Source organism: Dipodomys merriami, unplaced genomic scaffold (genome assembly GCF_024711535.1).
Source record: "Dipodomys merriami isolate MVZ:Mamm:240054 unplaced genomic scaffold, mDipMer1.0.p SCAF_15, whole genome shotgun sequence".
Classification (NCBI taxonomy): domain Eukaryota; kingdom Metazoa; phylum Chordata; class Mammalia; order Rodentia; family Heteromyidae; genus Dipodomys; species Dipodomys merriami.
Genome location: NW_027202826.1, coordinates 31,251,839 through 31,323,927, shown reverse-complemented (window position 1 = coordinate 31,323,927; position 72,089 = coordinate 31,251,839). Strand labels below are relative to the sequence as shown.

General features: G+C 40.0%; 1 protein-coding gene across 1 annotated transcript; it reads left to right on the top strand.

Moving 5' to 3' along the window:
* The first annotated feature begins 19,751 nt into the window (after nucleotides 1-19,751).
* On the top strand, nucleotides 19,752-25,800 carry LOC138826744 (rho GTPase-activating protein 20-like). The gene is made up of 5 exons (XM_070021986.1): nucleotides 19,752-19,838; nucleotides 20,765-20,931; nucleotides 21,610-21,759; nucleotides 24,918-24,996; nucleotides 25,678-25,800. The coding sequence occupies exons 1-5, from the start codon at nucleotides 19,752-19,754 to the stop codon at nucleotides 25,798-25,800; spliced, it is 606 nt and encodes a 201-aa protein (XP_069878087.1).
* The last annotated feature ends 46,289 nt before the right edge of the window (nucleotides 25,801-72,089 follow it).

Below are 72,089 nucleotides of genomic sequence, written 5' to 3'. Positions count from 1 at the left end.
CACAATGTACAATTCCCTAAGTCAAGCCCAACAGGTAAGTATTCCCTTCAGTGGGGGACTGGTACACCAGAAGCCTCATTCCCTGCTGCAGAATTGTAGTTCCAGGCACTGTGCATGTGAAGCTCTGAGTCTCCCTCCTTCATGCTCCCTTCCAGCTTTATTCTTCCAACTTGCAAATGTCTCCAGTCACATACATAGACATTCCTCAGACATTCCTCAGTCTAGTTATTTACATATATTAGACAAGATCATATTTTAATAGTTCCTAGCATCAGAAAAGCACACTGGTGGTTGTTGGTTTTCAGAGAGGAGGATGGACAGATAGTGTTTAAAAGATCTGTCCTTTCTATGGAGGAAAATGGAAAAGTTCTGAGGAAGCTGGTCACACAGTATTGTGTTTGTACTGAAGGCCAATGGACTGTGTGCTTTAAACTGGCTACAATGGTGACTCTTAGGTGATGTATGCAAAAAGGAAAAGAAAGATATTACTTTGCTTTCATTTGGTTGAAAAAGAAGCTTCAACCTCTAAGAGAAACCAACAAAATCTAAGTGACAAGGTAGAGTATCATTGAAAAACCATTGATATTGTTTTCACTGTTTCTTCCTGGTATATTAACCAGGCAACAATGGGTCACGCCTGTAATCCTAGCTCCACAGAAGTGTGAGATTGAGTGTGACATCTGAGATTTCTGCTCCATAGCTAGCCCAGACTGGAAGGTTCATGAGACTCTTGTTTTTAATGAAGCACTGAAAAACCAGAAGCAGAACTTCAGCTGAAGTTTTAGGCCAAAAGACCTGAGCATCAAAGTTTAGTGACAGCACTCAAGACATGACTTCAAAGCTTCAGGACATTCATACATGCACACCCAAAATCCTAATTTACTATAGTGTGTGTGTGAGGATTGGATGAATGGATGTCTATCATGTGTACAATCACTAACACATGATGGGAATTTTCCCTTGGATGCAACAGAGAATGCCCTGGTCTCACATTTTACCCAGAAATTTAAGGAGGCAGATAGGATCACCCTAGTTCTAATCTCACATTTAGAAAAATAATAGAAAATCCAAAAATGGACATACTGCTGTAGGAAGGATGTACATTATTATAATCACAGGTCATTGGGACACCAGAACCTGGAAGACTAAAATTTCAGGCCAGCACAGGAGGAAATGTCCACTGATTACTATTCCAAAATATCTAGCAAAAAGGAGGGATGGGAAGTGATGGGAAGGGGAAACAAAGGAGGAGGCTACAATACTTGACAAGAAATGTACTCATGACCTTGCCCATGTAATTGTAATCCCTGTGTACAGTATTTTCACACTAAAAAAATAAAATAAAATAAAGAAGTTTGGGTCAGAGGAAACAAAGGCAGCCTGACTAGTGGGCGTTGGAACTTAACAGGGGACATATGTGAACGTAAGAAGGAAGGAAGGAGGGAAGGAAGGAAAGGAGAAGAGGAAAGAAAAGATGGAGGGAAGGACCAAAAGAGTGAATAAAGGATTGAGGGAGGGAAAGGGCTTAGGACTTAAGAAGGGACTGTGTCCAAGGTCACACTACAAGTCCTCAACTCTGAAAACAGGGGACACCAAAATAGAACCAAAGAGAGCAAGGCCCCAGTGATGAATACAATCAGGGAAAACTTCCTAATGGACTAAGTATGAATGTGATGTGAAGAATCTAGCAACTACAGAATTTATAAATGGGAAATTAAAAGAGAAGAAATGCGCAGGAAGCTAGCATTCTTGGGAAGGTGTGAGGGGACAGGTGTGTTAGAAGGAGGCTGGGAGAGCCGAAGCTGGAAGCATTAAGTAGAAGTTTTAGCAGTCAGTTCATTACACAAACAAATCCATTCACTGTTCAATGTTTCTGAGTCTGACCCTAGAATAACAGAACAACAACAAAATATATTTCCAACAACGAAACATAATTATTAATGAGGTCACCTACCTTGAGCACTGGAGCCTTGCACACTTAGACATCTTACTTAGAGAAATGTGAGGTGGTGCTCTGTGCCGTTTGACATGGAGGACCCAGGCTTTCTTTCCTCTCCTCCACACAGGAGATGATTTCCTTCCTCAGTCAGGAGGGGCGGCTCACCGAGGGCATCTTCAGAAAGTCAGGCAGCGTCAAAGCCTTCAGAGCCCTCAAAGAAAGACTCATGTCTGGAGCCCGACTGGACCTGCACCAGGAATCCGTGTTTGTGGTCGCCTCAGTGTTAAAGGTAGGACACAGCCAGCATCACCCAGGGAGGCAGCTTCACTGTGAGCCCACAGCACTGCATCACCAGCACCACAATCACCCAAGAACCATGAGGGGCCTCACACATCAAGCATGTGGGAAATGAAAAGACACATGTCTGTGTGTTCTGTCTGTTTACTTTGTCTTCTCACCTCAGCTCCTCTCATCTTCCGACCTGAACACCCATGCCCAAAGTAACTAATGAGTGATCTGATTTACTGTATCACTGTAAATCGCCATGACAATACAACTATGAGCACCAACAAGTCCTGCTACATATTTGCCAAACAAGCACCCAGCACTGCCTTCTTTAAGGAAGGTTGCACAAAGGCACAAAATGATATAGAATTTGTAAACATTCATAACCAAAGGTGAAGGCCCGAATGAGTCCCATCATGATTTGCCAGGCCAGCAGAGCCAGCTCATGCCACCATTCCTGCCCATCTCCAATATCTTTACAGGAAAGTTGGTGTGGATATGCAGACGCTCCTCTTCTCTCAGTATCCTCCATCTGCACCTTTTCTTCTGTTTTTCTTTCTTCCCATACATCCCACTATTATACTTACCTAAAAAGTCATTTCTTACCACATTACCCATAAATTTGATCATTAACTTGAATTAAGCAGCCCAAACATCTGTGCTCTCTGAAAATTCACCTGAGTTTCACCATCAGTACGTAAAGTTTGAAATGATACAGGTAGATTACAAATATCTTTATGCTTGTAGAAGGAAGTATTCAATAGAGAACCAATATATCTATACATTTTGCTCTTTTTGAACAGCACTACAGAAAAATCATGGGAGAATGATTAAGAATGGCTTTATAAAAATAATTTTGTTCTCACTTGCTCTAGGCCTTTTTTATGTCCTTTCATTGTTGGTGTAGACATCAGCCATGCTAATAATTTTCAGCCAGGAAGATAGGCATGCATTACTGTTCATGAAATCACAATTTTGGTACTGCCCACTTGAAACTCACATCACTGCCTAGCCAGAGGTAGACTAGTGCATCTCAGCTTCTCTGGTCTTGCTCTTGGTGATAACATGACAGATGCATACAGAGTTCTACTAACCCAGCCTGGAGATGAATATAAGCTCAGAACCATGATGAATGTACCATGGAGCCATTTCGAGAATGTTCACACAACACCCAACACTGTGGGCATTTTTCCCGTTTGTGTCATGTTGTGTATATACATTTTAATAGGCCACGTTATGGGATCAACAATTAGTGATCAGTTGTTCAAAATGATCTTGTGGGAGAAGCTTACATGTGCAGGTCACTAACCTTGAGATTCAAAGGTCCAAAGTTGTCAACATCTAAATTCTTTTTTTTTTAATTTGGAAAGTACTGTACAGAGGAGTTATGGATATATTTCTTATCAAGCATTGTTGCCTCCTCCTTTGTTTCCCCTTCCCATCACTTCCCATCTCCCTCCCACCCCAATTCCAAACATACATACATACATACATGCACCCATACAGACACGCAAGCACACGCAACACACTCACTCACATCCATGTGTTCACACACACCTACACACACACACACACACACACACACACACACAAACACATCTTGCGCCACAGTTGTACAGTTCCTTTCAACATAATGTCTTATACATCTCTCTGTGGCAATGGGTCCACATGTATCCCTGTTTAAAGAATTTGTTTTTTTCCTTTGCCCTACACAAGGTATACCAACATCAAATACAGTGAAAACAGGGCTTGTTCCATTGGACAGGGACATACAGAGCAACAAAAACATATAACTATATTAGAAACAATTGCAAGAAAGAAAAAACATTTGAGTCCTTATCTTGGGGTTCATTTCGCCTAATTTCAACGTATCTGACCATTTCTGCTTGTCTCAGATATATGCTGGTTATTGCAAATAAGGGAAACCATGGGACCTATGTTTCTTTGGGCCTGGCTTACTTCACTTAATGTATTTTTTTCCAAGTCTTTCAATTTCCTAACTAATGGGGCAATATCATTCTTTCTGATGGAGGCATAGAATTCCATTGTGTATATATCAAACATTTCCTTGATCCTTTCATTTACTGAGGGGCATCTGGGTTGGTTCCATATCTTAGCTATGGTAAATAATGGTGCAATAAGCATAGTTGTGCTGATAGCTTTAATATGGTCTTATTTGTGATCATTTGGGTAAATGCCCAAAAGTAGGATTGTTGGGTCATTTTAAATTTTAGATATGAGACCCTTGTCCATTGTATGGATGGTGAAGATCTTCTCCCAATCTGTGGGCTTTCTATTAATCATGCTAACTATGTCCTTTGCCATGCAGAATTTCTGTAATTTAATGCAATCCCATTTGCATGAATTCCCAACCTCTCTTTGATTTGTTGGGTTTCTGTGTCTCTATTAAGAAAATTTCAGCCTATACCAAGGAGACCAAGGGTTTCTCTTATTCCATACTGTAATGTTTTCAGAGTACTCTGAGGTCTTTGATCCATTTGGAGTTGATTCTGGTGCAGTGTGATATATAAGGATCTAGCTTTAGTTTTCTACAAGTGATTAACCAATTTTCCCAGCACCATTTACTGGAGAGGCTGTCTTTCTTCCATTCTATTTTTTAACTCTCTTATCGAAGATGAAGTGGCTATAGGTCTGTGGGTTCATTTCTGGCTTTTCCATTCTATTCCATTAGTCCTGAAGTCTCTTCTTGTGCCAGTACCAAGCTGTTTGATTAGTATGGCTTTTTAGTAGAGTTCGAAATTTGATATTGATATTCCTCCAGCACTGGTCTTTCTGTTGAGGATTGTTTTGCTATTCTAGGTCTTTTATTGTTCCAAATGAATTTTTGGATTGCCTCTTCTATTTCCTCAAGAATGAGGTTGGAATATTGTTAGGTGTTGGATTGAATTTGTTGATAGCTTTGGGAAGAATAGCCATTTTCATGATGTTGATCTTTCCAATCCAGGAGCATGGGAGTTTTTGCCACTTTCTAAGTTCTGCTTTGTCTATAAGTCTCCATCATAGAGTTCCTTCACTTTTTTGGTTAAGTTAATTCCTAGGTATTGTATTGGGAGCCAGCTATTAGTAATGGAGTTGCTTTCCTGATTTCAGGTGTGCTTTTCTCATTGTTCCTATACAGAAAAGCCATTGATTTTTTTTTTATTTTTTATTGTGAAAATACTGTACAGAGGGGTTACAATTACATGGGCAGGATAATGCGTACATTTCTTATCAAGCATTGCAGCCCCCTACTTTGTTTACCCTTAACATCCCTTCCCAGCCTCCCTCCCCACCCCCCCCAGCCCCCCCCACCAACTTTGTAAAGCTCCCTTTTGACATGACTACTTGTAATTCTCATTGTTGCAACAGGTCCACCTGTATCCTTAAACGACTTGTTTTTCCCCATCTCCTTCACAAGTTATACTGACATCAAATATAGTGAAAGCAGGAGTTATACTGTGGGGGAGGGACATACAAAACAACAAAGAAATAATCTTATAAATGCATTAGAAACAATTGCATGAAAAAAACATTAAAATACATATCTAAGGGTTCATTTTCCTAACATCACATTATCTGACCTTTTCTGCTTGACTCATACATATCTAGATATTGCAAATAAGGAAATCCATGGGACCTATGTTTCTTTGGGCCTGGCTTACCTCACTTAATATAATTTTTTCCAAGTTTTTCCATTTCTTAACAAATGGAGCAATGTCATTCTTTCTGGTGGAGGCATAGAATTCCATTGTGTATATATACCACATTTTCTTGATCCATTCATCTACTGAGGGGCATCTGGGTTGGTTCCATATCTTAGCTATGGTAAATAAGGCTGCAATAAACATAGTTGTGCTGGTAGCGATGTTAATCTTTCCAATCCAGGAGCCTGGGAGGTTTTACCATTTTCTAAGTTCTGTTTGGATTTCCATTTTCAAGATTTTAAAGTTTTCATCATAGAGGTCCTTCACTTCTTTGATTAAGTTAATTCCTAGGTATTTTATTTTTTGTGGGGCTATTACAAATGGAGTTGCTTTCCTAATTTCAGCCACACTTTTCTCATTGTTGGCATACGGAAAAGCCATTGTTTTGGGGGGGTTAATTTAATACCCTGCTACTTTTCTGAAGTTTTGAATCAGCTTGAGTAATTTGGGAGTGGTGTCTATAGGATTCTTTAAATACAAGATCATGTCATCTGCAAAGAGGGAGAGTTTTATTTCTTCTTTCCCTATTTGGATCCCCTTTATGTCTGCATCTTGTCTTATTGCTGTAGCTAGGCATTCTAATACTAGATTGAAGAGAAGTGGAGAGAGTGGACATCCTTGTCTTGTTCCTGAGTTAAGAGGAAATGTCTTTAGTTTTTCAACATTAAGTATAATGCTGGCTGTAGGTTTATCATTTACAGCCTTTATTGTATTGAGGAATGTTCCCTGGATTCGTAATTTTCCCAAAACCTTCAGCATAAAGGGGGGTAACATCTAAATTCTTATTGATGCATGTTGATGAGGATGGACAAGTGCTTTTATCCAACAGGCTGAAAGGAACCTAATATAGGTACTGTTCGTGGATGTAAAAGGAAAGGTAACTAACTGGTACTCACAGGTGTAAGATGATGTATTTCATTCATTGCAGAGTGTTGGGGAATTTTAAGCCAAAATTCAGAACTAACATACTGTATACCTAATCCTTCCCATATGATATGTACAGAAGTATTTAATTCACAAAAAACACTACTTATTCAATTAAAACTGCAAAGAAACAGGTGAAATGTGTGGGCCTATTTCTGCTCAGCAATAGGATTTAGAACCACTGCATACCCAGCATTGTCCTTTAGAGTAGATTGTTCCAGTCAAGTAGCAGTTTTCAGAGAAAGGGGAGATGGGTCCTCACTCCCACAGTACCTAATGCAGGTGGGTGTTTGAGAATTTTCTTAAACTAGGCACTGTTCACTTAGTTCTTTTGATGTTCCTGGCTCTTGTTTTCCATTCTGGTTTGTGATGTGTGGGGGTACTTTTCAATTGAGAGGGCATTCCTGTCAGGAAGGGGTGTAGTCTGTTATGAAACAGAGTCTGTTCCTTGAGAAAAGAAGCGATCCTCTTCTTTCAGTTTGAAGCACATATAGCACATGCATGTTTCCAAATACCTGTTTCTAAGTTGTCTTCACCAGGTCCCTAATCCTTCCTGCCTCAGCAGCACTGCCATGCTCTGCTTTGTGCTTTCAGTTCAGGTGGGGAGGCTGCTGGCACCTGTGTATGTAGGAAGTGAAGAGAGGGCAGTGTAGGTCACAGATTCACTCATTGAGAAGGGATGGGGGTCAATCCATTTCTTCCACCTGCATGTTATAATTGTATGACATAGTTTGTTGCATCAGAATATCCTGCTTTTGTCTCTGGAAGGATTTTCTTCGCAATGTGCAAGGAGGTGTGTTTCACACTGGCATGTATGAGACATGGCTTAGTCTCATGGATGAAGACCTTGAAGAGGAGAAAATCATTCTGGCCCAGAGGTAGGATTCAGGAAATGAGTCTGCTCTGGGTAGGATTCAAAAATCCAACGTTTCCACTCTTAGGGAAACTAGCCTCATGGTGTAGAGAGTTTAAGGTGCTGAAATAATTGTGAGTCGGGTAAAATTTTCATTTGGTCTCATCCATGCAAGACTTCATAGAGACAGGCAATTATAATCTGTGTATGAATGAGTTTTTTTTCCTGTGGTATTGTTTGCATAGCTTCTTTCCCATGTATACATAAGGAAAGTCAACACTGATGGATAGCAGATTATACTGATGGACCCATGTAGGGAGGGCAAGATCTCAGCTTGGTCAAATACTAACATAAACATCAAAGTCTATATAGCTTCAATGAAATTTTTTATATTCATTTTTTCTTGGAATGAGTCTCTCATTATAGTATGTACTTTGGGATGTGATCACTAAACCTGACTTCATAATTGCCATTTCAGAGATAATTTAACTGTTTATTTTTCAGGAAGATTTTTGTTGAGTACAATGTGAACCAATACAATGTTTATTTTAAAAGACACTATCTTGCTATTGATCTAAATACATCTGTTCCAAGATAATGAGTAGTGTAGTCATCTCAAGGATAGATTTTATGCAGTAGGTTAAAGTATATCCTTCTCTCTTTATACTTTCAATTAGTTCAGTCCAACTGATAGAAAAGGCACTTTGTGTGTGTAGAATCTGCTACAAGTAATTGCTTACCTGAAAGTGTGTTTTTCTGAGTTCAGTCTTTTAGAAATGCTGCCCAGAGTCAACCAACTGCTGCTGAAACATCTGTTTGGAATGTTAAGCCAAATCCACCAGAATTGCTTCCTAAACCTGATGACCGCCTACAACCTAGCTGTGTGCACAGCCCCAAGCTTGATGTTCCCGCCCCCTGATGCCAGGGCAGGATTTGATATGCAACTCATGAGAAAGGTAATGGCCTCTCCTAGCTTCATCCTGACAAGCAGAGTGGCTGGTTGGATCTGGAAAGGCATGCCTGACAGTCCAGCATTTAAGGACACAATGGACTGCAGACCTCAGGAAAAGAGGTGTTCACCCTATCTGTGGTGAGGTTTACAAACATGTGCAGCAAGGAGAAAGCAGCAGTGTGGTCCTTTCTCTTTCCCTTCAGTATTGAGGAGTGGAGGCTGACCAAACCCTAGGGAAGAAAGGAGGATGACAATGGTGACAATGAGTCCAACCAACAACGTTCTGCTCTCTTCTTGCCATTGTGAATCTGTGATCTTGGGATGGTTTTCCAGTTAGTGTTTTCCTCTGCCCAGTGCTCTGTTCCTGTCCAGACACTTCCCCTTAAGAAAGGGATTAAACCATGAAGGCTAGGATCTCTGTCCTATGCATAGGCTCCCACTTTAAGTTGTTTTCAATTAGAGAAATATTGGTACCAGTTGATAAGTCATCAGATTCCTGTTAGTAAAGAGTATCATCTAATAACTTGCACTGATCTAGTCCATAGAGTGAGACAGAGAGATGAGAGGAACAGACTAGAATCCTTCAGTATTCTCTGAGCTCAGCTCCTTATGATTACCTCCCACTAATGAAAGGTCTGCAACTGTTCCTCCCAAATGCATCTACCTGAAGGGAAACATTCTTCAGGGTCTTTTGAGAGATGCCTAATATATAAACTATACATAGTATTCCTCATTCACTACACAAAATAGAAACTAGTGAACTATTCTAAAATGTCTCCACATAAACAGAGGGTATATGAGACCAGGGCAGTTGCCAGGCTCACCCTGCCATAGGGTTGAGGCCCAGCAGTGTGGAGCAGGGATTGCTGCTGCATGACACAGAGCTCCTCTGCAGGGGCTCTTCCTTCCCCACAGCTCCACACACAAGCTGGCCTGAGTTTAAGGCAGGGCACTTTGGAAGGGAATTTCAGGAGTTCATTCTATTCAATTATTTTCTTTTAAATATTACTATATACAACTGTAAGGAAAACAAACGATTTAGAGATATAACAATGATGCTATAAAGAAGATATAATTTTGGATATTACAAAGATGTTGGCAGTTAAGCAAAGTGACTCACTGTGCCTCTCGTCCATTCATTGTGTTTCAAGCTCTGGTCTATAAACACCATCCATAGTTTGTAAATTATGTCTCTGACAAAAGTGGCTTATACATCGCTTCTAATTTAAATTCTGAGTTTCTCCCCACATTCCTCAAGCCTCTGTGTGTTTGCTCCAAGAATCACAGATCAGAGGATTCATAACTGCCAGATGACAAGAGTAGTCTATGTGTCTCTTTTTTTGTTACAGGTTGCCCTGGTGCAGTTTTTGATTGAAAATACTCCCAGAATCTTTGCCAAAGACTTCACTCCCATTTCTTAGGAGAGTCCAGGTACTGTGGAAATGTGAGGTGGCCTCAGGAAGCAGGAACAATTTAAATGAACAGTTGAACTGCCCTTGGGGAGGACCAGCAGGGAGGCTGCCCAGGCTTGGGAGATGCTTTAGGCCATGGCTAATGCAGAAGATTCTGTCCTAAAGGGAATGGTGCAGGCCAGGTCACCACCTCTTTCTCTTCCCAAAGGTGATCACAGCTCATTACCCTGTCAGGAGACCAAAACCATGGCCGTGTCTGTTTTCAAAAGGCAATCAAATTGTGCAATCTCACAATTAGTTTCTTTCAGCTCTCAAATCAAGCAGGATCATGTCAGAATCTCAGGATTCCTGTCAGATAATTTGTGAAAAATTAATTTTACCAATTGAATAAATTTAATAGAGGTTTCTTAGAAAATCCAGGTCTGATTTGTTAATGGTAGCTAAGTATAGCTTCTTCCCCAGGATTCATCACAGAAATTGAGCTTAGTTTCAGAACCTCAGCATTTCTATCACATATTTCTATTTTGCCCTTTCATGTTTTTGTGGTGTTTATCTCATTGCTTTGAGAAAGTCTTTAGAGTAGTTGTATTTGTCAGGATTTGAGAGAAGAATTGGAGACCATTCATAGCAAGATTTCTTGTTTTCTTCTTGTTTCTTTTAGACTGACAATGAAGCTACGATTGTGTGAGCACCACTGAAGACAAGCTCACCTTCTTTTGCCTCCCACTTCCTCTTCCCATCTTTCCAAATGTAAAGACATACCTATCCCCATAGTACGCTAAGTTTTTCACTTATATTGTTTTCTCTTATGCTAATTGTTGATATAATAAAATGAAAACAGAATTCTGTGTGTTGGCCAGTCATGTTATTGGTTCATCCGCATATTGGGTTGAGGGTGTTGGCTCAGCTGGCAGTTGTTCTGGTTCAGCCAGTGACATGTGTGTTGCTATATCTGCTGCCCCTAGAACGGGGCTGACACAGGCCTTTATATTTTGTGCCAGCTCTGGCTGGATTCCACATGTTCTACAAGCAGCTGAGTCTTCCTAAGGAAGACATACACTTTCGTAGACTCAAAGTGGGCAAAGACTGTTCTGTTCTGTTCCTGTCACTATTACCACAGCCAAGTGTCCCACAGACAAGCCAGGAGTCAATGTAGGTAAAGACTGTGGAGGGGAATCCAAGACAAAATCTAAAGTAATAAGACAGGATGGTGTTGTTTATTATGCAGGCTTCTTCCTGTAGGTGAAAGTCCTGAAAATTCATATGCAAGCAGCATCACTAATACATATGCTATATTTTTTCCATCAGTCTTCAGTTATCCATTCTTCAGGCCAGTGTTCCCAAAGTTGTATTTCCTAGAAGGGCTGAATGAGATAATAGCAAAGTATAAGCTATCTGTGGAATAAAGGCAGAAATTTATCCCTAAAGGAATCCTTGTCCCCACCATCTTAGCCCTTGAAGAGGTGAGACAATGTCACCAAGAATAGATGCCTCAGCAGAAAAGGGTTGGAGAAAGCCCTTGTAGCTGTTTATTCTTTAAAATATTCATTTTCCTCTTCCCCTTCTCCTCCACAAATTACACCGACATCAAATATAGTGAAAGCAGGGGTTATAGTGTGGGGGAGGGACATACAAAGCAACAAAGAAATAATCTTATAAATGCCTTAGAAACAAATGCATTAAAGAAAGAAAACATTTAAATACATATCTAAGGGTTCATTTTCCTAACATCAATTTATCTGCCCTTTTCTTCTTGACTCATACATATACAAGTCGTTTAAGGATACAGGTGACCTGTTGCAACAATGAGAAGTACAAGATGTCATGTCAAAAATGAACTTTACAACTTTGGTGGCGGGGGGGGGGAGGATTGGGTAGGGGGGGAGGATTGGGTAGGGAGGGCGGGGGAAGGCTAGGAAGGGATGTGAAGGGAAAACAAAGGAGGAGGCTTCAATGCTTGATAAGAAATGTACTCATTATCTTGCCCATGTAATTGTAATCCCTCTGTACAGTATGCTCACAATAAAAAAAAAAAAACCTATTGGAGATTTAAATGGAAATAAATCTTTCACCAAATTTCAAAAAAAATATTTATTTTCCTGAGTAAATGGGATCCAATCACAACATGAAGAGTTAGGTTAAATATAAGTGGTAAAGACCGAAGAGAAGCCTGGCAATGGGATTTATGCCTTTAATCACAGTTAATGGAGAGGCTGAGATCTGAGGATTGGCCTTCCAAGCCAGTCCTAGGAGTTAAGTCCATGATACCTCCATTGCCTATTAAGGTCAGTCACCAGTGCTACACCATGAGCTGAAGCTAAATATGCATGCGTTCGCATACAAACATACACACACCCAGAATGACATAAAGCAATGAAACATCCTGTGCTTGTGTTGCATTCTTCTTGATCAATATAAAAAGGAAGTAAGAAGCCATCACAGACTTAAAAAACCCAAAAGTCTGAAACAAAGTTTACATCACAACAATGGTCAGAAAATTATCCCCATCCAAGGTGGTAATGCGAGTGACATATAACCTTGAAGAGCCTCACAACCAACTGTTTTGGATGAGACAGGAAACAGATCATCTCACACGGACACAAGTGTGCACAGACAAGGGCCAGAAGGTCATCTCTTCTCCCCCTGCTCCACATTCTCACCAGTGTCTGCGCTCAACACAGACATGCTCTCGTCAACAAGGAAAGTCTGACTTCCACTGGTTAAAAATACAGAATCAAATTAGAACTGTACTTTTGAAAATAAACAAGACAATATTCATTATCTCCTAGCATTCAGTTTTAGACTCCCATCATATAGTTAGTCTATTTTTTTGGTAGACTTATTTCACATGATTTGATGAAACATGATTGAAGAAGCAAAAGACATTTCAGAAACAAAAGTTTTAAATTTCCACACCTGTATCAGGCAGTTCATTTACTGCACAGCAGCTAAATCTTTATTTATACATCACAGTGTCGCCTGCTGTTTTCCTGGACTCAGTTTTGTGAAAACCACCCTCCATTAAAGCAAATATAAGGGAAATGTAAACATACTTTCCAACATTACAAAGCACATACTTTCGTTTATTGTATTCCATTCATGCATCAACTTGGATCTTGTTACAACTTTTATAATTCAAATAAGAAAATGCTTTCGGGTATTTTGGGGACATTCTAACAGGCATGAAAATGAAAAGTCATAGAGAAAATTTCAGGAAGAACTCCTCTGTGTTTTTAATTACAGGTCATTTTATTCCTTTTGGTAGAAGTTCAGTAATGATGCTGGACATATCACAACTATGCCTCTATTTTACCGATTTGCTCACATTTTGCAAATTTTCTTTGAATTCCCATATTTGTGTGTGTGTGTGTGTGTGTGTGTGTGTGTGTGTGTGCGTGTGTGTTGTTCTACAGGTTTTTTTTTTAACACTTTGCTTTTCCTTCAGAATTCTTCAGTAGATTTGTTCATTTTGTATGTTCATGTGTGTGTGTGTGTATCTGTGTATATGAGAGAGATAGACAGAGAGAGAGAGAGAGAGAGAGAGAGAGAGAGAGAGAGAGAGAGAGAGAGAGAGAGAGAGAGAGAGAGAGAGAGAGAGAGAGAGACTGAGTGTGCAAGTGGGTTCATGTCCTCGGCCTTGAACACAGGGACTATTGCTGTCTCTGAGCTTTATCACAAAGACAACAGTCTACCACAGGAATCTCAGCTCCACTTTCAGGTTTTTTGGTAGATAACTTAGATAAGAGTCTCCAAGTCTTCCACATCCAGGCTGGCTTCTTACCCTGATGCTCAGATGTCAACAAGCTGAGAAGCTAGAAATATTGGCTTAAACCTCCTTGGCTCAGTAGAGTTCTGCATTTTTTTATATCCGTATCAACAGCATCTACAGTGCAGCCTACAAGTGTATCTGACTTCTGTTCTTTCTTTGCTAATGGAGATATTTGATTTAGGTGAGACAGTTTACCACTCTCTGGAAAACATGTATTTTCCTGTGACCTCCAATGTTAACATTTTGTAGGTACTACTGGTGGAAAGGAAGTTAGATGCCCAAATGTTAGGTATTATTTGGTCAGGGCAGGTTGTCAGATTTATGGAAATATCCCCGTGAACTCCATTACTTTTTACAATAAACATGTTGTAATAACAATGTGGAAGTGGATAGAGACTGCAGGTGATATCCACATTCTCCCTCAAATTTAGTTTGGTTGTGGGAGGCTTTAAATGAAATCTGGAGGGGCTGATGAATTTGAATTTCTGTCTTCTACTTACCACTCTGGGATAGTTGCCCTTCTTATACCTTCTTTTAATATCTTCAATGAATAAGTATTTTCTTTGTTTGCTTTGAGGCATGGTGTCTGCATCCATGGCCTGGCTAGACAGGTGTTCTACACGATGCACGTGACAAGAAGCATATGCTTGCAAGGATTCTGAGAGGCTTCAAGGTGGGGAATGTGGATGAGAGGTTCCCATCCCTGTTGTGTGCAGATCCAAAGAGCAGTTCATTTGAAATAAAAAAAATGGAAGCAACAGAGAATCCTCCATGTGCACAAGGTCAAACAGCCTCTCCTGGGTCATTGAGGAAAATTATCTGAGAGGACGAAAATAGTGAAGGGAACTCGCTAAAAGTGTGGATGAAAAGGGTTCTGAATAGTAGAAGAATATAATTAAAAAGTGTGTATTATATGAATGTATAGAAAACCAAAATGAAACTATTGCCAATTAGTTTTAAGCTAATTGAAAAAAGAAATAAGTGGGTGTCAGTATCTCTCCTAGAATCCCCCCGCTACTCAGGAGGCTGAAGTCTAAGTGTGATGGTTTAAAGCAGAACTGGCCAAGGATTTCTGAGAGAGACTGTGATCTTCAAACAACAACAACAAAAACAATAACAACTAGAAAAAAATAGAAGTGGAGCTGTGGCTCAAGTGGTTAGAGTGCTAGCCTTAAGCAAATTTAGCTTACGGAAAGTGCCCTGGCACTGTGTTCAAGTCAAATGACTGGCAAAAGAACAAACAGAGAGAAAGAGAGCAAGAAAAATTGCACTATCAGATAATACCAAGTGATACAATCTGAGAACTTATACCTGAGGACTCCTTGTGGAAAACTTGGTTCAAGAAGGCAGTGTTTAGAGAGGTTGGGGTCTTAATTAAGAGGGACCCCTGCAAAAGATCATGAAGTAACTGGGGTGCTGCTCTCTGAAGGATTAGAGTACTACAGGTGTGGTTAGTTCTCCTGAGAGGTTTGTACTAATGACCACCCCTGATCTATGCAGTCTGTCAGCTTCTTAGCTCAGCCTAGGCTCTCTCAAGGGTGCTCTTGGTCCTAGAGCTATCGCCGAAGATAGGAAAGCCTGATTTGGGCATTCAGTCTTTATTACTACTAATTAAAATTCTCTATTAAAATCCCAGTCTTTGGCATTATTGTAGATTTGCAATTCCTACAAATACACTGGGTTATGAGGCAGTGTAGCACTCATTATGGCTGTATTAAAGAGCAATAGAAAAATGTATATAGTATAGGTATTATATTTTACAATAGCAAAATTATCTACAGTTATCTCAAAGGATTTTGAACAGATAGGAGCTAATCGGGAAGGAAGAGGATGTGTCGACCTGGCAGAGTCGAGGTCCAGAGGAGAGTCACCCCCTCCATACCCAAGTTTTCATCAGTGACTGCACTCAACACACTCACAGTCGTGGTCAACAGCGAAAGCCTCACCTCCACTGAATAACTGTACAGAATCAATTACAACTGAACTATTGACAAATACACAAGGGCATGGGACCTACTGACATTCGTTCATAGACTATATATTACTGTGATGCTGACCTTTTGGTGAATTTTTTCACACAGTTTGATGAAGCCTAGTTCTGAAATCCCAAGAGGTGTCAGAAACAAGAGTTTTCCCTTTCCACACCTGAGAAGGGCAGCTCCCTTAATGCACAGCAGCTCAAACCTTTCTGGTTCATCTTACTCTTATATTAGAGACCTGCTAACTATTTGCCTGGAGTTAAATCTATGAAATTCGGTGCCCCAAAGCTAGAGCGTCAGCAAACAAACAAGGGAAGTAACAAAGCAAACTTTTTACTTTAGTCAAATAAGTATATCCTTATTTTTAGATTTTGGGAGGCCTTATGGGAAAAAGAGAAAAAGATAACCTGCACAGAAAGGAACTCTGTGAATTCTGGGCATGTGTAGAGATGCCTTCAGGAAGGTATCTTTGAATCACACATCAAATGCGTACTCTATTAAAACAACAATCTAATATTTCATTCAAGCTATGTATCGTCTTCCTAGGAAGGAATCTATAGGCCAATTTGCTCATTGTTTCTAGATTGTGTGTGTATGGTTGGATGTCTTGTCTTCAACTCAGGGCCTGGCTCTGAGATTTATTGCTTGAAGCAAGTGCTTTACCCCTTGAGCCTCAGCTACACTTTGGGAGTTTTTTTTTATTTTATTTGTGAACATATTGTACAGAGGGGTTACAATTACATGGGCAGGATAATGCATACATTTCTTACCAAGCATTGCAGCCTCCTCCTTTGTTTACCCTTCATATCCCTTCCCAGCCTCCCCCCTCCCCTCCATTCTCCCTTCCCCCCCCACCCGCCCTGCACCAACATTGTAAAGCTTGTTTTCAACATGACAACTTGTACTTCTCATTGTTGCAACAGGTCCACTTGTATCCTTAAACGACTTGTTTTTCCCCATCTCCTCCACAAGTTATACTGACATCAAACATAGTGAAAGCAGGGGTTATACTTTGGGGGAGGGACATACAAAGCAACAAAGAAATAATCTTATAAATACTTTACAAACACATGCATGAAAGAAAAAACATTAAAATACATATCTAAGGGTTCATTTTCCTAACATCACATTATCTGGTCTTTTCCGCCTGACTCATACATATACTAGATATTGCAAATAAGGGAAACCATGGGACCTATGTTTCTTTGGGCCTGGCTTACTTCACTTAAACTTTGGGAGTTTTTTGTTGTGGTTTTCTTTTCTTTTTTTTCAGGAATAAGTCTAGAACTCAGAGGCTGGGAGATGTCCCTGGGATAATTTTGTTGAAGACTAGGACTTTACCAGTTGATTCACAGCACCATTTCCAGGTTTTGATGCCACTAATTGGAGGTAAGAGTCTCAAACACTTTCCTGCCAAGGCTGGCTTCAAATCTGGATCCTCAGATCTCAGCCCCTTGAGTAGCTAGGATTACAGGCATGAGCCACCACCGGTACCTGGCAACTGGCTTCCTTGGTTGTTAACCAGAGATAAAAGTCTCAAAGTCTTCCTCATCCAGGCTGGTTTCATGTCAAGATGCTCAGACCTCAGTGTGCTGAGTAGTTGAAATTAACATTATGGGCTTCAACTACTTGCGTTCAGCTGATTTGTGGATGTTTTCCTCCCTTTCAAGACCTTCTACATTGAAATCTAGGGTTGTTTGTGGCATGTTTCCTCTCTATCCCAATGTAGACAGGTGATTTAGTTAGGTGAGACTCATTCCACCCTCTTTGCTAAGACACATAATTTCTGTGATATTATACCCCAAATCAGCAGTTCTCTTTAGCACACTTTCAGTGAACCTCAGTCAATTGTCTGAACACATGAAAGGAGAATTCCAGAAACAAACAATGCATACTTTGTAAATTGCACAGAATTTGAGCAGTGTGCTGAACCTCACTGTGTTTTGGTATTCAAAGGCTTTAATGAAATCTTAAGAAACTAAGAGACTTGAATAAGTCTGGCTTCTCCTCACTTCTTCAGGAGTTTCACATCTCTTGTGCTTTCCTTTGAATCTCCATTCCAACCAAGTTGTTTTGTTTGCTTTTATGCTAGTCTTGAGACATGGTAACTGAATCCACGACTGCACAGGACAGAGCTTCTCCAGCATCTAAACCTGACAGGAAGCATACGTCCCAGGGATTGTGAGGGTCTATCCAGGCCTTGTGCGTGGGAACAAGGGCTTCACACCTGGCTGGATACAGATGGTTGGAGCAGCTGTTTTGCAGGAAGTCAAAGTGGAGGCAACACAAATTCCTACAATGGGCACAAGGTCAAAGCAACTGTTGTGTGTCCTTGAAGAAAATTATCCACATGATGAAGATAGGAAGAGGAAACCTACTCAAATGTGGAGAAGAGGCTTTAGAATAACAAAGCATGGGACCAAAGTGCATTCTATGAATGTACCAACACAAAAATGAGACCACTTTCAGTAATGAAATAGCTAATAGAATGGGGCAGTGTCTGTCTGATATATACGCTTAATTAGGATCAGATTTGAAGATGGCTGGGCAGGGAAATCCAAGAGACTCTGATTGCTAATAACTACCAAGAAAAAAGAGCAGGAAGTGGAGCTGTGGCTTACGTGATCAGAGTGATATCATGAAAATCCCCATGGCCATGAGTTCAAGTCAAAGGACTTGTGAAAAGGAAAGAGAGAAAGAAAGGCAGCAGGAAAGAAAGAAAGAGAAAGACACAGAAACAGAGAGAAGAGAGACAGGGAAAAAGTAAAACAAAATATAGAAAGAAAAAAGACACAGAGAACAGAAGAAAGCAAGAAAGAAGGACAGAAAGAAAGAAAGAAAGAAAGAAAGAAAGAAAGAAAGAAAGAAAGAAGGAAAGAAAGAAAGAAAGAAAGCAAGAAGGATAGAAAGAAAGGAAGGAAGGATGGAAGAAAGGAAGAAGAAAAATGTATTAAAGAACATTACTAAATTGCTTAAAAGAAATGAACTGATAAATATCTTCAATAATAAAGATGAATATGCACTTATGAAAATAAAAGAAAATGTTAAAATGAATTCTCTTGTATGATCCAGGTAATACAACATTTTTCCAAAGACAAAACTGTAGAGTATAGATCACATGAGCACTAGCTAGGGTTTGGATTAGTGGAATGTGTGGGAAGGTGGTGGGCGTGGCTGTGGAAGGGGAAATAAATAGTCTGTCTCCAGAGGAATCACCTGGGAATCTACTGTGACTACATGGAAGTTCTGCTGGACTGGATTTGGATTTGCACAAAGATTCCTGATAAAAAAAAAAAAAGCTTGGTCCCAGGGTCAGTGAGGAGAGATGTTGGGGTCTTTTTGAAGAGAGACCCATGTAAAGATCATCCAGTGACTAGGAAGCTGGCCTCCAAATGAGAAAATCTCTGGAGATCTGGTTAGTTCTCTGGAGAGGAGTGCACCTACAAGAGATCACCTGCTGTGTCCACTCTGCCCAGCATCCTGGCTCAGCACAAGCTCTCTCTACAGTGCTCCTGGTCACTGAGATGTGAGCCAGTCCAGGGCACTGACCACAGGCCAAGTTTCAGAATACCATGATTTGGATATTCATCCTTCATGATTGAACATCTTGTCTTTGTTAAATATCTAGGCCCATGCATATTTAGAGCACTGAAATGTCAATGAATAAACTGGGTTATGATGCATGGCTATATTAAATGGAAACAGAAAAATATATGTAGTATGTGTAGTAGTTTAACAATAGCAAACATATATATATATATATATATATATATATATGATTATATTAAGGCATTAAAAAGAGCTGAAAGAGGGCAGAGGGTATGTCAGCCTGGCAGTTATGGCATGAACCTTAGAACCGTGACATCACAGAATGAGGAACTACCAACACTCAGATTCCAGGCAGTTGACTGCGGTCGCTGTTGGAGCTGCAGTCATGTCTGCTGTCCAGAGCCACAAAATGGACAAAGACAAGTGTTCACTGCAATCTCCACACACACCATGCGTGGCTTCCCTGCACGAGGTAGTCTGTTAAATACTTGTTTGGAGATTTCTTCTAGAGGGGGCCCTGGAATGTGTTCTGTCTTCCTTCTCCTGACCTTTTGCACTGACTCTGACCTTCAACACTGTTCATAAAAAGTGACCCCTATTCACACTGTTCAGCTTGGGGTGAAAACAGGTGTGCGCATATTCTCAGAGGAGATGGGAGTGAGGCTAATGGGAGATGGTGTGGATGAAGCTCTTTCCACACCTGAGCCAGTGAGCAGAAGTTTCCACACTATAGATGTAGTGACCCTTACCTACAGAGCCACAGCTCTACTGACAAGAGACACAGTACCACCATCAAATCTAAGGACTTCCTCACATTTAGGAATTCTTCATGGTGTCACGTATTTCGTGATGCTCTTTCTCAACATTCTCTTGCTCCAATACTGAATAATGATATAAATAACGTGGCAATAATCTTCCAAGTAGGTACAGTTATGCCAATTTTCGTGGTGGAACAAAAGCAATTTGAAATTCTTTGTGGATAATCATATTATGCCATAAAAATGCTCTTCTCACCTTTAACTTGATGTTTGGTCAGTTTGCTGTGGTCATCTGCTTAGCCTTGCCCTAACATTTCTCCTGGCTCACTGCTCCTTTGCCAGATTCTTCTCCTTTCCTGGGACAGGTGCATTGGCTACCTGCCTTGTTCTTTTCCCCATCTCTTAGAGAAAAAAAAGTCCAGGTTTTTTTCCTTAGAATAATCTGTCCTCCTTATATCTTAAAAAGTGATTAAGATTTTCTCTTTGCTTTAAAATCTAAAGCACAAAGCCTCCTGGTATCAGTGACAAAGTCAGGTGAGGATTGAGAGGGCCACCTGTGGCACTGTGTGTTCCCATCCATTGGGCATAAAACTCTGGGACATATGTTTACACTGACTGTGTGTGGTGTTGGTGTGCACAGGAAAGCCATCTTTCTGAGGAGGATGCTCAGCAGGACACACCTGTGTCCCTGGAGGACAATGACAGAGCCCTGCTCATCCACAGCCCAGTGCAAATGAGAAGAGGCTGGAGGAGGAAGAAGCGGCACCTCTTCCTCTTCAGTAATGTGTTGCTGGTGTCTAACACCAAGTATGTATGAACTGCATGCTCTCCTGCAAAGCACGCAATGCTTTTCACTCAGCAATGACTTTATATAACCCTTACCTTAAGACAACTTAGAATTTTTATGCATTTCTTTTTATAGAAGTTTAGATTCCTTGCTGATTTCTCAAGACCATAGTGAGGACTGAAGAAAGCAACATGGCCTTGTGGTCCATCCCCCGTCTCTCCCAGCACAAAGGGTTTGAGGCAGGAGGATACAGAGTTAGAGCCTAGGCTAGACAACATACAAAGGCCCTATCTAAAACAAATAAAGCAAATAAAACCATAATGATGTGACAATCTTTATCCAATTTAAATATGACCAAACATAAGAAGATCTTGGGAGAGTAATGATTTCAGTTTAGCTGAGTGACACTTCCTAACATGTAAGAAAACACCTAAGCAGCCCAGGGTAGCATGCTCACAACTGTAATCCCAGCCACTCAGGAGGCTGAAACTTGAGGAATGTGAGTCAAATCCAGTCTGGCACGGATGTCCATACAATTACCCTCCCAAAAGCTAGAAGTAGGGATAAGACCCCAGTGATAGAGTGCTAGGCTTCATAAACAAAGTCAGAGTCCTTCACAAGGCCCTGAGTTCAAACCCATTGACTCCCTACAAAAGAAGAAATAAAATAAGAGTGATGGTGTGTAATTCTCTTTGCAGATATAAGAAATGCTTTAAGATAAAAGATGCAATTCCACTGCATAACCTGTCTATGGCAGAATGTGGGGACAACGTAGCAAACGATGATGGGAGTTCCACAAAGTCCTTTGTCTTGAGTTGGCCCAAGGAGCAATACAAGGTCACTTTCCGGTAAGACTGACAGCTATGCCATGTGCATACTTTGAGTTCTGCTATCAGAAAGCCACATACATATTTTCCAGCAACAATGGAAGATATAACTTATTTGCATCTAAAATTTACTAGAAGGAAAAAGTTTGTAATTTGATTGTTTTCTAGGCTGATCTTTCACCTTGGAATTTCATAATAACCTTTAATAGAAACACTTCCAGACAATTTTAGATTCTAATATATTCGAATGGATCAATATTGAAGTGGTTGTGAGCAGTTGGGGGAGAGAGGATGTTCAGACTGTGGAAGACCAGTTGTGACCTACGTATTGAATCACAGTAATAGAATTCATTCAGCAAGTGTTAGTGAATCCTGAAAGTATTTTTTGAAATCTTTATTTTGCACTCCCAGTAATTCTCTGTAGAGACAGATTTTAATTCCATAAATAGCTATAGATCATTAAATAAAAAGTGCTTGGCTTGCTCTGTAGCAGACTGACATATTACTTCTTTGTAAGTAGACTGCATGCTATTTGGTATGTGGGAAATCTGAAGCAGGATTTACTGATAAAGTACGGGCCAGTTTTCCCAGCACACATGCCTAGACTTGCATGAAGACATAGAATGCATTTAGCCACGTCAAAACAGGAGGATTCACAAGGAAGATGTCAAGTGTTTTATTCTTGGTCTCAAACTGCAACTCACATTTCTACCTGTTTTATATATGAGATCACACTGCATGCACCCAGGTTACCTTTCCTCACAGCCAAGGTTTCACACATCCTAAGAAATTTGAGATAAAGAAGAAAAATGGCTCCAAAATCGTCAGCTTATTAATTCTCTGATGGATATGTCTTGAAAATGATAAAAAATGATTGGGAAACTGGACACCTGTGTGTCCATCTCTGCAGGTCTTCTCCATGGCATATTTCTGTGAAGGTTCTCTGTTCTTCTTGTGCATGGGAACTCCAGGATACAGATTAATGGAAGCTGGTAAAATCTGGAAATAGAGGTGTTCCTAGAAACTATATTTTAAAGAAAAATTAAAATATGGCAATGAGGTCCTCATAAACTCTAAGAGTTCTAAAGCTATTGCACTGTCCAGCGTCCTTGGTCCTTGGCAGATGGTCAACATGGCCTCAGGAAATAGACATTATGTATATACATGTAGGCAGGTTAGGGGTCATCTAAGATGGGTACCTCTCACCTGATGAAACACATTACAGGACAGCCTAAAATTGTTCAGTAGAAGAACTATTAATGATGTAAATAAAAAATATGCAGACATTTCAAAAAGTCTGCTTGTTCATAAGGAGAAAGTTATTGGATTGATACATGCCCCAATAATTCTATTCCTGGTGTTCACAAAAGTACACACACACATGCACACACACAGAGACAGGAGAGAGAGAGAGAGAGAGAGAGAGAGAGAGAGAGAGAGAGAGAGAGAGAGAGAGAGAGAGAGAGAGAGAGAGAGAGAGAGAGAGAGAGAGAGAGAGAAAGAGGGAGAGAGAGAGAGAGAGAGAGAGAGAGAGAGAGAGAGAGAGAGAGAGAGAGAGAGAAAGGGAAAGAGTGAGTATAATTTCATAGAAAAATTAAAGCAATAATGTTTATAGTGATGTGGTTTATAACACCCCGAAAATAGTTACAATTTAAAAGTGCAGTGTGTTTTTAAAACAGATGTATTCCATAATAGGAAAAGTTATAAGGGGTGTAGGAAAAGTTATAAGGGGTGAGTAATATTTCCAGTGCTGGCTTTCAATCCCTTCACAGGACAGAAATATAAAAATGAAAGGTGATGGTACAGAGAACAGTAAGCAGCAATCTTATCATTCATCATTAAAAACATAGTGTGATGGGTAATAAAGTGTAAGCTTCCTAGGAAATAACACAGCACATTGTAGTTCTAAAATTTCTATAAGGAAATGAAACACTGCAACTTTTCCATATTTTTAATTCTTCTTCCAAATTTTTATCTTGTCTAGCTGGATTAAAAATATTCTGTCAAAATGACCAATTTCTTCCATAGGTTTGAATTTGCATACCATTTTCATAGTTGAATAGCATATGTGCTCTGTCTGGTTTGATCATTGTGGACTGAAGGCATTGCTAGGGTGAGACTCACCTATGGTCAGGTGGCTTGCACCACACGTTAGAAAATAAGTTTCTCCATGTCAATCCAAGTTCTCTTCCACACCAAAGTCTAATTCACATCACAGTCAGATCACCAGGAAAAGGCAGAGTCCATCAAACCCCAGTTATGAGTCGGTTCTTATTCTACTCACATTCACAATGATACTCCCAGACTGCCTGTCTCTTTCAGGATAGACTTAAAATCAAAGCATGAATGTGAAGTGTAGCATAATATTTTCTCTCTTTTAAATCACAGGTCTTCAGAGCTAAAAGAAACATTTTGCTCTTTACTTCAAAGGTTAGTAGTGTTTATAGTTTTTTTTAAAATTTGTTAGTGAATGAATAAAAGTCCCTACAAAAAATGTTTCCAATGGATTCTCCCCATATTGATAGAAATTATGTGTCCCGGGTAAATTTATAAACAGAGTGCCCTTTTTATTTCATAAGAAAATTTGGTTGTAAGCCCTAAGTTCTCCTAGGCTTCAACTGATAGACATATGTAAATGACTAGGCACTGTCATCCTGGCTACTCAGGAGATTGAGACCTGAGGATTGTGGTTCCAAACCAGCCCAGGCATGAAAGTTTATTGAGGCCCTTATCTTCCAGAAGCTCCCAATAAGTTGAAAGTGGAGTGTGGATCAATTATTAGTGTGATGGCCTTGAGCTAAAAAGCTCAGGGTCAATATTCAGGTCCAAGATTCAAGGTCCACAACTGGAACTATGTATATGAGTGTGTGTGTGTGTGTGTGAGTGTGTGTGTGTGTGTGTGTGTGTGTATAAACATATATACACATACATATGGACTTATATATGCATATATATTACTCAAAGAAATTAGGATTCTAGTAGAGCACAGGAAGTTATTATTCCTCCTCTTCACATAGTAAAATTTTAAAAACAATGGATCTGCTTCCAAATGTCATTTCCTTGGCTATCACTTGTATTCTGGATCTCATGCTTTTTTCTGTCAAACAATATTCTATATTTTCAAACAACTAGCTAATTCCTTGTGCTCTTTTTCATTATTATCCAATTTATCACTATAGCAACATTCAAAAACAGAAGGAACTTCAGAAGTGTAATCCATTGCAGGACTTTGGCAACGATTTCCAGAAGGCTGGCTCTGTAAGTGTTTTTAAGAATAAACAGGAAGTGCTGGGAAGGTGGCTCAGTGGTAGAGTGCTTGCCTTGCATGCATGAGTCCCTGGGTTCGATTACTCAGCACCACATAACCAGAAAAAAAGCCGAAGTGGCGCTGTGGCTCAAGAGGTAGAGTGCTAGCCTTGAGCTGAAGAGCTGAGGGACAGTGCGCAGGCCTAGAGTTCTGGCCCCTGACAGGACCCTCCCTAACACCCCCTACAAAAAGAATAAACATGGAATATCCTGTTGATCTATTAGGAAGGGTGGAGTCTGGATAGTCCTTGTAGGGAAGCACAGAGTTGCCTCTGCCGGATCCATTTCAATGCTGAGGGTGTTTAGATACAGAATTTGCTAGGTCAGCTTGGGACTAGTGACTCACCCCTGTAATTCTAGCTACTCAGAATGCTAGATCTGAAGACAGTGGTTCAAAGCCAGCCCAGGCAAAAAAGTCCATGAAACTCTGAGATCCAGTAGTCTACTCACAAAAGTCCTGATGTGATGTTGTGCCTCAGGTGGAGAGTGGTAGACTTGGGCAAAAGAAACCAGAGACAGAGCCCAGACCCAGAGCTCAACTCTAATATTATCCAAAAAAAATAAAAACGATAATAGAATTTTGTAGGTCTCCTTTGCTCTTTCATTTCACCTAACTCGCTGCTTCCTTACTAGCTTCCTTACTTCCTCTTCTTAAACAGTAGAGTACGCTCCCTGCCTGCTTCTATGCCCATCCCTTTCAGTGGAAGAAGTCCAAGGCTCTGTTTCTATATCTGCCTGCAACCATTTTCAGAATGACCTACTTTTCTGCTTGCTTTTGAGCCACAAAGTGCCTTGCATGTTAGTTTCCAAGTGTCAGTTGAGGAAATGTTGCATTGTGCACCACGAAAGTTGGGCATAAAGCTGTATCCCATGCTGGAGCACTGACTGTGCTGTGGTGTTGCTGTGCAGCAGAAGAGCCATCATCCTGAGCAGAAAAGTCAGGAGGACAGACCTTTGTCCCTGGAGAAGCCCTGCAGAACCCTGCTCATCCACAGCCCGGTGCAGATGCAAAAAGGATGCAAGAGGAACAAGCAGCATCTCTTCCTCTTCACTGACTTATTACTTGTGACTAATGCCAAGTACGTATGGACTGCTCCCTGTCATGCTTAGCACAAATGCTTCACACTAGCAAATGACATTTAGATATCTGCATTTAATCCACAGGTGCTTTGTCAATTTTGTATTCCAAAGTTCAGATACTTTGTTTATTTCTCCCATGTTCATGAAGCTCCTGTGTTGTGTAATGGTTGGGAATATTTTCAACAATGAAGACACCACCTGGCATGCTGTTGATCCTCTAGTCACAGCACATAGATTTTTGAGGCAGAAACTAGAGTTAGGGTCCAGGCTACACTATATATGAAGACCAGGTCTCAAACACTCATAACACAACATAATCAAGAAAGTGATAGATAGATAATCTTGTATGAGGAGTTCAAAATTATGAAACAAGAGAGAATAGTATGGTAGAGTATCTAGTTCTTGACACGACACATCTAAGATAACTAAGAGAGATGGTGTTTGTTGCCCTTTTTAGGTATCAGAAATGCTTCAAGATTAAAACTGTGGTCCCACTGCGTGCCCTGTGGATGGCTGACTGTGGGGTCAATTTGGACAAGGGTGGTGATCACTCCAGAAAGTCCCTTCTTTTGGGCTGGCCCCTTGAGAACTTCAAGGCCACCTTTGGGTAAGACTGACCACTGCACCCTGAAAGCAGCAGGGAAATAGCAAAAGAGTTATCCTTCATTAATCACTTAGCTATGTCAGATATCATTCCTAATGACTTTCAGTAACCTTCAGCATTGTTCCTAGTAATGTCAAATGAGTTCTCTAGGTTCTAATAAAATGTAGTAGAATTCAGGAAATTCTCTAAGGAAGTAAAACTGTCAAACCCTTTTCATTTTCCCTGTTTATTCCTTGGAAATGCATACTGTTGATTCCATGTAAATGTCATGTTTCTTCTGGGTGCCTTGATCTGAATGATTATTTTGTAAAGTATTGGAAAAGCACATCCAGCTCTGTCAGTTTTATCCAAGGAGAAATGGAAGGTAGCCCTAGTGTGAGATTGAAGTATGGTCAGGAGGCTTGCATCACACAGTGGCAGGGATTCCATTCAATCCATTTTTCTTCTACAGCAGTCTGCCTCACATTACAGTAAGATCCCCCTTATAAGGCCAAGAATCCATCAAACCCCAATTATGAGTAGGATCAGTTCTGGATTTGCTTGGACATCAATGAATTGATAGTACTTTTACCTTTAATGACTGTAAAGACATTGTATATGAGATGTAATTTAATATTGTCTCTGCTTTTATTTTGCAGTTCTTGTGAACAAAAAGAAAAATGGATCAGTTTTCTGCAAAGGTATTAAGCAAGTGCTTTTATTTAATTTTTAGTTTGTTAGGGAATGGGTACCTGAAAACCAATATCTTCAATACATTCTGCCCCATTTTCTATGGAAATTTTTTGCCATGGCTGCAGTTCTAAATCATAAACAGTCTTTATTTTTAAAGACATTCAGGACATCCACCCGAAATCTCCCTTCATTGTATTGATGAACTTGAGCTAAAATTTTCTGAAAATATATACAGGTTATCAGGCACCAGTGTCTCAATCCTATAATCCAGCTACTCAGCATGCTGAGATATAAGGACTGCAGGTTGAAGCCATTCTGCGTAAGATAGTCAAGAGACACTTATCTCCACTTAACTGTCAAAAGAGCCAGAAGTGGTGCTGTGGCTACAGTGTTAGTGTCACGGCCTGCAGCAGAGAAACGGTACACAGACATTGAGTGCAAGGGCCAGGTTTGACCCCATCTATATTCCCGAGTTCCATTGAGCTAGCTCAGAGCCACTGTTGCTTTTAGTTGTCCAGGCAGGCTTCGGCCCTCCCATCTAGATGGTGAAGTTTGAAACACTGAATATGATGCCTTCCCAAAGGTCACCTTCCAGAATAATGTTTTCTTTCAAATCCTATTTCCCAACAATGCTATTGTGTTGATTAAAATCTATAATGGCTCCATAAGTGTTTATAAACGATGAAATACAGATTGAAAAATATCAACAATAAAGATGGATTTGAAAAAAAAGTTACCAGCTAATAATTGTGCTACTCTGGGTTGAATGAATCAGGTATATCAACCTTGCAAAGGAGGAAGAAGATGAGGATAGCATTCCTCTTCAGATCTTCACCCATGAAGTTAAGAACAATCACTTTGTAAGTGTTATGTAGGATAAAGTGGAAATTTATAGTTACATGCTTACGCTAGAAAGGTGGGAGATTTTTATAAATTATCAATGGTAAGGAAACTTTTAAGAACAATGAGAGGAAGAAAATTAAGAATTTAAGAAAGGTCAAAATTGAGAGATGAGCTTGATTTACTTATATCTACAAATATAAAGATTAGAGCAATGAGTCTAGGTCAGTACTCTATGTTCTGAACAATTATCTTCCACTTGGAACAATTTAGTTTTCTGTTCATTGTATCATAGCTTCCTGTATATGAAGTAGAGCTGTGGGCTCAAAGTGCTAGAGCACTAGCCACGTGCAAAAAGATGTCAGAGAAGGACTCCAGGGCATGAATTCAGGCCCCATATCCAACATTCACAACAACAAAAGCAAAAGAAAAAACACAAAAGGAATGTCCTTTAAAAAAATTGCTTTATCATGTGGACATGTATGACTTTCATTAATTAAATACATGTTTACCTTATAGTAAGAATCTTTATTCACTTTCTTTAGCTAACATGTATAAATTTTGAAGGAAATTTTCACATTTAATATACATAAATTATCACAGTTTTATTGTAAACAAGGTCAATTTTATCAGTAAGTGGGGATAGTCTTCCTGGAATAAGAGTACTTCTTATGTTATTTTTTATTTATATTTGGAGTGGTTATCATGAATTCCATTTGTTTTTGTGGAATTCCTAAACGATGGAACAATGCCAAATATTATATAGAAGGTCAGCTTCTGTTACCTCAATTTTCTTATGTAGAAACATTTAACCTAAGTTTTAAGATATTTTTTTCCTCTATAAGTTGTTCTAAGACATTGTCAGCCTACATGACTACTTCTGAAGAGTAATGGTATTCTTTATATCTATACTCTCTCTTCTTTACTAAATTTCAGTATTGTGTGTTTATTTACATAGGCACATGTTCATCATATAAGTACACGTGTCCATATACATACACAAGTTAGTATTGATAGGGGAAAGCAGAAGGACACAACATTACTAAGTGGATGCTAGTAAATGTCTTGAAAATGATTGATCTGTTTCAAGTTCCATAGTCATCATTGGAGGGAGAGAAGGCTGCATGGTTCTCAGTGGATAACACAGACTTGTCTGTACCTGACTCACTCCAATAGCAAAAATGCTTAGAGAACAATCTGTTAGCTCAGCACTACATGATAAAAGTGGGCTTTACTGAGATCTAAGTTTCCTGAAGTAAAGATTGCAGGTGCATGTCATTTCTCCTGAAGAGCTGAGTATCTGCCTATTGATTGATAATCAGCTTGTGGGAAGTCTCCATATTCATGCTTGTGGGTCCAGGGCAGCTCTGTGGTACCATGTCCTACCTAACAAGGTTCCTATTTGACCTTGTCTCTTGAAAGACATTTCACTGAATTTTAGGCCTTCACAATTTTCCCCTCTCAATATATTAATGGTTTTCCAGTACCTTTTGTTCTCCATATGCTCTGGTGTCTCTTCAGCTGTCATTCAGATTTGACCTATGTGCAGTTTGTTTCCATGTGTCTGAGTTGTTTTCTCCTGGCTTCATGTTATACAAATAAATAAAGAAACAGTTCCACTCAAGGCTTTGTGCACTATACAGTTGTCGCCTTTAAATACCTGAAATCACATTTTGCTTGACTCATCAGGAAACTAATTGGTGATAATTATACAATGATACTGTTTGTTTTCTTAATATGTACCTTTTTTCACATATGTTTTATAGCCAATAACTGTCTTAGCAAAAAACTCAGATACAGTGAAGGATGTTATCAGAAATTCACTCTCCAACATTGGAATAAAAGTAAGTGATCTGTAAGCTCTTTTAAAATTAATAACCTATTTCTTAATGGAGATGAATAGAGATACATTTATGCTCATGTGTGTACTACTGTGCTACTAACATCGGTCTTCTCCTGGCCTCAAGATTGAGAACCTGCAGGGAGCTGGACTTGAGATGAATCTATACTTGGGTTCTTAAAATCTCATTCTTAATCTCATGCCAAGTGCAATTGAACACACAAGGAAGTTGATATATAATTTGGACCTGCTAACTTCATATATTTCTGTTATATATAAAAGTCTATCTATGATGAGCTAGTGTAATACTCTGAGTAAGAAAGTTTCAGGATAGGCAGGTGTGGCTGATGTCTGTAGTCCTAGCTACTCAGGAAGCCAGCCCATCACTAACCCCCTAAAAGACAAAAGCAGAGCTTTCCTTGTTAGACACACAGCTGTGTAAGGCACTGTGTCCTTCTTGGGTCCACTGTGAGTGGCTTTGTGTGACACTCAGTCCTTCTCTCCCCCAGGGCTCCGAGAATGACTACCAGTTGTGGCTCCATTCTGAAAATGAAGAAGTTCCCTTTGTCTTCATTGGTAAGTATCAAAGAAAGTTTCAAATGGGAGGGAATGGCGTCAAAGTTGGATTTCTAATTCTCCAATACTGATTCTTTAAGAGTTAAGCTTAATATTACTAAGGGTAACTATTGCCTATACAATTAGATTGTACGTTTTTCAATAAATGCTGAGCAGACACCACTTGATTTGTGTGTGTGTGTGTCTCTGTGTGTGTGTGTGTGTGTGTGTGTGTGTGTGTGTGTGTAGGTTCATTTCTTCATGTGGCAAATCTTGGTTTGAGGAGAAAACTAGGTAGTTGGCTTTATTCACTTGAAGTATAGCATTTTTGGATGATATTGGCCAAGACGTCTTCTATTCCTGAGTAGTAACTGCTTTGTACCACTACATAAAGATAAGAAACATGAGCTTTCTTGATTAAAATAAGGGGTTTTGTTTTCATGTAGTAGAATGCAGATTGGAAATTCATTGTCAAAATCTGGGCTCCTGTTCCAATGAAAGTCCTTGCTGCGTTTTCTCACCATAGGGCATGAAAATCCCTATGTGATTAAAATGAGTCAGTATGGAGAGACTGCATACCAGCCACGAGGACCAAGGCCACATGAGACTCACACTGCTCAGAGTTCTATCCTGGAGCAGTGCTATCTAGCCACAGGAGGTCGGTTCATTCTGAAGTCAAGGCAGCCAGCCCAGGGCCAGCAACTTAACGGTGAGTCCTCTCACTTCTATATGGTTACATAGTTCTCTATCTTCTGTACAATTCAGGACCTCTATGGTCTCTTAAAGCATTTGACATGCATAAAAAACACATTTAAGTAAATGGAAGCAGGGTACATATGGCTCAAGCTGTAATTCCAGCTACTGAGGAGGCTGCGATCAGAGTTTCTCAGAGTAAAGTCATTGTGCAAAGGAAAGTCCTGAGAGTCTTATTTCCAAATGTCCATGAAAAAGCTGGAATAGAACTCTGGTTCTGACGTAAAGGGCTCCTTTGAAAGAGAAAGCTCATGTCAGGGACAAGGCTCCAGAGATCACTAGGTAGCCTGTGGGAGGACATAAAGAGAAGAAAAGATGTCAACATCCTCCAAAGTTTCTGGAGAATATTCAATGTATACAGCAAGCTTGAATTAGGGTTTTTTCCTTAGGTGAAAACTAGAATGTGACTAGAGTCACCCAAAAGGAAAACATTTGCATTTTTTTGGTCAGTTGTGGGGCTTGAACTCTGGGACTGGGCTCTATCCTTCAGGTCTTCAACTCAAGACGAACACTCTAGCACTTGCCCAAGAGTGCCACTTCCAGTTTTCTGGTGATTTTTTTGAAGAAAAGAGCCTCACCAACTTTCCTGCCGGGGTTGGCTTTGAACCACCAACCTCAGATTGCAACCTCTTGAGTAGCTAAACAGAGAACAGTGGAAGACAACCACAGTTTCCCTCATTGGCAATAATTAGTATATGTCTAGGGTAATTTTATCAGATGAGCAGAACCAAAAAACTCTGTAATATGACTATATAAGATGATGTTAAGGGAAATGAACACCAAGATGTGAACAGAAGTGGTCTTTCTTTGTTGTTGTTATTTGCCATGTACAATGAGATTTGTGTTTCCTTTGTATGTTCGTCCCTCTATAGTATATCCCTTGGGGTCACTGCGGATGAATTTGACACTGTGCACCTTCTATAAATTTATCTACTTTGGGGAGGGTATGGAAATAACAAGGACACAGGTTGACCCACTGCAAGAATGCTACTGAAAAGATACTTGGAAATAAAATTTATAATGTTTTGGAGAGAGGAATGGAGCAGGAGAGGGAGAGAAGAAACAGTTGGAGAGCAACAAAGGAAGATTTAACAATTCTTGCCAAGAAATGGACCTTGCTCATGTAACTAACACCTTTGTACATTATCTTTATTCTATATGTATATGAACATGTATACACATATATGAAGAGCATGACAAAAAAAGAAATGTACTCATTGTCTTACTCATGTAATTGTAAACCCTCTTTACGATATCTTCACAACTATATTAAAGTAAAAAAAACCCCACAAACAAAGGTCCAGAAAACTCGTAGTCTTTCACCTGGCAGGCACGCTGTGTGATAAGGGGAGATAACCTGATACAGGAAGTGATCAATGGGACACATGCAGAAATTCAAATAGGAGGAGAATGGCTCTCAATGTGAATGGTTATAAAACTCCACTGGAATGGTAGCTTTCCCTTTCAAAAGAGAAAGATACACCAGACAGCCCTACTTCAACTCAGGAACTTTGTAGGTGCAAGAGAGCTGGCCACAATAATCAGAAAGATAAACTGAGTGTGCTCAGGCCCCTAGCCATAACCCACAGTTTACTGATTTGGGCAAAGACTCAATAGTAAAGGGAATTAAGCCATTAGAGAATGTGGATAATTTGACACAGAAGCTTAGGTTCTAGGAAATTAAAGTGATCCCTTGAAAACTTTTGCTTCTTTAGAGTCAGAGCAGAAGAAAGAAGGAAGGGGAAGATCTTTCATCAACTGGCTTTTTGGGCGGGGGTCCAGCACAGCCAAGGAGAACAGACCCCAGAAATCTTCACGTGTAAAGTCAAGACTGCTCTTTGGGACTTCCCTGGAGGCTGCTTGTAAGGATGGTAATCTACCCTCCCCTCTTCTGGTAGGTCCCAGTTTGGTATCTGCTGCCCTCCTGAGGAGAGGAACCTCCTGAGTGTGCAGGGGAGGGAGAGGAGTGTTCTCATGGAGCCCCAGGTCCAATTCAGCAAAGCATCAGACAATGGGTGGGGGTGCTTTGTTACTATTGCTCCAAGATATAAACATGTCACAATGTACAATTCCCTAAGTCAAGCCCAACAGGTAAGTATTCCCTTCAGTGGGGGACTGGTACACCAGAAGCCTCATTCCCTGCTGCAGAATTGTAGTTCCAGGCACTGTGCATGTGAAGCTCTGAGTCTCCCTCCTTCATGCTCCCTTCCAGCTTTATTCTTCCAACTTGCAAATGTCTCCAGTCACATACATAGACATTCCTCAGACATTCCTCAGTCTAGTTATTTACATATATTAGACAAGATCATATTTTAATAGTTCCTAGCATCAGAAAAGCACACTGGTGGTTGTTGGTTTTCAGAGAGGAGGATGGACAGATAGTGTTTAAAAGATCTGTCCTTTCTATGGAGGAAAATGGAAAAGTTCTGAGGAAGCTGGTCACACAGTATTGTGTTTGTACTGAAGGCCAATGGACTGTGTGCTTTAAACTGGCTACAATGGTGACTCTTAGGTGATGTATGCAAAAAGGAAAAGAAAGATATTACTTTGCTTTCATTTGGTTGAAAAAGAAGCTTCAACCTCTAAGAGAAACCAACAAAATCTAAGTGACAAGGTAGAGTATCATTGAAAAACCATTGATATTGTTTTCACTGTTTCTTCCTGGTATATTAACCAGGCAACAATGGGTCACGCCTGTAATCCTAGCTCCACAGAAGTGTGAGATTGAGTGTGACATCTGAGATTTCTGCTCCATAGCTAGCCCAGACTGGAAGGTTCATGAGACTCTTGTTTTTAATGAAGCACTGAAAAACCAGAAGCAGAACTTCAGCTGAAGTTTTAGGCCAAAAGACCTGAGCATCAAAGTTTAGTGACAGCACTCAAGACATGACTTCAAAGCTTCAGGACATTCATACATGCACACCCAAAATCCTAATTTACTATAGTGTGTGTGTGAGGATTGGATGAATGGATGTCTATCATGTGTACAATCACTAACACATGATGGGAATTTTCCCTTGGATGCAACAGAGAATGCCCTGGTCTCACATTTTACCCAGAAATTTAAGGAGGCAGATAGGATCACCCTAGTTCTAATCTCACATTTAGAAAAATAATAGAAAATCCAAAAATGGACATACTGCTGTAGGAAGGATGTACATTATTATAATCACAGGTCATTGGGACACCAGAACCTGGAAGACTAAAATTTCAGGCCAGCACAGGAGGAAATGTCCACTGATTACTATTCCAAAATATCTAGCAAAAAGGAGGGATGGGAAGTGATGGGAAGGGGAAACAAAGGAGGAGGCTACAATACTTGACAAGAAATGTACTCATGACCTTGCCCATGTAATTGTAATCCCTGTGTACAGTATTTTCACACTAAAAAAATAAAATAAAATAAAGAAGTTTGGGTCAGAGGAAACAAAGGCAGCCTGACTAGTGGGCGTTGGAACTTAACAGGGGACATATGTGAACGTAAGAAGGAAGGAAGGAGGGAAGGAAGGAAAGGAGAAGAGGAAAGAAAAGATGGAGGGAAGGACCAAAAGAGTGAATAAAGGATTGAGGGAGGGAAAGGGCTTAGGACTTAAGAAGGGACTGTGTCCAAGGTCACACTACAAGTCCTCAACTCTGAAAACAGGGGACACCAAAATAGAACCAAAGAGAGCAAGGCCCCAGTGATGAATACAATCAGGGAAAACTTCCTAATGGACTAAGTATGAATGTGATGTGAAGAATCTAGCAACTACAGAATTTATAAATGGGAAATTAAAAGAGAAGAAATGCGCAGGAAGCTAGCATTCTTGGGAAGGTGTGAGGGGACAGGTGTGTTAGAAGGAGGCTGGGCCAGCCGAAGCTGGAAGCATTAAGTAGAAGTTTTAGCAGTCAGTTCATTACACAAACAAATCCATTCACTGTTCAATGTTTCTGAGTCTGACCCTAGAATAACAGAACAACAACAAAATATATTTCCAACAACGAAACATAATTATTAATGAGGTCACCTACCTTGAGCACTGGAGCCTTGCACACTTAGACATCTTACTTAGAGAAATGTGAGGTGGTGCTCTGTGCCGTTTGACATGGAGGACCCAGGCTTTCTTTCCTCTCCTCCACACAGGAGATGATTTCCTTCCTCAGTCAGGAGGGGCGGCTCACCGAGGGCATCTTCAGAAAGTCAGGCAGCGTCAAAGCCTTCAGAGCCCTCAAAGAAAGACTCATGTCTGGAGCCCGACTGGACCTGCACCAGGAATCCGTGTTTGTGGTCGCCTCAGTGTTAAAGGTAGGACACAGCCAGCATCACCCAGGGAGGCAGCTTCACTGTGAGCCCACAGCACTGCATCACCAGCACCACAATCACCCAAGAACCATGAGGGGCCTCACACATCAAGCATGTGGGAAATGAAAAGACACATGTCTGTGTGTTCTGTCTGTTTACTTTGTCTTCTCACCTCAGCTCCTCTCATCTTCCGACCTGAACACCCATGCCCAAAGTAACTAATGCGTGATCTGATTTACTGTATCACTGTAAATCGCCATGACAATACAACTATGAGCACCAACAAGTCCTGCTACATATTTGCCAAACAAGCACCCAGCACTGCCTTCTTTAAGGAAGGTTGCACAAAGGCACAAAATGATATAGAATTTGTAAACATTCATAACCAAAGGTGAAGGCCCGAATGAGTCCCATCATGATTTGCCAGGCCAGCAGAGCCAGCTCATGCCACCATTCCTGCCCATCTCCAATATCTTTACAGTAAAGTTGGTGTGGATATGCAGACGCTCCTCTTCTCTCAGTATCCTCCATCTGCACCTTTTCTTCTGTTTTTCTTTCTTCCCATACATCCCACTATTATACTTACCTAAAAAGTCATTTCTTACCACATTACCCATAAATTTGATCATTAACTTGAATTAAGCAGCCCAAACATCTGTGCTCTCTGAAAATTCACCTGAGTTTCACCATCAGTACGTAAAGTTTGAAATGATACAGGTAGATTACAAATATCTTTATGCTTGTAGAAGGAAGTATTCAATAGAGAACCAATATATCTATACATTTTGCTCTTTTTGAACAGCACTACAGAAAAATCATGGGAGAATGATTAAGAATGGCTTTATAAAAATAATTTTGTTCTCACTTGCTCTAGGCCTTTTTTATGTCCTTTCATTGTTGGTGTAGACATCAGCCATGCTAATAATTTTCAGCCAGGAAGATAGGCATGCATTACTGTTCATGAAATCACAATTTTGGTACTGCCCACTTGAAACTCACATCACTGCCTAGCCAGAGGTAGACTAGTGCATCTCAGCTTCTCTGGTCTTGCTCTTGGTGATAACATGACAGATGCATACAGAGTTCTACTAACCCAGCCTGGAGATGAATATAAGCTCAGAACCATGATGAATGTACCATGGAGCCATTTCGAGAATGTTCACACAACACCCAACACTGTGGGCATTTTTCCCGTTTGTGTCATGTTGTGTATATACATTTTAATAGGCCACGTTATGGGATCAACAATTAGTGATCAGTTGTTCAAAATGATCTTGTGGGAGAAGCTTACATGTGCAGGTCACTAACCTTGAGATTCAAAGGTCCAAAGTTGTCAACATCTAAATTCTTTTTTTTTTTAATTTGGAAAGTACTGTACAGAGGAGTTATGGATATATTTCTTATCAAGCATTGTTGCCTCCTCCTTTGTTTCCCCTTCCCATCACTTCCCATCTCCCTCCCACCCCAATTCCAAACATACATACATACATACATGCACCCATACAGACACGCAAGCACACGCAACACACTCACTCACATCCATGTGTTCACACACACCTACACACACACACACACACACACACACACACACAAACACATCTTGCGCCACAGTTGTACAGTTCCTTTCAACATAATGTCTTATACATCTCTCTGTGGCAATGGGTCCACATGTATCCCTGTTTAAAGAATTTGTTTTTTTCCTTTGCCCTACACAAGGTATACCAACATCAAATACAGTGAAAACAGGGCTTGTTCCATTGGACAGGGACATACAGAGCAACAAAAACATATAACTATATTAGAAACAATTGCAAGAAAGAAAAAACATTTGAGTCCTTATCTTGGGGTTCATTTCGCCTAATTTCAACGTATCTGACCATTTCTGCTTGTCTCAGATATATGCTGGTTATTGCAAATAAGGGAAACCATGGGACCTATGTTTCTTTGGGCCTGGCTTACTTCACTTAATGTATTTTTTTCCAAGTCTTTCAATTTCCTAACTAATGGGGCAATATCATTCTTTCTGATGGAGGCATAGAATTCCATTGTGTATATATCAAACATTTCCTTGATCCTTTCATTTACTGAGGGGCATCTGGGTTGGTTCCATATCTTAGCTATGGTAAATAATGGTGCAATAAGCATAGTTGTGCTGATAGCTTTAATATGGTCTTATTTGTGATCATTTGGGTAAATGCCCAAAAGTAGGATTGTTGGGTCATTTTAAATTTTAGATATGAGACCCTTGTCCATTGTATGGATGGTGAAGATCTTCTCCCAATCTGTGGGCTTTCTATTAATCATGCTAACTATGTCCTTTGCCATGCAGAATTTCTGTAATTTAATGCAATCCCATTTGCATGAATTCCCAACCTCTCTTTGATTTGTTGGGTTTCTGTGTCTCTATTAAGAAAATTTCAGCCTATACCAAGGAGACCAAGGGTTTCTCTTATTCCATACTGTAATGTTTTCAGAGTACTCTGAGGTCTTTGATCCATTTGGAGTTGATTCTGGTGCAGTGTGATATATAAGGATCTAGCTTTAGTTTTCTACAAGTGATTAACCAATTTTCCCAGCACCATTTACTGGAGAGGCTGTCTTTCTTCCATTCTATTTTTTAACTCTCTTATCGAAGATGAAGTGGCTATAGGTCTGTGGGTTCATTTCTGGCTTTTCCATTCTATTCCATTAGTCCTGAAGTCTCTTCTTGTGCCAGTACCAAGCTGTTTGATTAGTATGGCTTTTTAGTAGAGTTCGAAATTTGATATTGATATTCCTCCAGCACTGGTCTTTCTGTTGAGGATTGTTTTGCTATTCTAGGTCTTTTATTGTTCCAAATGAATTTTTGGATTGCCTCTTCTATTTCCTCAAGAATGAGGTTGGAATATTGTTAGGTGTTGGATTGAATTTGTTGATAGCTTTGGGAAGAATAGCCATTTTCATGATGTTGATCTTTCCAATCCAGGAGCATGGGAGTTTTTGCCACTTTCTAAGTTCTGCTTTGTCTATAAGTCTCCATCATAGAGTTCCTTCACTTTTTTGGTTAAGTTAATTCCTAGGTATTGTATTGGGAGCCAGCTATTAGTAATGGAGTTGCTTTCCTGATTTCAGGTGTGCTTTTCTCATTGTTCCTATACAGAAAAGCCATTGATTTTTTTTTTATTTTTTATTGTGAAAATACTGTACAGAGGGGTTACAATTACATGGGCAGGATAATGCGTACATTTCTTATCAAGCATTGCAGCCCCCTACTTTGTTTACCCTTAACATCCCTTCCCAGCCTCCCTCCCCACCCCCCCCAGCCCCCCCCACCAACTTTGTAAAGCTCCCTTTTGACATGACTACTTGTAATTCTCATTGTTGCAACAGGTCCACTTTTATCCTTAAACGACTTGTTTTTCCCCATCTCCTTCACAAGTTATACTGACATCAAATATAGTGAAAGCAGGAGTTATACTGTGGGGGAGGGACATACAAAACAACAAAGAAATAATCTTATAAATGCATTAGAAACAATTGCATGAAAAAAACATTAAAATACATATCTAAGGGTTCATTTTCCTAACATCACATTATCTGACCTTTTCTGCTTGACTCATACATATCTAGATATTGCAAATAAGGAAATCCATGGGACCTATGTTTCTTTGGGCCTGGCTTACCTCACTTAATATAATTTTTTCCAAGTTTTTCCATTTCTTAACAAATGGAGCAATGTCATTCTTTCTGGTGGAGGCATAGAATTCCATTGTGTATATATACCACATTTTCTTGATCCATTCATCTACTGAGGGGCATCTGGGTTGGTTCCATATCTTAGCTATGGTAAATAAGGCTGCAATAAACATAGTTGTGCTGGTAGCGATGTTAATCTTTCCAATCCAGGAGCACGGGAGGTTTTACCATTTTCTAAGTTCTGTTTGGATTTCCATTTTCAAGATTTTAAAGTTTTCATCATAGAGGTCCTTCACTTCTTTGATTAAGTTAATTCTTAGGTATTTTATTTTTTGTGGGGCTATTACAAATGGAGTTGCTTTCCTAATTTCAGCCACACTTTTCTCATTGTTGGCATACGGAAAAGCCATTGTTTTGGGGGGGTTAATTTAATACCCTGCTACTTTTCTGAAGTTTTGAATCAGCTTGAGTAATTTGGGAGTGGTGTCTATAGGATTCTTTAAATACAAGATCATGTCATCTGCAAAGAGGGAGAGTTTTATTTCTTCTTTCCCTATTTGGATCCCCTTTATGTCTGCATCTTGTCTTATTGCTGTAGCTAGGCATTCTAATACTAGATTGAAGAGAAGTGGAGAGAGTGGACATCCTTGTCTTGTTCCTGAGTTAAGAGGAAATGTCTTTAGTTTTTCAACATTAAGTATAATGCTGGCTGTAGGTTTATCATTTACAGCGTTTATTGTATTGAGGAATGTTCCCTGGATTCATAATTTTCCCAAAACCTTCAGCATAAAGGGGGGTAACATCTAAATTCTTATTGATGCATGTTGATGAGGATGGACAAGTGCTTTTATCCAACAGGCTGAAAGGAACCTAATATAGGTACTGTTCGTGGATGTAAAAGGAAAGGTAACTAACTGGTACTCACAGGTGTAAGATGATGTATTTCATTCATTGCAGAGTGTTGGGGAATTTTAAGCCAAAATTCAGAACTAACATACTGTATCCCTAGTGCTTCCCATATGATATGTACAGAAGTATTTAATTCACAAAAAACACTACTTATTCAATTAAAACTGCAAAGAAACAGGTGAAATGTGTGGGCCTATTTCTGCTCAGCAATAGGATTTAGAACCACTGCATACCCAGCATTGTCCTTTAGAGTAGATAGTTCCAGTCAAGTAGCAGTTTTCAGAGAAAGGGGAGATGGGTCCTCACTCCCACAGTACCTAATGCAGGTGGGTGTTTGAGAATTTTCTTAAACTAGGCACTGTTCACTTAGTTCTTTTGATGTTCCTGGCTCTTGTTTTCCATTCTGGTTTGTGATGTGTGGGGGTACTTTTTAATTGAGAGGGCATTCCTGTCAGGAAGGGGTGTAGTCTGTTATGAAACAGAGTCTGTTCCTTGAGAAAAGAAGCGATCCTCTTCTTTCAGTTTGAAGCACATATAGCACATGCATGTTTCCAAATACCTGTTTCTAAGTTGTCTTCACCAGGTCCCTAATCCTTCCTGCCTCAGCAGCACTGCCATGCTCTGCTTTGTGCTTTCAGTTCAGGTGGGGAGGCTGCTGGCACCTGTGTATGTAGGAAGTGAAGAGAGGGCAGTGTAGGTCACAGATTCACTCATTGAGAAGGGATGGGGGTCAATCCATTTCTTCCACCTGCATGTTATAATTGTATGACATAGTTTGTTGCATCAGAATATCCTGCTTTTGTCTCTGGAAGGATTTTCTTCGCAATGTGCAAGGAGGTGTGTTTCACACTGGCATGTATGAGACATGGCTTAGTCTCATGGATGAAGACCTTGAAGAGGAGAAAATCATTCTGGCCCAGAGGTAGGATTCAGGAAATGAGTCTGCTCTGGGTAGGATTCAAAAATCCAACGTTTCCACTCTTAGGGAAACTAGCCTCATGGTGTAGAGAGTTTAAGGTGCTGAAATAATTGTGAGTCGGGTAAAATTTTCATTTGGTCTCATCCATGCAAGACTTCATAGAGACAGGCAATTATAATCTGTGTATGAATGAGTTTTTTTTCCTGTGGTATTGTTTGCATAGCTTCTTTCCCATGTATACATAAGGAAAGTCAACACTGATGGATAGCAGATTATACTGATGGACCCATGTAGGGAGGGCAAGATCTCAGCTTGGTCAAATACTAACATAAACATCAAAGTCTATATAGCTTCAATGAAATTTTTTATATTCATTTTTTCTTGGAATGAGTCTCTCATTATAGTATGTACTTTGGGATGTGATCACTAAACCTGACTTCATAATTGCCATTTCAGAGATAATTTAACTGTTTATTTTTCAGGAAGATTTTTGTTGAGTACAATGTGAACCAATACAATGTTTATTTTAAAAGACACTATCTTGCTATTGATCTAAATACATCTGTTCCAAGATAATGAGTAGTGTAGTCATCTCAAGGATAGATTTTATGCAGTAGGTTAAAGTATATCCTTCTCTCTTTATACTTTCAATTAGTTCAGTCCAACTGATAGAAAAGGCACTTTGTGTGTGTAGAATCTGCTACAAGTAATTGCTTACCTGAAAGTGTGTTTTTCTGAGTTCAGTCTTTTAGAAATGCTGCCCAGAGTCAACCAACTGCTGCTGAAACATCTGTTTGGAATGTTAAGCCAAATCCACCAGAATTGCTTCCTAAACCTGATGACCGCCTACAACCTAGCTGTGTGCACAGCCCCAAGCTTGATGTTCCCGCCCCCTGATGCCAGGGCAGGATTTGATATGCAACTCATGAGAAAGGTAATGGCCTCTCCTAGCTTCATCCTGACAAGCAGAGTGGCTGGTTGGATCTGGAAAGGCATGCCTGACAGTCCAGGATTTAAGGACACAATGGACTGCAGACCTCAGGAAAAGAGGTGTTCACCCTATCTGTGGTGAGGTTTACAAACATGTGCAGCAAGGAGAAAGCAGCAGTGTGGTCCTTTCTCTTTCCCTTCAGTATTGAGGAGTGGAGGCTGACCAAACCCTAGGGAAGAAAGGAGGATGACAATGGTGACAATGAGTCCAACCAACAACGTTCTGCTCTCTTCTTGCCATTGTGAATCTGTGATCTTGGGATGGTTTTCCAGTTAGTGTTTTCCTCTGCCCAGTGCTCTGTTCCTGTCCAGACACTTCCCCTTAAGAAAGGGATTAAACCATGAAGGCTAGGATCTCTGTCCTATGCATAGGCTCCCACTTTAAGTTGTTTTCAATTAGAGAAATATTGGTACCAGTTGATAAGTCATCAGATTCCTGTTAGTAAAGAGTATCATCTAATAACTTGCACTGATCTAGTCCATAGAGTGAGACAGAGAGATGAGAGGAACAGACTAGAATCCTTCAGTATTCTCTGAGCTCAGCTCCTTATGATTACCTCCCACTAATGAAAGGTCTGCAACTGTTCCTCCCAAATGCATCTACCTGAAGGGAAACATTCTTCAGGGTCTTTTGAGAGATGCCTAATATATAAACTATACATAGTATTCCTCATTCACTACACAAAATAGAAACTAGTGAACTATTCTAAAATGTCTCCACATAAACAGAGGGTATATGAGACCAGGGCAGTTGCCAGGCTCACCCTGCCATAGGGTTGAGGCCCAGCAGTGTGGAGCAGGGATTGCTGCTGCATGACACAGAGCTCCTCTGCAGGGGCTCTTCCTTCCCCACAGCTCCACACACAAGCTGGCCTGAGTTTAAGGCAGGGCACTTTGGAAGGGAATTTCAGGAGTTCATTCTATTCAATTATTTTCTTTTAAATATTACTATATACAACTGTAAGGAAAACAAACGATTTAGAGATATAACAATGATGCTATAAAGAAGATATAATTTTGGATATTACAAAGATGTTGGCAGTTAAGCAAAGTGACTCACTGTGCCTCTCGTCCATTCATTGTGTTTCAAGCTCTGGTCTATAAACACCATCCATAGTTTGTAAATTATGTCTCTGACAAAAGTGGCTTATACATCGCTTCTAATTTAAATTCTGAGTTTCTCCCCACATTCCTCAAGCCTCTGTGTGTTTGCTCCAAGAATCACAGATCAGAGGATTCATAACTGCCAGATGACAAGAGTAGTCTATGTGTCTCTTTTTTTGTTACAGGTTGCCCTGGTGCAGTTTTTGATTGAAAATACTCCCAGAATCTTTGCCAAAGACTTCACTCCCATTTCTTAGGAGAGTCCAGGTACTGTGGAAATGTGAGGTGGCCTCAGGAAGCAGGAACAATTTAAATGAACAGTTGAACTGCCCTTGGGGAGGACCAGCAGGGAGGCTGCCCAGGCTTGGGAGATGCTTTAGGCCATGGCTAATGCAGAAGATTCTGTCCTAAAGGGAATGGTGCAGGCCAGGTCACCACCTCTTTCTCTTCCCAAAGGTGATCACAGCTCATTACCCTGTCAGGAGACCAAAACCATGGCCGTGTCTGTTTTCAAAAGGCAATCAAATTGTGCAATCTCACAATTAGTTTCTTTCAGCTCTCAAATCAAGCAGGATCATGTCAGAATCTCAGGATTCCTGTCAGATAATTTGTGAAAAATTAATTTTACCAATTGAATAAATTTAATAGAGGTTTCTTAGAAAATCCAGGTCTGATTTGTTAATGGTAGCTAAGTATAGCTTCTTCCCCAGGATTCATCACAGAAATTGAGCTTAGTTTCAGAACCTCAGCATTTCTATCACATATTTCTATTTTGCCCTTTCATGTTTTTGTGGTGTTTATCTCATTGCTTTGAGAAAGTCTTTAGAGTAGTTGTATTTGTCAGGATTTGAGAGAAGAATTGGAGACCATTCATAGCAAGATTTCTTGTTTTCTTCTTGTTTCTTTTAGACTGACAATGAAGCTACGATTGTGTGAGCACCACTGAAGACAAGCTCACCTTCTTTTGCCTCCCACTTCCTCTTCCCATCTTTCCAAATGTAAAGACATACCTATCCCCATAGTACGCTAAGTTTTTCACTTATATTGTTTTCTCTTATGCTAATTGTTGATATAATAAAATGAAAACAGAATTCTGTGTGTTGGCCAGTCATGTTATTGGTTCATCCGCATATTGGGTTGAGGGTGTTGGCTCAGCTGGCAGTTGTTCTGGTTCAGCCAGTGACATGTGTGTTGCTATATCTGCTGCCCCTAGAACGGGGCTGACACAGGCCTTTATATTTTGTGCCAGCTCTGGCTGGATTCCACATGTTCTACAAGCAGCTGAGTCTTCCTAAGGAAGACATACACTTTCGTAGACTCAAAGTGGGCAAAGACTGTTCTGTTCTGTTCCTGTCACTATTACCACAGCCAAGTGTCCCACAGACAAGCCAGGAGTCAATGTAGGTAAAGACTGTGGAGGGGAATCCAAGACAAAATCTAAAGTAATAAGACAGGATGGTGTTGTTTATTATGCAGGCTTCTTCCTGTAGGTGAAAGTCCTGAAAATTCATATGCAAGCAGCATCACTAATACATATGCTATATTTTTTCCATCAGTCTTCAGTTATCCATTCTTCAGGCCAGTGTTCCCAAAGTTGTATTTCCTAGAAGGGCTGAATGAGATAATAGCAAAGTATAAGCTATCTGTGGAATAAAGGCAGAAATTTATCCCTAAAGGAATCCTTGTCCCCACCATCTTAGCCCTTGAAGAGGTGAGACAATGTCACCAAGAATAGATGCCTCAGCAGAAAAGGGTTGGAGAAAGCCCTTGTAGCTGTTTATTCTTTAAAATATTCATTTTCCTCTTCCCCTTCTCCTCCACAAATTACACCGACATCAAATATAGTGAAAGCAGGGGTTATAGTGTGGGGGAGGGACATACAAAGCAACAAAGAAATAATCTTATAAATGCCTTAGAAACAAATGCATTAAAGAAAGAAAACATTTAAATACATATCTAAGGGTTCATTTTCCTAACATCAATTTATCTGCCCTTTTCTTCTTGACTCATACATATACAAGTCGTTTAAGGATACAGGTGACCTGTTGCAACAATGAGAAGTACAAGATGTCATGTCAAAAATGAACTTTACAACTTTGGTGGCGGGGGGGGGGAGGATTGGGTAGGGGGGGAGGATTGGGTAGGGAGGGCGGGGGAAGGCTAGGAAGGGATGTGAAGGGAAAACAAAGGAGGAGGCTTCAATGCTTGATAAGAAATGTACTCATTATCTTGCCCATGTAATTGTAATCCCTCTGTACAGTATGCTCACAATAAAAAAAAAAAAACCTATTGGAGATTTAAATGGAAATAAATCTTTCACCAAATTTCAAAAAAAATATTCATTTTCCTGAGTAAATGGGATCCAATCACAACATGAAGAGTTAGGTTAAATATTAGTGGTAAAGACCGAAGAGATGCCTGGCAATGGGATTTATGCCTTTAATCACAGTTAATGGAGAGGCTGAGATCTGAGGATTGGCCTTCCAAGCCAGTCCTAGGAGTTAAGTCCATGATACCTCCATTGCCTATTAAGGTCAGTCACCAGTGCTACACCATGAGCTGAAGCTAAATATGCATGCGTTCGCATACAAACATACACACACCCAGAATGACATAAAGCAATGAAACATCCTGTGCTTGTGTTGCATTCTTCTTGATCAATATAAAAAGGAAGTAAGAAGCCATCACAGACTTAAAAAACCCAAAAGTCTGAAACAAAGTTTACATCACAACAATGGTCAGAAAATTATCCCCATCCAAGGTGGTAATGCGAGTGACATATAACCTTGAAGAGCCTCACAACCAACTGTTTTGGATGAGACAGGAAACAGATCATCTCACACGGACACAAGTGTGCACAGACAAGGGCCAGAAGGTCATCTCTTCTCCCCCTGCTCCACATTCTCACCAGTGTCTGCGCTCAACACAGACATGCTCTCGTCAACAAGGAAAGTCTGACTTCCACTGGTTAAAAATACAGAATCAAATTAGAACTGTACTTTTGAAAATAAACAAGACAATATTCATTATCTCCTAGCATTCAGTTTTAGACTCCCATCATATAGTTAGTCTATTTTTTTGGTAGACTTATTTCACATGATTTGATGAAACATGATTGAAGAAGCAAAAGACATTTCAGAAACAAAAGTTTTAAATTTCCACACCTGTATCAGGCAGTTCATTTACTGCACAGCAGCTAAATCTTTATTTATACATCACAGTGTCGCCTGCTGTTTTCCTGGACTCAGTTTTGTGAAAACCACCCTCCATTAAAGCAAATATAAGGGAAATGTAAACATACTTTCCAACATTACAAAGCACATACTTTCGTTTATTGTATTCCATTCATGCATCAACTTGGATCTTGTTACAACTTTTATAATTCAAATAAGAAAATGCTTTCGGGTATTTTTGGGACATTCTAACAGGCATGAAAATGAAAAGTCATAGAGAAAATTTCAGGAAGAACTCCTCTGTGTTTTTAATTACAGGTCATTTTATTCCTTTTGGTAGAAGTTCAGTAATGATGCTGGACATATCACAACTATGCCTCTATTTTACCGATTTGCTCACATTTTGCAAATTTTCTTTGAATTCCCATATTTGTGTGTGTGTGTGTGTGTGTGTGTGTGTGTGCGTGTGTGTTGTTCTACAGGTTTTTTTTTTAACACTTTGCTTTTCCTTCAGAATTCTTCAGTAGATTTGTTCATTTTGTATGTTCATGTGTGTGTGTGTGTATCTGTGTATATGAGAGAGATAGACAGAGAGAGAGAGAGAGAGAGAGAGAGAGAGAGAGAGAGAGAGAGAGAGAGAGAGAGAGAGAGAGAGAGAGAGAGACTGAGTGTGCAAGTGGGTTCATGTCCTCGGCCTTGAACACAGGGACTATTGCTGTCTCTGAGCTTTATCACAAAGACAACAGTCTACCACAGGAATCTCAGCTCCACTTTCAGGTTTTTTGGTAGATAACTTAGATAAGAGTCTCCAAGTCTTCCACATCCAGGCTGGCTTCTTACCCTGATGCTCAGATGTCAACAAGCTGAGAAGCTAGAAATATTGGCTTAAACCTCCTTGGCTCAGTAGAGTTCTGCATTTTTTTATATCCGTATCAACAGCATCTACAGTGCAGCCTACAAGTGTATCTGACTTCTGTTCTTTCTTTGCTAATGGAGATATTTGATTTAGGTGAGACAGTTTACCACTCTCTGGAAAACATGTATTTTCCTGTGACCTCCAATGTTAACATTTTGTAGGTACTACTGGTGGAAAGGAAGTTAGATGCCCAAATGTTAGGTATTATTTGGTCAGGGCAGGTTGTCAGATTTATGGAAATATCCCCGTGAACTCCATTACTTTTTACAATAAACATGTTGTAATAACAATGTGGAAGTGGATAGAGACTGCAGGTGATATCCACATTCTCCCTCAAATTTAGTTTGGTTGTGGGAGGCTTTAAATGAAATCTGGAGGGGCTGATGAATTTGAATTTCTGTCTTCTACTTACCACTCTGGGATAGTTGCCCTTCTTATACCTTCTTTTAATATCTTCAATGAATAAGTATTTTCTTTGTTTGCTTTGAGGCATGGTGTCTGCATCCATGGCCTGGCTAGACAGGTGTTCTACACGATGCACGTGACAAGAAGCATATGCTTGCAAGGATTCTGAGAGGCTTCAAGGTGGGGAATGTGGATGAGAGGTTCCCATCCCTGTTGTGTGCAGATCCAAAGAGCAGTTCATTTGAAATAAAAAAAATGGAAGCAACAGAGAATCCTCCATGTGCACAAGGTCAAACAGCCTCTCCTGGGTCATTGAGGAAAATTATCTGAGAGGACGAAAATAGTGAAGGGAACTCGCTAAAAGTGTGGATGAAAAGGGTTCTGAATAGTAGAAGAATATAATTAAAAAGTGTGTATTATATGAATGTATAGAAAACCAAAATGAAACTATTGCCAATTAGTTTTAAGCTAATTGAAAAAAGAAATAAGTGGGTGTCAGTATCTCTCCTAGAATCCCCCCGCTACTCAGGAGGCTGAAGTCTAAGTGTGATGGTTTAAAGCAGAACTGGCCAAGGATTTCTGAGAGAGACTGTGATCTTCAAACAACAACAACAAAAACAATAACAACTAGAAAAAAATAGAAGTGGAGCTGTGGCTCAAGTGGTTAGAGTGCTAGCCTTAAGCAAATTTAGCTTACGGAAAGTGCCCTGGCACTGTGTTCAAGTCAAATGACTGGCAAAAGAACAAACAGAGAGAAAGAGAGCAAGAAAAATTGCACTATCAGATAATACCAAGTGATACAATCTGAGAACTTATACCTGAGGACTCCTTGTGGAAAACTTGGTTCCAGAAGGCAGTGTTTAGAGAGGTTGGGGTCTTAATTAAGAGGGACCCCTGCAAAAGATCATGAAGTAACTGGGGTGCTGCTCTCTGAAGGATTAGAGTACTACAGGTGTGGTTAGTTCTCCTGAGAGGTTTGTACTAATGACCACCCCTGATCTATGCAGTCTGTCAGCTTCTTAGCTCAGCCTAGGCTCTCTCAAGGGTGCTCTTGGTCCTAGAGCTATCGCCGAAGATAGGAAAGCCTGATTTGGGCATTCAGTCTTTATTACTACTAATTAAAATTCTCTATTAAATCCCAGTCTTTGGCATTATTGTAGATTTGCAATTCCTACAAATACACTGGGTTATGAGGCAGTGTAGCACTCATTATGGCTGTATTAAAGAGCAATAGAAAAATGTATATAGTATAGGTATTATATTTTACAATAGCAAAATTATCTACAGTTATCTCAAAGGATTTTGAACAGATAGGAGCTAATCGGGAAGGAAGAGGATGTGTCGACCTGGCAGAGTCGAGGTCCAGAGGAGAGTCACCCCCTTCATACCCAAGTTTTCATCAGTGACTGCACTCAACACACTCACAGTCGTGGTCAACAGCGAAAGCCTCACCTCCACTGAATAACTGTACAGAATCAATTACAACTGAACTATTGACAAATATACAAGGGCATGGGACCTACTGACATTTGTTCATAGACTGTATATTACTGTGATGCTGACCTTTTGGTGGATTTTTTCACACAGTTTGATGAAGCCTAGTTCTGAAATCCCAAGAGGTGTCAGAAACAAGAGTTTTCCCTTTCCACACCTGAGAAGGGCAGCTCCCTTAATGCACAGCAGCTCAAACCTTTCTGGTTCATCTTACTCTTATATTAGAGACCTGCTAACTATTTGCCTGGAGTTAAATCTATGAAATTCGGTGCCCCAAAGCTAGAGCGTCAGCAAACAAACAAGGGAAGTAACAAAGCAAACTTTTTACTTTAGTCAAATAAGTATATCCTTATTTTTAGATTTTGGGAGGCCTTATGGGAAAAAGAGAAAAAGATAACCTGCACAGAAAGGAACTCTGTGAATTCTGGGCATGTGTAGAGATGCCTTGAGGAAGGTATCTTTGAATCACACATCAAATGCGTACTCTATTAAAACAACAATCTAATATTTCATTCAAGCTATGTATCGTCTTCCTAGGAAGGAATCTATAGGCCAATTTGCTCATCGTTTCTAGATTGTGTGTGTATGGTTGGATGTCTTGTCTTCAACTCAGGGCCTGGCTCTGAGATTTATTGCTTGAAGCAAGTGCTTTCCCCTTGAGCCTCAGCTACACTTTGGGAGTTTTTTTTTTATTTTATTTGTGAACATATTGTACAGAGGGGTTACAATTACATGGGCAGGATAATGCATACATTTCTTACCAAGCATTGCAGCCTCCTCCTTTGTTTACCCTTCATATCCCTTCCCAGCCTCCCCCCTCCCCTCCATCCTCCCTTCCCCCCCCACCCGCCCTGCACCAACATTGTAAAGCTTGTTTTCAACATGACAACTTGTACTTCTCATTGTTGCAACAGGTCCACTTGTATCCTTAAACGACTTGTTTTTCCCCATCTCCTCCACAAGTTATAATGACATCAAACATAGTGAAAGCAGGGGTTATACTTTGGGGGAGGGACATACAAAGCAACAAAGAAATAATCTTATAAATACTTTACAAACACATGCATGAAAGAAAAAACCTTAAAATAAATATCTAAGGGTTCATTTTCCTAACATCACATTATCTGGTCTTTTCCGCCTGACTCATACATATACTAGATATTGCAAATATCTAGTATTTCTTTGGGCCTGGCTTACTTCACTTAAACTTTGGGAGTTTTTTGTTGTGGTTTTCTTTTCTTTTTTTTTCAGGAATAAGTCTAGAACTCAGAGGCTGGGAGATGTCCCTGGGATAATTTTGTTGAAGACTAGGACTTTACCAGTTGATTCACAGCACCATTTCCAGGTTTTGATGCCACTAATTGGAGGTAAGAGTCTCAAACACTTTCCTGCCAAGGCTGGCTTCAAATCTGGATCCTCAGATCTCAGCCCCTTGAGTAGCTAGGATTACAGGCATGAGCCACCACCGGCACCTGGCAACTGGCTTCCTTGGTTGTTAACCAGAGATAAAAGTCTCAAAATCTTCCTCATCCAGGCTGGTTTCATGTCAAGATGCTCAGACCTCAGTGTGCTGAGTAGTTGAAATTAACATTATGGGCTTCAACTACTTGCGTTCAGCTGATTTGTGGATGTTTTCCTCCCTTTCAAGACCTTCTACATTGAAATCTAGGGTTGTTTGTGGCATGTTTCCTCTCTATCCCAATGTAGACAGGTGATTTAGTTAGGTGAGACTCATTCCACCCTCTTTGCTAAGACACATAATTTCTGTGATATTATACCCCAAATCAGCAGTTCTCTTTAGCACACTTTCAGTGAACCTCAGTCAATTGTCTGAACACATGAAAGGAGAATTCCAGAAACAAACAATGCATACTTTGTAAATTGCACAGAATTTGAGCAGTGTGCTGAACCTCACTGTGTTTTGGTATTCAAAGGCTTTAATGAAATCTTAAGAAACTAAGAGACTTGAATAAGTCTGGCTTCTCCTCACTTCTTCAGGAGTTTCACAGCTCTTGTGCTTTCCTTTGAATCTCCATTCCAACCAAGTTGTTTTGTTTGCTTTTATGCTAGTCTTGAGACATGGTAACTGAATCCAAGACTGCACAGGACAGAGCTTCTCCAGCATCTAAACCTGACAGGAAGCATACGTCCCAGGGATTGTGAGGGTCTATCCAGGCCTTGTGCGTGGGAACAAGGGCTTCACACCTGGCTGGATACAGATGGTTGGAGCAGCTTTTTTGCAGGAAGTCAAAGTGGAGGCAACACAAATTCCTACAATGGGCACAAGGTCAAAGCAACTGTTGTGTGTCCTTGAAGAAAATTATCCACATGATGAAGATAGGAAGAGGAAACCTACTCAAATGTGGAGAAGAGGCTTTAGAATAACAAAGCATGGGACCAAAGTGCATTCTATGAATGTACCAACACAAAAATGAGACCACTTTCAGTAATGAAATAGCTAATAGAATGGGGCAGTGTCTGTCTGATATATACGCTTAATTAGGATCAGATTTGAAGTTGGCTGAGCAGGGAAATCCAAGAGAATGTGATTGCTAATAACTACCAAGAAAAAAGAGCAGGAAGTGGAGCTGTGGCTTACGTGATCAGAGTGATATCATGAAAATCCCCATGGCCATGAGTTCAAGTCAAAGGACTTGTGAAAAGGAAAGAGAGAAAGAAAGGCAGCAGGAAAGAAAGAAAGAGAAAGACACAGAAACAGAGAGAAGAGAGACAGGGAAAAAGTAAAACAAAATATAGAAAGAAAAAAGACACAGAGAACAGAAGAAAGTAAGAAAGAAGGACAGAAAGAAAGAAAGAAAGAAAGAAAGAAAGAAAGAAAGACAGAAAGAAAGAAAGAAAGAAAGAAGGAAAGAAAGAAAGAAAGAAAGCAAGAAGGATAGAAAGAAAGGAAGGAAGGATGGAAGAAAGGAAGAAGAAAAATGTATTAAAGAACATTACTAAATTGCTTAAAAGAAATGAACTGATAAATATCTTCAATAATAAAGATGAATATGCACTTATGAAAATAAAAGAAAATGTTAAAATGAATTCTCTTGTATGATCCAGGTAATACAACATTTTTCCAAAGACAAAACTGTAGAGTATAGATCACATGAGCACTGGCTAGGGTTTGGATTAGTGGAATGTGTGGGAAGGTGGTGGGCATGGCTGCGGAAGGGGAAATAAATAGTCTGTCTCCAGAGGAATCACCTGGGAATCTACTGTGACTACATGGAAGTTCTGCTGGACTGGATTTGGATTTGCACAAAGATTCCTGATAAAAAAAAAAAAGCTTGGTCCCAGGGTCAGTGAGGAGAGATGTTGGGGTCTTTTTGAAGAGAGACCCATGTAAAGATCATCCAGTGACTAGGAAGCTGGCCTCCAAATGAGAAAATCTCTGGAGATCTGGTTAGTTCTCTGGAGAGGAGTGCACCTACAAGAGATCACCTGCTGTGTCCACTCTGCCCAGCATCCTGGCTCAGCACAAGCTCTCTCCACAGTGCTCCTGGTCACTGAGATGTGAGCCAGTCCAGGGCACTGACCACAGGCCAAGTTTCAGAATACCATGATTTGGATATTCATCCTTCATGATTGAACATCTTGTCTTTGTTAAATATCTAGGCACATGCATATTTAGAGCACTGAAATGTCAATGAATAAACTGGGTTATGATGCATGGCTATATTAAATGGAAACAGAAAAATATATGTAGTATGTGTAGTAGTTTAACAATAGCAAACATTTATATATATATATGATAATATTAAGGAATTAAAAAGAGCTGAAAGAGGGCAGAGGGTATGTCAGCCTGGCAGTTATGGCATGAACCTTAGAACCGTGACATCACAGAATGAGGAACTACCAACACTCAGATTCCAGGCAGTTGACTGCGGTCGCTGTTGGAGCTGCAGTCATGTCTGCTGTCCAGAGCCACAAAATGGACAAAGACAAGTGTTCACTGCAATCTCCACACACACCATGCGTGGCTTCCCTGCACGAGGTAGTCTGTTAAATACTTGTTTGGAGATTTCTTCTAGAGGGGGCCCTGGAATGTGTTCTGTCTTCCTTCTCCTGACCTTTTGCACTGACTCTGACCTTCAACACTGTTCATAAAAAGTGACCCCTATTCACACTGTTCAGCTTGGGGTGAAAACAGGTGTGCGCATATTCTCAGAGGAGATGGGAGTGAGTCTAATGGGAGATGGTGTGGATGAAGCTCTGCCCACACCTGAGCCAGTGAGCAGAAGTTTCCACACTATAGATGTAGTGACCCTTACCTACAGAGCCACAGCTCTACTGACAAGAGACACAGTACCACCATCAAATCTAAGGACTTCCTCACATTTAGGAATTCTTAATGGTGTTACGTATTTCGTGATGCTCTTTCTCAACATTCTCTTGCTCTAATACTGAATAATGATAAAATTACGTGGCAATAACCTTCCAAGTAGGTACAGTTATGCCAATTTTCGTGGTGGAACAAAAGCAATTTGAAATTCTTTGTGGATAATCATTTTATGCCATAAAAATGCTCTTCTCACCTTTAACTTGATGTTTGGTCAGTTTGCTGTGGTCATCTGCTTAGCCTTGCCCTAACATTTCTCCTGGCTCACTGCTCCTTTGCCAGATTCTTCTCCTTTCCTGGGACAGGTGCATTGGCTTCCTGCCTTGTTCTTTTCCCCATCTCTTAGAAAAAAAAATGTCCAGGATTTGTTCCTTAGAATAATCTGTCCTCCTTATATCTTAAAAAGTGATTAAGATTTTCTGTTTGCTTTAAAATCTAAAGCACAAAGCCTCCTGGTATCAGTGACAAAGTCAGGTGAGGATTGAGAGGGCCACCTGTGGCACTGTGTGTTCCCATCCATTGGGCATAAAACTCTGGGACATATGTTTACACTGACTGTGTGTGGTGTTGGTGTGCACAGGAAAGCCATCTTTCTGAGGAGGATGCTCAGCAGGACACACCTGTGTCCCTGGAGGACAATGACAGAGCCCTGCTCATCCACAGCCCAGTGCAAATGAGAAGAGGCAGGAGGAGGAAGAAGCGGCACCTCTTCCTCTTCAGTAATGTGTTGCTGGTGTCTAACACCAAGTACGTATGGACTGCATGCTCTCCTGCAAAGCACGCAATGCTTTTCACTCAGCAATGACTTTATATAACCCTTACCTTAAGACAACTTAGAATTTTTATGCATTACTTTTTATAGAAGTTTAGATTCCTTGCTGATTTCTCAAGACCATAGTGAGGACTGAAGAAAGCAACATGGCCTTGTGGTCCATCCCCCGTCTCTCCCAGCACAAAGGGTTTGAGGCAGGAGGATACAGAGTTAGAGCCTAGGCTAGACAACATACAAAGGCCCTATCTAAAACAAATAAAGCAAATAAAACCATAATGATGTGACAATCTTTATCCAATTTAAATATGACCAAACATAAGAAGATCTTGGGAGAGTAATGATTTCAGTTTAGCTGAGTGACACTTCCTAACATGTAAGAAAACACCTAAGCAGCCCAGGGTAGCATGCTCACAACTGTAATCCCAGCCACTCAGGAGGCTGAAACTTGAGGAATGTGAGTCAAATCCAGTCTGGCACGGATGTCCATACAATTACCCTCCCAAAAGCTAGAAGTAGGGATAAGACCCCAGTGATAGAGTGCTAGGCTTCATAAACAAAGTCAGAGTCCTTCACAAGGCCCTGAGTTCAAACCCATTGACTCCCTACAAAAGAAGAAATAAAATAAGAGTGATGGTGTGTAATTCTCTTTGCAGATATAAGAAATGCTTTAAGATAAAAGATGCAATTCCACTGCATAACCTGTCTATGGCAGAATGTGGGGACAACATAGCAAACGATGATGGGAGTTCCACAAAGTCCTTTGTCTTGAGTTGGCCCAAGGAGAAATACAAGGTCACTTTCCGGTAAGACTGACAGCTATGCCATGTGCATACTTTGAGTTCTGCTATCAGAAAGCCACATACATATTTTCCAGCAACAATGGAAGATATAACTTATTTGCATCTAAAATTTACTAGAAGGAAAAAGATTGTAATTTGATTGTTTTCTAGGCTGATCTTTCACCTTGGAATTTAATAATAACCTTTAATACAAACACTTCCAGACAATTTTAGATTCTAATATATTCGAATGGATCAATATTGAAGTGGTTGTGAGCAGTTGGGGGAGAGAGGATGTTCAGACTGTGGAAGACCAGGTGTGACCTACGTATTGAATCACAGTAATAGAATTCATTCAGCAAGTGTTAGTGAATCCTGAAAGTATTTTTTGAAAATTTTATTTTGCACTCCCAGTAATTCTCTGTAGAGACAGATTTTAATTCCATAAATAGCTATAGATCATTAAATAAAAAGTGCTTGGCTTGCTCTGTAGCAGACTGACATATTACTTCTTTGTAAGTAGACTGCATGCTATTTGGTGTGTGGGAAATCTGAAGCAGGATTTACTGATAAAGTACGGGCCAGTTTTCCCAGCACACATGCCTAGACTTGCATGAAGACATAGAATGCATTTAGACACGTCGAAACAGGAGGATTCACAAGGAAGATGTCAAGTGTTTTATTCTTGGTCTCAAACTGCAACTCACATTTCTACCTGTTTTATATATGAGATCACACTGCATGCACCCAGGTTACCTTTCCTCACAGCCAAGGTCTCACACATCCTAAAACGTTTGAGATAAAGAAGAAAAATGGCTCCAAAATCGTCAGCTTATTAATTCTCTGATGGATATGTCTTGAAAATGATAAAAAATGATTGGGAAACTGGACACCTGTGTGTCCATCTCTGCAGGTCTTCTCCATGGCATATTTCTGTGAAGGTTCTCTGTTCTTCTTGTGCAGGGGAACTCCAGGATACAGATTAATGGAAGCTGGTAAAATCTGGAAATAGAGGTGTTCCTAGAAACTATATTTTAAAGAAAAATTAAAATATGGCAATGAGGTCCTCATAAACTCTAAGAGTTCTAAAGCTATTGCACTGTCCAGCATCCTTGGTCCTTGGCAGATGGTCAACATGGCCTCAGGAAATAGACATTATGTATATACATGTAGGCAGGTTAGGGGTCATCTAAGATGGGTACCTCTCTCCTGATGAAACACATTACAGGACAGCCTAGAATTGTTCAGTAGAAGAACTATTAATGATGTAAATAAAAAATATGCAGACATTTCAAAAAGTCTGCTTGTTCATAAGGAGAAAGTTATTGGATTGATACATGCCCCAATAAATCTATTCCTGGTGTTCACAAAAGTACACACACACATGCACACACAAAGAGACAGAGACAGAGAGGGAGAGAGAGAGAGAGAGAGAGAGAGAGAGAGAGAGAGAGAGAGAGAGAGAGAGAGAGAGAGAGAGAGAGAGAGAGAGAGAGAAAGAGGAGAGAGAGGGAGAGAGAGAGAGAGAGAGAGAGAGAGAGAGAAAGGGAAAGAGTGAGTATAATTTCATAGAAAAATTAAAGCAATAATGTTTATAGTGATGTGGTTTATAACACCCCGAAAATAGTTACAATTTAAAAGTGCAGTGTGTTTTTAAAACAGATGTATTCCATAATAGGAAAAGTTATAAGGATGTAGGAAAAGTTATAAGGGGTGAGTAATATTTCCAGTGCTGGCTTTCAATCCCTCCACAGGACAGAAATATAAAAATGAAAGGTGATGGTACAGAGAACAGTAAGCAGCAATCTTATCATTCATCATTAAAAACATAGTGTGATGGGTAATAAAGTGTAAGCTTCCTAGGAAATAACACAGCACATTGTAGTTCTAAAATTTCTATAAGGAAATGAAACACTGCAACTTTTCCATATTTTTAATTCTTCTTCCAAATTTTTATCTTGTCTAGCTGGATTAAAAATATTCTGTCAAAATGACCAATTTCTTCCATAGGTTTGAATTTGCATACCATTTTCATAGTTGAATAGCATATGTGCTCTGTCTGGTTTGATCATTGTGGACTGAAGGCATTGCTAGGGTGAGACTCACCTATGGTCAGGTGGCTTGCACCACACGTTAGAAAATAAGTTTCTCCATGTCAATCCAAGTTCTCTTTCACACCAAAGTCTAATTCACATCACAGTCAGATCACCAGGAAAAGGCAGAGTCCATCAAACCCCAGTTATGAGTCGGTTCTTATTCTACTCACATTCACAATGATACTCCCAGACTGCCTGTCTCTTTCAGGATAGACTTAAAATCAAAGCATGAATGTGAAGTGTAGCATAATATTTTCTCTCTTTTAAATCACAGGTCTTCAGAGCTAAAAGAAACATTTTGCTCTTTACTTCAAAGGTTAGTAGTGTTTATAGTTTTTTTTAAAATTTGTTAGTGAATGAATAAAAGTCCCTACAAAAAATGTTTCCAATGGATTCTCCCCATATTGATAGAAATTATGTGTCCCGGGTAAATTTATAAACAGAGTGCCCTTTTTATTTCATAAGAAAATTTGGTTGTAAGCCCTAAGTTCTCCTAGGCTTCAACTGATAGACATATGTAAGTGACTAGGCACTGTCATCCTGGCTACTCAGGAGATTGAGACCTGAGGATTGTGGTTCCAAACCAGCCCAGGCATGAAAGTTTATTGAGGCCCTTATCTTCCAGAAGCTCCCAATAAGTTGAAAGTGGACTGTGGATCAATTATTAGTGTGATGGCCTTGAGCTAAAAAGCTCAGGGTCAATATTCAGGTCCAAGATTCAAGGTCCACAACTGGAACTATGTATATGAGTGTGTGTGTGTGTGTGTGTGAGTGTGTGTGTGTGTGTGTGTATAAACATATATACACATACATATGGACTTATATATGCATATATATTACTCAAAGAAATTAGGATCCTAGTAGAGCACAGGAAGTTATTATTCCTCCTCTTCACATAGTAAAATTTTAAAAACAATGGATCTGCTTCCAAATGTCATTTCCTTGGCTATCACTTGTATTCTGGATCTCATGCTTTTTTCTGTCCAACAATATTCTATATTTTCAAACAACTAGCTAATTCCTTGTGCTCTTTTTCATTATTATCCAATTTATCACTATAGCAACATTCAAAAACAGAAGGAACTTCAGAAGTGTAATCCATTGCAGGACTTTGGCAACGATTTCCAGAAGGCTGGCTCTGTAAGTGTTTTTAAGAATAAACAGGAAGTGCTGGGAAGGTGGCTCAGTGGTAGAGTGCTTGCCTTGCATGCATGAGTCCCTGGGTTCGATTACTCAGCACCACATAACCAGAAAAAAAGCCGAAGTGGCGCTGTGGCTCAAGAGGTAGAGTGCTAGCCTTGAGCTGAAGAGCTGAGGGACAGTGCGCAGGCCTAGAGTTCTGGCACCTGACAGGACCCTCCCTAACACCCCCTACAAAAAGAATAAACATGGAATATCCTGTTGATCTATTAGGAAGGGTGGAGTCTGGATAGTCCTTGTAGGGAAGCACAGAGTTGCCTCTGCCGGATCCATTTCAATGCTGAGGGTGTTTAGATACAGAATTTGCTAGGTCAGCTTGGGACTAGTGACTCACCCCTGTAATTCTAGCTACTCAGAATGCTAGATCTGAAGACAGTGGTTCAAAGCCAGCCCAGGCAAAAAAGTCCATGAAACTCTGAGATCCAGTAGTCTACTCACAAAAGTCCTGATGTGATGTTGTGCCTCAGGTGGAGAGTGGTAGACTTGGGCAAAAGAAACCAGAGACAGAGCCCAGACCCAGAGCTCAACTCTAATATTATCCAAAAAAAATAAAAACGATAATAGAATTTTGTAGGTCTCCTTTGCTCTTTCATTTCACCTAACTCGCTGCTTCCTTACTAGCTTCCTTACTTCCTCTTCTTAAACAGTAGAGTACGCTCCCTGCCTGCTTCTATGCCCATCCCTTTCAGTGGAAGAAGTCCAAGGCTCTGTTTCTATATCTGCCTGCAACCATTTTCAGAATGACCTACTTTTCTGCTTGCTTTTGAGCCACAAAGTGCCTTGCATGTTAGTTTCCAAGTGTCAGTTGAGGAAATGTTGCATTGTGCACCACGAAAGTTGGGCATAAAGCTGTATCCCATGCTGGAGCACTGACTGTGCTGTGGTGTTGCTGTGCAGCAGAAGAGCCATCATCCTGAGCAGAAAAGTCAGGAGGACAGACCTTTGTCCCTGGAGAAGCCCTGCAGAACCCTGCTCATCCACAGCCCGGTGCAGATGCAAAAAGGATGCAAGAGGAACAAGCAGCATCTCTTCCTCTTCACTGACTTATTACTTGTGACTAATGCCAAGTACGTATGGACTGCTCCCTGTCATGCTTAGCACAAATGCTTCACACTAGCAAATGACATTTAGATATCTGCATTTAATCCACAGGTGCTTTGTCAATTTTGTATTCCAAAGTTCAGATACTTTGTTTATTTCTCCCATGTTCATGAAGCTCCTGTGTTGTGTAATGGTTGGGAATATTTTCAACAATGAAGACACCACCTGGCATGCTGTTGATCCTCTAGTCACAGCACATAGATTTTTGAGGCAGAAACTAGAGTTAGGGTCCAGGCTACACTATATATGAAGACCAGGTCTCAAACACTCATAACACAACATAATCAAGAAAGTGATAGATAGATAATCTTGTATGAGGAGTTCAAAATTATGAAACAAGAGAGAATAGTATGGTAGAGTATCTAGTTCTTGACACGACACATCTAAGATAACTAAGAGAGATGGTGTTTGTTGCCCTTTTTAGGTATCAGAAATGCTTCAAGATTAAAACTGTGGTCCCACTGCGTGCCCTGTGGATGGCTGACTGTGGGGTCAATTTGGACAAGGGTGGTGATCACTCCAGAAAGTCCCTTCTTTTGGGCTGGCCCCTTGAGAACTTCAAGGCCACCTTTGGGTAAGACTGACCACTGCACCCTGAAAGCAGCAGGGAAATAGCAAAAGAGTTATCCTTCATTAATCACTTAGCTATGTCAGATATCATTCCTAATGACTTTCAGTAACCTTCAGCATTGTTCCTAGTAATGTCAAATGAGTTCTCTAGGTTCTAATAAAATGTAGTAGAATTCAGGAAATTCTCTAAGGAAGTAAAACTGTCAAACCCTTTTCATTTTCCCTGTTTATTCCTTGGAAATGCATACTGTTGATTCCATGTAAATGTCATGTTTCTTCTGGGTGCCTTGATCTGAATGATTATTTTGTAAAGTATTGGAAAAGCACATCCAGCTCTGTCAGTTTTATCCAAGGAGAAATGGAAGGTAGCCCTAGTGTGAGATTGAAGTATGGTCAGGAGGCTTGCATCACACAGTGGCAGGGATTCCATTCAATCCATTTTTCTTCTACAGCAGTCTGCCTCACATTACAGTAAGATCCCCCTTATAAGGCCAAGAATCCATCAAACCCCAATTATGAGTAGGATCAGTTCTGGATTTGCTTGGACATCAATGAATTGATAGTACTTTTACCTTTAATGACTGTAAAGACATTGTATATGAGATGTAATTTAATATTGTCTCTGCTTTTATTTTGCAGTTCTTGTGAACAAAAAGAAAAAATGGATCAGTTTTCTGCAAAGGTATTAAGCAAGTGCTTTTATTTAATTTTTAGTTTGTTAGGGAATGGGTACCTGAAAACCAATATCTTCAATACATTCTGCCCCATTTTCTATGGAAATTTTTTGCCATGGCTGCAGTTCTAAATCATAAACAGTCTTTATTTTTAAAGACATTCAGGACATCCACCCGAAATCTCCCTTCATTGTATTGATGAACTTGAGCTAAAATTTTCTGAAAATATATACAGGTTATCAGGCACCAGTGTCTCAATCCTATAATCCAGCTACTCAGCATGCTGAGATATAAGGACTGCAGGTTGAAGCCATTCTGCGTAAGATAGTCAAGAGACACTTATCTCCACTTAACTGTCAAAAGAGCCAGAAGTGGTGCTGTGGCTACAGTGTTAGTGTCACGGCCTGCAGCAGAGAAACGGTACACAGACATTGAGTGCAAGGGCCAGGTTTGACCCCATCTATATTCCCGAGTTCCATTGAGCTAGCTCAGAGCCACTGTTGCTTTTAGTTGTCCAGGCAGGCTTCGGCCCTCCCATCTAGATGGTGAAGTTTGAAACACTGAATATGATGCCTTCCCAAAGGTCACCTTCCAGAATAATGTTTTCTTTCAAATCCTATTTCCCAACAATGCTATTGTGTTGATTAAAATCTATAATGGCTCCATAAGTGTTTATAAACGATGAAATACAGATTGAAAAATATCAACAATAAAGATGGATTTGAAAAAAAAGTTACCAGCTAATAATTGTGCTACTCTGGGTTGAATGAATCAGGTATATCAACCTTGCAAAGGAGGAAGAAGATGAGGATAGCATTCCTCTTCAGATCTTCACCCATGAAGTTAAGAACAATCACTTTGTAAGTGTTATGTAGGATAAAGTGGAAATTTATAGTTACATGCTTACGCTAGAAAGGTGGGAGATTTTTATAAATTATCAATGGTAAGGAAACTTTTAAGAACAATGAGAGGAAGAAAATTAAGAATTTAAGAAAGGTCAAAATTGAGAGATGAGCTTGATTTACTTATATCTACAAATATAAAGATTAGAGCAATGAGTCTAGGTCAGTACTCTATGTTCTGAACAATTATCTTCCACTTGGAACAATTTAGTTTTCTGTTCATTGTATCATAGCTTCCTGTATATGAAGTAGAGCTGTGGGCTCAAAGTGCTAGAGCACTAGCCACGTGCAAAAAGATGTCAGAGAAGGACTCCAGGGCATGAATTCAGGCCCCATATCCAACATTCACAACAACAAAAGCAAAAGAAAAAACACAAAAGGAATGTCCTTTAAAAAAATTGCTTTATCATGTGGACATGTATGACTTTCATTAATTAAATACATGTTTACCTTATAGTAAGAATCTTTATTCACTTTCTTTAGCTAACATGTATAAATTTTGAAGGAAATTTTCACATTTAATATACATAAATTATCACAGTTTTATTGTAAACAAGGTCAATTTTATCAGTAAGTGGGGATAGTCTTCCTGGAATAAGAGTACTTCTTATGTTATTTTTTATTTATATTTGGAGTGGTTATCATGAATTCCATTTGTTTTTGTGGAATTCCTAAACGATGGAACAATGCCAAATATTATATAGAAGGTCAGCTTCTGTTACCTCAATTTTCTTATGTAGAAACATTTAACCTAAGTTTTAAGATATTTTTTTCCTCTATAAGTTGTTCTAAGACATTGTCAGCCTACATGACTACTTCTGAAGAGTAATGGTATTCTTTATATTTATACTCTCTCTTCTTTACTAAATTTCAGTATATATATAGGCACATGTTCATCATATAAGTACACGTGTCCATATACATACACAAGTTAGTATTGATAGGGGAAAGCAGAAGGACACAACATTACTAAGTGGATGCTAGTAAATGTCTTGAAAATGATTGATCTGTTTCAAGTTCCATAGTCATCACTGGAGGGAGAGAAGGCTGCATGGTTCTCAGTGGATAACACAGACTTGTCTGTACCTGACTCACTCCAATAGCAAAAATGCTTAGAGAACAATCTGTTAGCTCAGCACTACATGATAAAAGTGGGCTTTACTGAGGTCTAAGTTTCCTGAAGTAAAGATTGCAGGTGCATGTCATTTCTCCTGAAGAGCTGAGTATCTGCCTATTGATTGATAATCAGCTTGTGGGAAGGCTCCATATTCATGCTTGTGGGTCCAGGGCAGCTCTGTGGTACCATGTCCTACCTAACAAGGTTCCTATTTGACTTTGTCTCTTGAAAGACATTTCACTGAATTTTAGGCCTTCACAATTTTCCCCTCTCAATATATAAATGGTTTTCCAGTACCTTTTGTTCTCCATATGCTCTGGTGTCTCTTCAGCTGTCATTCAGATTTGACCTATGTGCAGTTTGTTTCCATGTGTCTGAGTTGTTTTCTCCTGGCTTCATGTTATACAAATAAATAAACAGTTCTACTCAAGGCTTTGTGCACTATACAGTTGTCGCCTTTAAATACCTGAAATCACATTTTGCTTGACTCATCAGGAAACTAAATTGGTGATAATTATACAATGATACTGTTTGTTTTCTTAATATGTACCTTTTTTCACATATGTTTTATAGCCAATAACTGTCTTAGCACAAAACTCAGATACAGTGAAGGATGTTATCAGAAAGTCACTCTCCAACATTGGAATAAAAGTAAGTGATCTGTAAGCTCTTTTAAAATTAAAAACCTATTTCTTAATGGAGATGAATAGAGATACATTTATGCTCATGTGTGTACTACTGTGCTACGAACATTGGTCTTCTCCTGGCCTCAAGATTGAGAACCTGCAGGGAGCTGGACTTGAGATGAATCTATACTTGGGTTCTTAAAATCTCATTCTTAATCTCATGCCAAGTGCAATTGAACACACAAGGAAGTTGATATATAATTTGGACCTGCTAACTCCATATATTTCTGTTATATATAAAAGTCTATCTATGATGAGCTAGTGTAATACTCTGAGTAAGAAAGTTTCAGGATAGGCAGGTGTGGCTGATGTCTGTAGTCCTAGCTACTCAGGAAGCCAGCCCATCACTAACCCCCTAAAAGACAAAAGCAGAGCTTTCCTTGTTAGACACACAGCTGTGTAAGGCACTGTGTCCTTCTTGGGTCCACTGTGAGTGGCTTTGTGTGACACTCAGTCCTTCTCTCCCCCAGGGCTCCGAGAATGACTACCAGTTGTGGCTCAATTCTGAAAATGAAGAAGTTCCCTTTGTCTTCATTGGTAAGTATCAAAGAAAGTTTCAAATGGGAGGGAATGGCGTCAAAGTTGGATTTCTAATTCTCCAATACTGATTCTTTAAGAGTTAAGCTTAATATTACTAAGGGTAAATATTGCCTATACAATTAGATTGTACGTTTTTCAATAAATGCTGAGCAGACACCACTTGATTTGTGTGTGTGTGTGTCTCTGTGTGTGTGTGTGTGTGTAGGTTCATTTCTTCATGTGGCAAATCTTGGTTTGAGGAGAAAACTAGGTAGTTGGCTTTATTCACTTGAAGTATAGCATTTTTGGATGATATTGGCCAAGACGTCTTCTATTCCTGAGTAGTAACTGCTTTGTACCACTACATAAAGATAAGAAACATGAGCTTTCTTGATTAAAATAAGGGGTTTTGTTTTCATGAAGTAGAAAGCAGATTGGAAATTCATTGTCAAAATCTGGGCTCCTATTCCAATGAAAGTCCTTGCTGCGTTTTCTCACCATAGGGCATGAAAATCCCTATGTGATTAAAATGAGTCAGTATGGAGAGACTGCATACCAGCCACGAGGACCAAGGCCACATGAGACTCACACTGCTCAGAGTCCTATCCTGGAGCAGTGCTATCTAGCCACAGGAGGCCGGTTCATTCTGAAGTCAAGGCAGCCAGCCCAGGGCCAGCAACTTAACAGTGAGTCCTCTCACTTCTATATGGTTACATAGTTCTCTATCTTCTGTACAATTCAGGACCTCTATGGTCTCTTAAAGCATTTGACATGCATAAAAAACACATTTAAGTAAATGGAAGCAGGGTACATATGGCTCAAGCTGTAATTCCAGCTACTGAGGAGGCTGCGATCAGAGTTTCTCAGAGTAAAGTCATTGTGCAAAGGAAAGTCCTGAGAGTCTTATTTCCAAATGTCCATGAAAAAGCTGGAATAGAACTCTGGTTCTGACGTAAAGGGCTCCTTTGAAAGAGAAAGCTCATGTCAGGGACAAGGCTCCAGAGATCACTAGGTAGCCTGTGGGAGGACATAAAGAGAAGAAAAGATGTCAACATCCTCCAAAGTTTCTGGAGAATATTCAATGTATACAGCAAGCTTGAATTAGAGTTTTTTCCTTAGGTGAAAACTAGAATGTGACTAGAGTCACCCAAAAGGAAAACATTTGCATTTTTTTGGTCAGTTGTGGGGCTTGAACTCTGGGACTGGGCTCTATCCTTCAGGTCTTCAACTCAAGACGAACACTCTAGCACTTGCCCAAGAGTGCCACTTCCAGTTTTCTGGTGATTTTTTTGAAGAAAAGAGCCTCACCAACTTTCCTGCCGGGGTTGGCTTTGAACCACCAACCTCAGATTGCAACCTCTTGGGTAGCTAAACAGAGAACAGTGGAAGACAACCACAGTTTCCCTCATTGGCAATAATTAGTATATGTCTAGGGTAATTTTATCAGATGAGCAGAACCAAAAAACTCTGTAATATGACTATATAAGATGATGTTAAGGGAAATGAACACCAAGATGTGAACAGAAGTGGTCTTTCTTTGTTGTTGTTATTTGCCATGTACAATGAGATTTGTGTTTCCTTTGTATGTTCGTCCCTCTATGGTATATCCCTTGGGGTCACTGCGGATGAATTTGACACTGTGCACCTTCTATAAATTTATCTACTTTGGGGAGGGTATGGAAATAACAAGGACACAGGTTGACCCACTGCAAGAATGCTACTGAAAAGATACTTGGAAATAAAATTTATAATGTTTTGGAGAGAGGAATGGAGCAGGAGAGGGAGAGAAGAAACAGTTGGAGAGCAACAAAGGAAGATTTAACAATTCTTGCCAAGAAATGGACCTTGCTCATGTAACTAACACCTTTGTACATTATCTTTATTCTATATGTATATGAACATGTATACACATATATGAAGAGCATGACAAAAAAAGAAATGTACTCATTGTCTTACTCATGTAATTGTAAACCCTCTTTACGATATCTTCACAACTATATTAAAGTAAAAAAAAACCCACAAACAAAGGTCCAGAAAACTCGTAGTCTTTCACCTGGCAGGCACGCTGTGTGATAAGGGGAGATAACCTGATACAGGAAGTGATCAATGGGACACATGCAGAAATTCAAATAGGAGGAGAATGGCTCTCAATGTGAATGGTTATAAAACTCCACTGGAATGGTAGCTTTCCCTTTCAAAAGAGAAAGATACACCAGACAGCCCTACTTCAACTCAGGAACTTTGTAGGTGCAAGAGAGCTGGCCACAATAATCAGAAAGATAAACTGAGTGTGCTCAGGCCCCTAGCCATAACCCACAGTTTACTGATTTGGGCAAAGACTCAATAGTAAAGGGAATTAAGCCATTAGAGAATGTGGATAATTTGACACAGAAGCTTAGGTTCTAGGAAATTAAAGTGATCCCTTGAAAACTTTTGCTTCTTTAGAGTCAGAGCAGAAGAAAGAAGGAAGGGGAAGATCTTTCATCAACTGGCTTTTTGGGCGGGGGTCCAGCACAGCCAAGGAGAACAGACCCCAGAAATCTTCACGTGTAAAGTCAAGACTGCTCTTTGGGACTTCCCTGGAGGCTGCTTGTAAGGATGGTAATCTACCCTCCCCTCTTCTGGTAGGTCCCAGTTTGGTATCTGCTGCCCTCCTGAGGAGAGGAACCTCCTGAGTGTGCAGGGGAGGGAGAGGAGTGTTCTCATGGAGCCCCAGGTCCAATTCAGCAAAGCATCAGACAATGGGTGGGGGTGCTTTGTTACTATTGCTCCAAGATATAAACATGTCACAATGTACAATTCCCTAAGTCAAGCCCAACAGGTAAGTATTCCCTTCAGTGGGGGACTGGTACACCAGAAGCCTCATTCCCTGCTGCAGAATTGTAGTTCCAGGCACTGTGCATGTGAAGCTCTGAGTCTCCCTCCTTCATGCTCCCTTCCAGCTTTATTCTTCCAACTTGCAAATGTCTCCAGTCACATACATAGACATTCCTCAGACATTCCTCAGTCTAGTTATTTACATATATTAGACAAGATCATATTTTAATAGTTCCTAGCATCAGAAAAGCACACTGGTGGTTGTTGGTTTTCAGAGAGGAGGATGGACAGATAGTGTTTAAAAGATCTGTCCTTTCTATGGAGGAAAATGGAAAAGTTCTGAGGAAGCTGGTCACACAGTATTGTGTTTGTACTGAAGGCCAATGGACTGTGTGCTTTAAACTGGCTACAATGGTGACTCTTAGGTGATGTATGCAAAAAGGAAAAGAAAGATATTACTTTGCTTTCATTTGGTTGAAAAAGAAGCTTCAACCTCTAAGAGAAACCAACAAAATCTAAGTGACAAGGTAGAGTATCATTGAAAAACCATTGATATTGTTTTCACTGTTTCTTCCTGGTATATTAACCAGGCAACAATGGGTCACGCCTGTAATCCTAGCTCCACAGAAGTGTGAGATTGAGTGTGACATCTGAGATTTCTGCTCCATAGCTAGCCCAGACTGGAAGGTTCATGAGACTCTTGTTTTTAATGAAGCACTGAAAAACCAGAAGCAGAACTTCAGCTGAAGTTTTAGGCCAAAAGACCTGAGCATCAAAGTTTAGTGACAGCACTCAAGACATGACTTCAAAGCTTCAGGACATTCATACATGCACACCCAAAATCCTAATTTACTATAGTGTGTGTGTGAGGATTGGATGAATGGATGTCTATCATGTGTACAATCACTAACACATGATGGGAATTTTCCCTTGGATGCAACAGAGAATGCCCTGGTCTCACATTTTACCCAGAAATTTAAGGAGGCAGATAGGATCACCCTAGTTCTAATCTCACATTTAGAAAAATAATAGAAAATCCAAAAATGGACATACTGCTGTAGGAAGGATGTATATTATTATAATCACAGGTCATTGGGACACCAGAACCTGGAAGACTAAAATTTCAGGCCAGCACAGGAGGAAATGTCCACTGATTACTATTCCAAAATATCTAGCAAAAAGGAGGGATGGGAAGTGATGGGAAGGGGAAACAAAGGAGGAGGCTACAATACTTGACAAGAAATGTACTCATGACCTTGCCCATGTAATTGTAATTCCTGTGTACAGTATTTTCACACTAAAAAAATAAAATAAAATAAAGAAGTTTGGGTCAGAGGAAACAAAGGCAGCCTGGCTAGTGGGCGTTGGAACTTAACAGGGGACATATGTGAACGTAAGAAGGAAGGAAGGAGGGAAGGAAGGAAAGGAGAAGAGGAAGGAAAAGATGGAGGGAAGGACCAAAAGAGTGAATAAAGGATTGAGGGAGGGAAAGGGCTTAGGACTTAAGAAGGGACTGTGTCCAAGGTCACACTACAAGTCCTCAACTCTGAAAACAGGGGACACCAAAATAGAACCAAAGAGAGCAAGGCCCCAGTGATGAATACAATCAGGGAAAACTTCCTAATGGACTAAGTATGAATGTGATGTGAAGAATCTAGCAACTACAGAATTTATAAATGGGAAATTAAAAGAGAAGAAATGCGCAGGAAGCTAGCATTCTTGGGAAGGTGTGAGGGGACAGGTGTGTTAGAAGGAGGCTGGGAGAGCCGAAGCTGGAAGCATTAAGTAGAAGTTTTAGCAGTCAGTTCATTACACAAACAAATCCATTCACTGTTCAATGTTTCTGAGTCTGACCCTAGAATAACAGAACAACAACAAAATATATTTCCAACAACGAAACATAATTATTAATGAGGTCACCTACCTTGAGCACTGGAGCCTTGCACACTTAGACATCTTACTTAGAGAAATGTGAGGTGGTGCTCTGTGCCGTTTGACATGGAGGACCCAGGCTTTCTTTCCTCTCCTCCACACAGGAGATGATTTCCTTCCTCAGTCAGGAGGGGCGGCTCACCGAGGGCATCTTCAGAAAGTCAGGCAGCGTCAAAGCCTTCAGAGCCCTCAAAGAAAGACTCATGTCTGGAGCCCGACTGGACCTGCACCAGGAATCCGTGTTTGTGGTCGCCTCAGTGTTAAAGGTAGGACACAGCCAGCATCACCCAGGGAGGCAGCTTCACTGTGAGCCCACAGCACTGCATCACCAGCACCACAATCACCCAAGAACCATGAGGGGCCTCACACATCAAGCATGTGGGAAATGAAAAGACACATGTCTGTGTGTTCTGTCTGTTTACTTTGTCTTCTCACCTCAGCTCCTCTCATCTTCCGACCTGAACACCCATGCCCAAAGTAACTAATGCGTGATCTGATTTACTGTATCACTGTAAATCGCCATGACAATACAACTATGAGCACCAACAAGTCCTGCTACATATTTGCCAAACAAGCACCCAGCACTGCCTTCTTTAAGGAAGGTTGCACAAAGGCACAAAATGATATAGAATTTGTAAACATTCATAACCAAAGGTGAAGGCCCGAATGAGTCCCATCATGATTTGCCAGGCCAGCAGAGCCAGCTCATGCCACCATTCCTGCCCATCTCCAATACCTTTACAGGAAAGTTGGTGTGGATATGCAGACGCTCCTCTTCTCTCAGTATCCTCCATCTGCACCTTTTCTTCTGTTTTTCTTTCTTCCCATACATCCCACTATTATACTTACCTAAAAAGTCATTTCTTACCACATTACCCATAAATTTGATCATTAACTTGAATTAAGCAGCCCAAACATCTGTGCTCTCTGAAAATTCACCTGAGTTTCACCATCAGTACGTAAAGTTTGAAATGATACAGGTAGATTACAAATATCTTTATGCTTGTAGAAGGAAGTATTCAATAGAGAACCAATATATCTATACATTTTGCTCTTTTTGAACACACTACAGAAAAATCATGGGAGAATGATTAAGAATGGCTTTATAAAAATAATTTTGTTCTCACTTGCTCTAGGCCTTTTTTATGTCCTTTCATTGTTGGTGTAGACATCAGCCATGCTAATAATTTTCAGCCAGGAAGATAGGCATGCATTACTGTTCATGAAATCACAATTTTGGTACTGCCCACTTGAAACTCACATCACTGCCTAGCCAGAGGTAGACTAGTGCATCTCAGCTTCTCTGGTCTTGCTCTTGGTGATAACATGACAGATGCATACAGAGTTCTACTAACCCAGCCTGGAGATAAATATAAGCTCAGAACCATGATGAATGTACCATGGAGCCATTTCGAGAATGTTCACACAACACCCAACACTGTGGGCATTTTTCCCGTTTGTGTCATGTCGTGTATATACATTTTAATAGGCCACGTTATTGGATCAACAATTAGTGATCAGTTGTTCAAAATGATCTTGTGGGAGAAGCTTACATGTGCAGGTCACTAACCTTGAGATTCAAAGGTCCAAAGTTGTCAACATCTAAATTCTTTTTTTTTTAATTTGGAAAGTACTGTACAGAGGAGTTATGGATATATTTCTTATCAAGCATTGTTGCCTCCTCCTTTGTTTCCCCTTCCCATCACTTCCCATCTCCCTCCCACCCCAATTCCAAACATACATACATACACACATGCACCCATACAGACACGCAAGCACACGCAACACACTCACTCACACCCATGTGTTCACACACACCTACACACACACACACACACACACACACACACAAACACATCTTGCGCCACAGTTGTACAGTTCCTTTCAACATAATGTCTTATACATCTCTCTGTGGCAATGGGTCCACATGTATCCCTGTTTAAAGAATTTGTTTTTTTCCTTTGCCCTACACAAGGTATACCAACATCAAATACAGTGAAAACAGGGCTTGTTCCATTGGACAGGGACATACAGAGCAACAAAAACATATAACTATATTAGAAACAATTGCAAGAAAGAAAAAACATTTGAGTCCTTATCTTGGGGTTCATTTCGCCTAATTTCAACGTATCTGACCATTTCTGCTTGTCTCAGATATATGCTGGTTATTGCAAATAAGGGAAACCATGGGACCTATGTTTCTTTGGGCCTGGCTTACTTCACTTAATGTATTTTTTTCCAAGTCTTTCAATTTCCTAACTAATGGGGCAATATCATTCTTTCTGATGGAGGCATAGAATTCCATTGTGTATATATCAAACATTTCCTTGATCCTTTCATTTACTGAGGGGCATCTGGGTTGGTTCCATATCTTAGCTATGGTAAATAATGGTGCAATAAGCATAGTTGTGCTGATAGCTTTAATATGGTCTTATTTGTGATCATTTGGGTAAATGCCCAAAAGTAGGATTGTTGGGTCATTTTAAATTTTAGATATGAGACCCTTGTCCATTGTATGGATGGTGAAGATCTTCTCCCAATCTGTGGGCTTTCTATTAATCATGCTAACTATGTCCTTTGCCATGCAGAATTTCTGTAATTTAATGCAATCCCATTTGCATGAATTCCCAACCTCTCTTTGATTTGTTGGGTTTCTGTGTCTCTATTAAGAAAATTTCAGCCTATACCAAGGAGACCAAGGGTTTCTCTTATTCCATACTGTAATGTTTTCAGAGTACTCTGAGGTCTTTGATCCATTTGGAGTTGATTCTGGTGCAGTGTGATATATAAGGATCTAGCTTTAGTTTTCTACAAGTGATTAACCAATTTTCCCAGCACCATTTACTGGAGAGGCTGTCTTTCTTCCATTCTATTTTTTAACTCTCTTATCGAAGATGAAGTGGCTATAGGTCTGTGGGTTCATTTCTGGCTTTTCCATTCTATTCCATTAGTCCTGAAGTCTCTTCTTGTGCCAGTACCAAGCTGTTTGATTAGTATGGCTTTTTAGTAGAGTTCGAAATTTGATATTGATATTCCTCCAGCACTGGTCTTTCTGTTGAGGATTGTTTTGCTATTCTAGGTCCTTTATTGTTCCATATGAATTTTTGGATTGCCTCTTCTATTTCCTCAAGAATGAGGTTGGAATATTGTTAGGTGTTGGATTGAATTTGTTGATAGCTTTGGGAAGAATAGCCATTTTCATGATGTTGATCTTTCCAATCCAGGAGCATGGGAGTTTTTGCCACTTTCTAAGTTCTGCTTTGTCTATAAGTCTCCATCATAGAGTTCCTTCACTTCTTTGGTTAAGTTAATTCCTAGGTATTT

Bases quoted from the DNA above. Each gene is read 5' to 3' on its own strand.
- LOC138826744 (XM_070021986.1), top strand. From the start codon at position 19,752: ATGTCTGCTGTCCAGAGCCACAAAATGGACAAAGACAAGTGTTCACTG. The intron at 19,839-20,764 runs GTAGTCTGTTAA...TGGTGTGCACAG, and splicing joins GCGTGGCTTCCCTGCACGAG to GAAAGCCATCTTTCTGAGGA. The intron at 24,997-25,677 runs GTAAGTGTTTTT...CTTCCTTACTAG, and splicing joins ATTTCCAGAAGGCTGGCTCT to CTTCCTTACTTCCTCTTCTT.